At 39.4% G+C, this 72,089-nt stretch overlaps 1 long non-coding RNA gene across 2 annotated transcripts; it reads left to right on the top strand.

Annotated features, from left to right (window-relative positions):
* The first annotated feature begins 44,354 nt into the window (after nucleotides 1-44,354).
* Nucleotides 44,355-53,572, top strand: LOC138107404 (uncharacterized). Of its 2 annotated transcripts, none has more exons than XR_011149493.1 (4): nucleotides 44,355-44,454; nucleotides 44,576-44,749; nucleotides 44,926-44,992; nucleotides 50,650-53,572. It is a non-coding gene; the product is annotated as an uncharacterized lncRNA (long non-coding RNA). The 2 variants fall into 2 exon arrangements; XR_011149492.1 differs by having other exon boundaries at nucleotides 44,576-44,626.
* The last annotated feature ends 18,517 nt before the right edge of the window (nucleotides 53,573-72,089 follow it).

The raw sequence follows: 72,089 nt of genomic DNA on the forward strand, positions 1-72,089 counted from the left end.
TTCACATTTATCTGCAGAATAATGACTGAATTTGCAATATTCTAAATCACTTTATGGATGTAATCAACACTAAGCAAAAGGAGAGGAGCTCTCATGCTCTATAAAATTATTGGCTCACCTACTAAACAATACTTGATCACTGTGCTTTACAAGAGATGAGATTCCCTTCATCATTATTTGAATTATAGGCAACCATACATACTATTTACACCAAAAGCTACTTTACAGTAATTTAATTTTAATCATCTTCTTTTCCCCTCTATTGTTTCCTTTTATTACACAAGCTGGCAAATCAATAAAATAACTTTTCATCTCTTTTTTATATCTTATATAAAATTGCCTTACTGACCTCAATAGAATTTTTGTCTAAGACACGAATAAAAGCAAGGTAAAGACTTTCATTTGCCCTGCTCTTAGGCTTCTGATCTAAAGGTGAAAGTATCCCACGTAAATCAATTTGGATTTATTTTTAGGCCCTGTTGGGGTTTTAGTTTAGTCCTAGTTTTTTTTCTGTTAGAGGAATTTTTTCCCATAGCATGTTGCTAGGAGATAAATGGCCATACTTGAGAGGAGATAGCCATACTTAAGAAAAGACAAAAGGGCCCGTCCAGGCTTTTGTTTTCACCTGGCGGGCAGTTCAGTTCGCTCTCAGCGTCTGGAGAGAGAAGCCGCGGAGAGAGGAGCTGCCGGTTCCCGTTTTCGGCGTCTTTCTTTTCTGCTGGGAACAACACCGGGGATCCCAGGGCTGCTTTCCCTGCCCTGCTGGAGGCTGGGGCTGTGGCCGCCCACCCCGCTGCTGCTTCGAGCCTTCGCTACGCTGTAGCCGTGCTTGCCCTGCCTGCCTGGAGCCCCGGGGGGTTCCCCTTTTGGATACATCTCGTCTGCCACCCGGGATTTGTGTTTGTGCCTGCCGCTCCAGCCTACCAGTCCAGCCGGCTGTTTCCGAGACTCCGGGACCAGCTGCCCAGCGGTTTGTGAAGCTCCTTTGTTCCACCCTTCCCCGGGATCCCAGGGCGCCAGAGCAGCCGCGTGCTCCCCGAGCTCGCTCCGGAGCGCCCCCTGCAGCCGCGGGGGAACCATCGCACCTGCCCTGCTCACCGGGAGCCGCCAGCGATCCCTGCCGGCTGCAAGCGGAACTGCACCCGAGGGGAAATAGCCTGACAGCCGAGAAGGCTGGGACTGGGTTTGTGTTTGCTGTTACTGCCATAGTTGTTGTTGTTTTGTTTGACTAGTTATATATATTTATATATATATAGTAAAGAACTGTTATTCCTATTTTCCCACATCTTTGCCTAAAGACCCTTGATTTCAAAATTATAATAACTCAGAGGGAAAGGGGTTACATCTGCCACTCCAAGGGAGGCTTCTGCCTTCCTTAGCAGACACCTGTCTTTCAAACCGAGACAGATCTTGGCGCCCAACGTGGGGCCTGAGGGCATTAAGAGAGAGAGGTGAAAAAGGAATAACAGTTCCTGGATAACTTAATTCGGTGTGTTGGATATAGGAACCTTGGTAGGCAGCACTATGTGGTCTACTTTGCCCTGGTTCGGGTGGCATGTGGCCGTGGCTATATTCTTCCCCTTTGCAGCTCCCTACTTGAATATGGGTCCTCTCACTAAGGCTACCATTGCTGTTATCCAGCTGGTGCTGTGGGTCGAGAAGGTGAGGAATTCATGGGTTTTTAACTTCCTCCGGAATGTGGGCACGTGGATAAATGGCTATCACACACTGAGCGCATGTTTTTGGGGTTATGTTAACAATGGTACCTTCTGTGAGGAAATGACACCAGGGGAAGTTTTCCCCCAACCCCTCAACCAGTTATTTGGACCCACCCCATCAATTTTTGAAGGGTTTAGATTCCTTCTGAATACTAACCACCTGCTGCTGGTAGGCCTACTCTATTTAGCATTCAAGGATAAGTTGAGATTGGCTTGGATAACTACCCAGACACCAGCCCCAGAGACTAGAGATCCTGCCCCAGAGCCTGACCCTGCCCCAGAACCTGACATGGCCCCAGAGAGTAGAGTTCCTACCCCAGAGCCTGATCCTGCCCCGGAACCTGACACGGCCCCAGACACTAGAGATCCTACCCCAGAGCCTGATTCAGCCCCAGAGCCTGACACAGCCCCAGACACTAGAGACCCTGCCCCACAACCTGATACCGCCCAACAGCCCACCTCAGAAATGGACTACCCGAAATGGGTGGGGGTACTGGCGAAAGGGATGCAGGAGATGTGCCAGGAGATGGGCCAGGTGCGCAAGGAGATGTGCCAGGAGATGGGCCAGGTGCGCCAGGAGATATGCCAATTGCTAAGGGAATACACCTCCTCAGCTAGTGAAAAAACCTCTCCCTGCCCCAAAGAGGGTGAGTCCGACGGTGCAGCAGTGGAACCCACGGATGTTACAACCGCCCAGGTTTCAGCTGAACCCCAAGGACAAGTACAGCCAGCAGCAGTCGCCCCTGTGCAAAGAAGGAAGTGTAAGACCAAATCAGTACGACCAGTTAATGATGATGGGGAACCAGGGCCCTCACAACCAGCAGGGGAGCCAGAGCCAGAAATCATCATTGAGTCCCTGTCGTACGACAGTCTCCGTGGTATGCGAGACGACATTGTGCGAAGGGGGCGTGAGCCTTATACCACCTGGCTGCTTCGGGTTTGGGACCTCATGGGCACAAGTGTGCAACTGGATAGTGGTGAGGCAAGGTATCTGGGATCGTTGACCCAGGACCCAGGTGTGAACCAGATATTTGTGAGGGAGCCAGGACCCCTTTCTCTCTGGGACCGGCTCTTAATGAGTGTGAGAGAAAGGTTCATTCACAAAGAGAGAATGCAGGAGTACCATCATAGAATGCAGTGGAAGACACTTGAGGAAGGGATCCAACAGCTAAGAGAAGTGGCAGTATTAGAGGTACTCTTTGGGAGGGATGGACAGCACGGTAATGACCCCGATAAGGTCAGGTGCACAGGACAGATGATGTGGAACCTGGCAAGGCTAGGGCCATCGCAATACACCACCTTCATTGCAACCATTGATGCTGACAATAACCGAGAAACAGTGGGCTCTGTTGCCAACAAGCTCAGGAATTATGATAGCATGGTCAATGGTCCACTGAAAACTCATGTCTCTGCTGTGGTCCAGGACCTCAAAGAGGAGATAAAGGAGATAAGGGAGGAGATGAGGAAGGTCAGTGTGGCACCAGTGCGAGTCACAGGCCCCCAGGTCAGAGCCCGTCGTCCCCCTGCTAGAGAGAGAGGGTACACCCCACGAGCTGAGCTCTGGTTTTTCCTGTGTGAGCATGGGGAAGACATGAGAAGGTGGGATGGGAAACCTACCTCTGTCCTGGCAGCGCGGGTGCGTGAACTCAAGGAGGGAGGCACTAACCGAGGGGGTTCCGCTAAGGTGAAAGTAGCCTCAGCCTCCCGTGACCGAGCTGCCAGGTATTACAGACAGGAGGATGATATGTCAGATCCCCTCGAAGGTACCTCTAGTATGTATGCCCAGGGAAAGAATGATAACCAGGGCTAGAGGGGCCCTGCCTCTAGCCAGGAAGAGGCACGGGAGAACCGGGTTTTCTGGACGGTGTGGATCCGATGGCCTGGCACATCAGAGCCACAAAAATATGATGCATTGGTTGATACTGGGGCACAGTGTACTTTAATGCCATCGGGACATGTGGGGGCAGAACCTGTATCCATTGCTGGGGTGACTGGGGGATCACAGCAGTTGACCCTTTTGGAAGCTGAGGTGAGCCTGACTGGGAAGGAGTGGCAAAAGCATCCAATTGTGACCGGTCCAGAGGCCCCATGTATTCTGGGCATAGACTTCCTCCGGAATGGTTATTACAAAGACCCAAAGGGACTCAGGTGGGCGTTTGGGATTGCTGCTGTGGAGGCAGAGGGCATTAGGCAGTTGAACACCCTGTCCGGACTGTCTGAGAATCCTTCTGCAGTTGGGCTCCTGAAAGTGGAAGAGCAACGAGTGCCAATTGCCACCTCAACAGTGCACCGCCGGCAGTATCGGACGAATCGAGATGCTGTGATTCCCATCCACAAGATGATTCGTGAGCTGGAGAGCCAAGGGGTGGTCAGCAAGACCCACTCACCCTTCAACAGCCCCATTTGGCCTGTGCGCAAGTCTGATGGGGAATGGAGATTGACTGTGGACTATCGTGGCTTGAATGAAGTGACTCCACCACTGAGCGCTGCTGTGCCGGACATGTTGGAGCTCCAGTATGAGCTGGAGTCCAAAGCAGCAAAGTGGTATGCCACTATTGACATTGCCAATGCATTTTTCTCCATTCCTCTGGCAGCAGAGTGCAGGCCCCAGTTTGCTTTCACCTGGAGGGGTGTGCAGTACACCTGGAACCGACTGCCCCAGGGGTGGAAGCACAGTCCCACCATCTGCCATGGACTGATCCAGGCTGCACTGGAAAAGGGTGAGGCCCCAGAACATCTGCAGTACATTGATGACATCATTGTGTGGGGGAACACCGCAACAGAAGTGTTTGAGAAAGGAGAGAGAATAATCCAAATTCTCCTAAAAGCTGGTTTCGCCATCAAGAAGAGCAAAGTCAAGGGGCCTGCCCGAGAGATCCAGTTCCTGGGAGTGAAGTGGCAAGATGGACGGCGTCAGATTCCCACTGAGGTCATCAATAAGATCACTGCGATGTCTCCACCAACCAACAAGAAGGAAACACAAGCTTTCCTAGGCGCCATAGGTTTCTGGAGGATGCACATTCCTGAGTACAGCCAGATTGTGAGCCCTCTCTACCTGGTCACCCGCAAGAAGAACGATTTCCACTGGGGCCCAGAACAACAGCAAGCCTTTGCCCAGATCAAGCAGGAAATCGCTCACGCCGTAGCCCTTGGCCCAGTCAGGACAGGACCAGAGGTGAAGAACGTGCTCTACTCTGCAGCCGGGAACAATGGTCTGTCCTGGAGCCTCTGGCAGAAGGTGCCTGGTGAGACTCGGGGCCGACCGCTGGGATTCTGGAGCCGAAGCTACAGAGGGTCCGAAGCCAACTACACTCCCACAGAGAAAGAAATCTTGGCAGCTTATGAAGGAGTCCAAGCTGCCTCAGAGGTAATTGGAACTGAGGCACAACTCCTCCTGGCACCCCGACTACCGGTGCTGGGGTGGATGTTCAAAGGAAAGGTTCCCTCCACGCATCACGCCACCGATGCTACTTGGAGCAAATGGATCGCCCTCATCACGCAGCGCGCCCGAATTGGAAACCCAAGTCGCCCTGGGATCTTGGAAATAATTACGAACTGGCCAGAAGGTGAGACTTTTGGGTTATCTTCTGAAGAAGAAGAGGAGCAGGTGACGCGTGCCGAAGAAGCCCCACCGTATAACGAGCTACCAGAGAGTGAAAAACAATATGCCCTCTTCACTGATGGTTCCTGCCGAATTGTAGGCGCTAGCCGGAAATGGAAAGCCGCTGTATGGAGCCCCACACGACAAGTTGCACAGGCTACGGAAGGAGAAGGTGGATCGAGCCAATTTGCTGAACTCAAAGCCGTTCAATTAGCTCTGGACATTGCTGAAAGAGAGAAGTGGCCAAAGCTCTACCTTTACACTGATTCATGGATGGTAGCCAATGCTCTGTGGGGTTGGCTGGAAAGGTGGAATAAGGCAAACTGGCAGCGCAGAGGAAAACCAATCTGGGCTGCTGAGGAGTGGAAAGACATTGCCGCTCGAGTAGAGAAGCTATCTGTGAAGGTCCGTCATGTAGATGCTCACATTCCCAAGAGCCGGGCTAATGAAGAACATCGTAATAACAAGCAGGTAGATCAGGCTGCGAAAATAGAGGTGTCCCAGATAGACCTGGATTGGCAACATAAAGGAGAGCTGTTCCTAGCTCGATGGGCCCATGATGCCTCAGGCCATCAGGGCAGAGATGCCACCTATAAGTGGGCACGAGACCGAGGGGTGGATCTGACCATGGACAGTATCTCCCAGGTCATCCATGACTGTGAGACATGCGCTGCGATCAAGCAGGCCAAGCGGGTGAAGCCCCTGTGGTATGGTGGGCGGTGGTCCAAATACAAGTATGGGGAGGCCTGGCAGGTTGATTACATCACACTGCCTCAAACCCGCCAAGGCAAGCGCCATGTGCTCACAATGGTAGAAGCCACCACAGGATGGCTGGAGACCTACCCTGTGCCTCACGCTACTGCCCGGAACACCATCCTGGGCCTTGAAAAGCAAGTCCTTTGGAGGCATGGTACCCCTGAGAGGATTGAATCTGACAATGGGACTCACTTCAAGAACAGCCTTATAAACACCTGGGCTAGAGAACATGGCATTGAGTGGGTGTACCACATCCCTTACCATGCACCAGCAGCTGGGAAGGTTGAGCGGTGTAATGGACTGCTTAAAACCACCTTGAAGGCACTGGGTGGGGGGAGTTTCAAAAACTGGAAGGTGCATTTAGCAAAAGCCACCTGGTTAGTTAACACCCGAGGCTCCACCAGCCGAGCAGGCCCTGCCCAATCCGAACCCCTACAAACAACAGATGGGGATAAGGTTCCAGTGGTGCACATGAGAGGTATGCTTGGAAAAACTGTTTGGGTAAAGTCTGCCTTGAGCAAAGACAAACCCATCCGTGGGGTTGTTTTTGCTCAGGGACCAGGTTGTACCTGGTGGGTGATGCAAAGGGATGGAGAGACCCGATGCATACCTCAAGGGGACCTTGTTTTAGGGTGAGCTACCCATGGCTCTGTACTTGTATCAGTATCAGCATGTACATATGTATATAACTTAGGTGATGCTTGTATTTATATGGTTAAAAAGTTAAGTTTCATGTAACATGTTAGTATGGAAAAAAATTCGGGGTGGATAATGTTGGGGTTTTAGTTTAGTCCTAGTTTTTTTTCTGTTAGAGGAATTTTTTCCCATAGCATGTTGCTAGGAGATAAATGGCCATACTTGAGAGGAGATAGCCATACTTAAGAAAAGACAAAAGGGCCCGTCCAGGCTTTTGTTTTCACCTGGCGGGCAGTTCAGTTCGCTCTCAGCGTCTGGAGAGAGAAGCCGCGGAGAGAGGAGCTGCCGGTTCCCGTTTTCGGCGTCTTTCTTTTCTGCTGGGAACAACACCGGGGATCCCAGGGCTGCTTTCCCTGCCCTGCTGGAGGCTGGGGCTGTGGCCGCCCACCCCGCTGCTGCTTCGAGCCTTCGCTACGCTGTAGCCGTGCTTGCCCTGCCTGCCTGGAGCCCCGGGGGGTTCCCCTTTTGGATACATCTCGTCTGCCACCCGGGATTTGTGTTTGTGCCTGCCGCTCCAGCCTACCAGTCCAGCCGGCTGTTTCCGAGACTCCGGGACCAGCTGCCCAGCGGTTTGTGAAGCTCCTTTGTTCCACCCTTCCCCGGGATCCCAGGGCGCCAGAGCAGCCGCGTGCTCCCCGAGCTCGCTCCGGAGCGCCCCCTGCAGCCGCGGGGGAACCATCGCACCTGCCCTGCTCACCGGGAGCCGCCAGCGATCCCTGCCGGCTGCAAGCGGAACTGCACCCGAGGGGAAATAGCCTGACAGCCGAGAAGGCTGGGACTGGGTTTGTGTTTGCTGTTACTGCCATAGTTGTTGTTGTTTTGTTTGACTAGTTATATATATTTATATATATATAGTAAAGAACTGTTATTCCTATTTTCCCACATCTTTGCCTAAAGACCCTTGATTTCAAAATTATAATAACTCAGAGGGAAAGGGGTTACATCTGCCACTCCAAGGGAGGCTTCTGCCTTCCTTAGCAGACACCTGTCTTTCAAACCGAGACAGGCCCTCTGAAACAAAAGACCTTGGCTGAGTTTTTTGAGGGATTTTGGTTTTGGTTTGTTTTTTTAATTTCTTCTCTGAGGTTCAGATGTATACATCATTTAAGATTTGCTTATAGCCTTCTTATTTTGCTGCTAACTTGTAGCACTGCATTCAAAGAGCAGTTGACTTTTCTGCAATAAAGCTTCCTGTGAAGTATTTAAGTTAATTATTTTTACAAGAAAGTATTTCTATTTTCTATTACCTGAATTCCAGAAAATATTTAATTTTACTGGCTTGAGTATATTTTATCTCCCTTTTTTACTTTTTTGCCCAAAAATTCTTTGTCCATGCTAATTACTGATAAGGTAGTACAGATGAATAGACAGTCTCATGTAATGTTACTGCTCAGAAGAACAGAAATTATTTTTCCTGATCATAGTCTTAATAAAGTGAAAATTTACTTTGATATACTGCTTTGTGTCTTAGTCAGTCAATACTTCAGTCTAAGAGTTTAGTTTTCTGTTCTAGGCTTCTTACAGGGTCCTGTGCCAGTGCTCACTCGCATTGGGACAACCTGGACAGTTTTCATTTTACTCAGCTTTCTGCTCATCTCTCCATGTTCCAGTTGTCTTCAGAGACAAATAAGCCATTTATCCGAATTGTATTTCAGAGTCTCTTTCTGGATGGGATGAATCTCTCTAGTGTGACTAATTTTTTTCCCTGCTGCTTTTTAAGGAATTCTTGGGTGAGTGGCTCAAATGACAACACTAGTGACTTACACTGTCAGATAAAACCCACTCCTTGTGTTCCTGTTTCCCCTGCTGAGCTCCATTCCCCATCTATCCATTCCCCTATCTGCAGACACGCGGTCACTGTCTCTAAAACCAGGACAGAAGCCTCGCCCCAGAACTGGAGTTATAATGAGGTCCATTTGGAAGGTCATGGCCATGGTTGAATGAAGGGCATGGACAGATGCAGGGGTAAGGGCCAGAGCTGAAACACAGTCCCCAGATGGAGGATGGCCCTGGGGACATCTCAGCACCCTGGCTCGTGCAGCTCATCCAGCTTCATCCTGACCCCAGCTATATGCCAACACTCCATCCTGGGGCACAGGCAGACAAATCCTTGTGGAGCTGGCTTCTAATTCAGGGTCCCATGTCTCTCACTGGGAAACACTCAGGACTGGGGATTGTGTTTGGTGAATTTGGTCCTTCCAGAGCCACTTCTCTTAGAGATCTATTGACCTCTCACAACTCTTGTTATCACCTTTTTCACAGACTTTTTCTTGTATTTGCCAGTACTAGCATCAGCTAGCAATGTACACTCTATGTCTGCCTAATAAATGAGGCATAAAACACCCTCTAATTTTTCCTGAATGTAAAGTCACAATTTCATTTTTCATTTTCAAAGTTTCTATTTTTGTCTTACTAGTTTTAACTTGCCCATTTATGTTTCTTGAAGGCTTTCACTCCTTCATTATTACTATTTGGGAGAAACACAAATACCATGTTGCATGATGCTGTCCTCATAGAAGTCCAATTAAGGCCTGTCAGCAGTACAAATGGAAATATTACCAATGGACTATATATATAAAAACATCACAAGAATAATGCTCTTCAATGTTGGTTCTTATGCTTCAGTGACAAAGCACTCCAATAATAGTTATCTACAGAGATTTATTCTATAGTCCAGTGAGTTAACAAATTCTAACCCACAGACCCTAAAATAGAAGAATAAAAAGCAATTTTCCCCATCTCTTAGACTTTCTTCTCCTGCTTCTAACGACTCTTCATTAGCTTTGAAACAACTATTCACATTGCATCTGATAGAAATATATCAGCAAATATTACTACTGTTTGCTTTATAAGAAGTTAAAGAAGGATTCTGAGAAGTGTCCAAGGTATATTTATTGCCAAGTTAGTAGTAAATTATGTTAAAACCTCCTTCAGAATTAAAATCAGTATCAGTGTCAATATCATCTCATTTTACATCTTTATTTTAAATTAGCACAATTCTAATAATTAGTGATATGCAGTGTGACTGAACTAGCAGACTCATATTGAATAACAAGTGCAGATATGGAAATAATATATTTTTCTGTTTGGTAATTAGTTTATAAATCAAATTATCTTCAGAGAAAAAAATAATTTTTTAAAAATAAATTAAATAATAATATGAAAATAAACACAGCATATTTTAATATATTGTGCATCAAAAATTCTGAAATTCATTGTGTTACATGATATAGCAATTTGGACATTCTGCATTTCACTTTCTAAGAGAAATTTCAAGATACTAAAAATTGTAAAGGTGGCAAAAAGATGTTTGAGGGATAAATCTACAAAAATGGACATTGTGGTAACCTCTACCTACCTTTTAGCAAAAGACTGAGAGATAACATCATGAGAGAATGTAAATATCCTCACTCATAAAAGAGCACTACATACCAAGGGCTGTAACATCTCTCAATAAAGAGGAAATAAGTACAAGAAACTTAAACCGAATATTCTGAAATAGAGAGGTAAATGATGATTTTTTAAAAAAACAAGAATAATAAATAACTGCAATAAAATACCAAGAAAATTGTTAGATCCTCACTATAGTTTGATGCCTCAAGAACTAGATTTATTTCCAATAGATGTGCTTTAGACAACTAAAAGGGCAAAATCCATGGCATGCAATGTATAGAGGAGGACAGACAGAATTCCTGATGTTCTTCATTTTTCTTTGCCTTTATGAATCTTGGTGAGTAGGGCCCTGCAAGTTGCAGAAATCTGTTTATAAATCCAATTATAGTATTATAGGAACCTATGGAAAATGCAGAAATGAGAGGCAGAAAGCATAGTGAGTAGAAAGTCAGCCATGCTTGTGGGTTTTTTGTGTTTTGAGTGATGCAATTTACCTTGCATAAGTAAACAAGGTGGCAATATCAAGGAACATCAATTATACATGCCTGAGCATACTTTTGTCCCTAATGTATATTTGCTATGATGTATTTAATAGCATTATTATACATTTATTTTTCACAAGACTCATTCACTGTGCACAGAGAATTGTGAATGAAGTGACTGAGCAAAATTTAATTTAATTCTATTTTGTTTGTTCTATGTCTCGTGCATAGTTTATTAGCAAATCCACATGCATAACACTTGTAGCTGTTCTCAACAATATCTTTGGGTTTCTAAAGTGTTTATCAGATCTGATTCATATTTTTATCATAAGAAATGCAAAAATAATTTGGACAAAAATTAATCATGGATCCAAAGGATTGTTATGGTCTCATAGGAAGTGAGTATCTTTCTCATATATTTTACTTATTATTCAATTATCCACTAATTGAGGTTTTGGTGGGGGGGGGGTGTCATCATATGCATAAAGATATTTTGAAAACAAGTACAAGAGATTTAACATAAACTGATGAATTGACTTTATCCCATAAGGCTGTAAAAAAATACAGTAGTGACATTTTGGGGAACAGTTTAGAAATACCTGGTTTTGGCTGAACCTGCACATGACAGCTGGTCTAAATAACAAGGAAGAGAGAAAATACTGAAACACAAGGAGGTGACTGGGAATATTTCACGTGGATTTATTGTAGGCAAACCCTATATGACAAAACTACAAGGAAAAAGGACTGTTCTTGTGAATGTGGAGAAAAGAGAAGATGCTGTTAACTTTGTCTTAGAGGAGCAATATGGTTTGAATAAATTCACTGTGTGATGGATGGACCACTTGCTGTTGCAGTGTCGCCATTTAGCACTACAGAAACTGAAGTTCTGAGGTCTTATGTGGAAAGCTAGCTGTCTGCAGAAATTGCTCTTGTGCATGCTGGTTTAGCATTTTATGAGAAGCTCCAAGCATTGATCAAGAATAATCTATTTTTTTTTTTTCTGTTCACAAATTCATATGTATTCTGAGCAGGTTTTTGATGTAAAGGAATTGGGTAGCAAAATTGTTATAGTGAACACAAGAAAGCAAGAAAAATAATGATCTGCTTATTAACTTTTAATGAGTTCAATAAAAGAGAAAATAAAACAAGGATAAACTAACACTCGAGTGTCGTTCAAGTCTCAGCATTTTTAATAATGAAAAATAAAATATAATGTTGCCATCCTTAAACAGGACTTTGCAGAATAAGCTCTTAAAATAGAAATGAGTTCTGTTGTTTGCCATGATACATTCCAAGGCTTTGCTTGTGTTTTTCTACCTTCAAGTCACCAGGTTATTTAATCCATTGTTCTATAGAGATTCAGAATATATTCTTCTCCTCAGTATTAATGCAAAACTAGATTATCAGAGACTAAAGCACTATAGTTTCACAGCTGCTGCTATGGTACCAAGCAGAAGTATTAATGAAATGGATTTCTGTGGGTATAAGAGAATACACTAAAGTTTGGACAGTAAGACCTAAATTAATTTCACTGACTCTGAAAGCTCCAACTGGTAGCCAACAGTGTGGCTGCTTTCTGTATTCAATAATGAGAGAAAAGTACTGCAAGAGCTGGATTCCTTACACCTCTCCAAAATTCCCCAAGAAAACATGAATAATGTTGTTTTGTTAAAAAATAGTTTTCTATTTACTTGCAAATCATACATGTGAAGCCTTACTTCCTTAGCACTGGCCGAGGATATATGTGTATTTCCTCCCCAGAGGGACCGCTGTGGGTGCCTGCCCAGCAAGTGGTGCTGTGCTACGCATGCAGGACCCCGAAGCAAGAAGGTGCAGTCAGCATCGGCTCCTAAGGAAAGTAACGCCACTACTATAACAGCTGGAACACTGGGACCCCCGTCTTGAGAAGCCTTGGGAGAGGCTGCAGACGTGGCTGAGTGAAGGGGCTGAGAACTTGCCAGGTCCACCACTCTCTATAGTGGGGGAAATAGAGAGACCCAGTGGTGAATGTAGTGGCTGCCATGGTTGGTTGCTCGTGACTTGCAGTGGTTGTTGGCAGACCCTCTGGACACACAAGCTAACATCAGAAAGCGGGTGGTATACGTGCCCGCCTTGTGCAGACCGTGATCAAAGGCGGAACCAAGAAGGGGAGCTCCGTAAATTCTTGGGTATAGCACCAGACACAGAGGTAGAGTGGGGAATTGTTTTTGACTGTCTTGAGACAAGGGTATTGGTGGACACCTTTGATTGGCTGTCCTCCCATTTAGACCGAGTGAAGGCAGTACGGAGTGTGGCAGTGTTAGGGCGAGAGTGCAGCACACAGGTTCGTGTCCCATGGCAGCATGTGGTGGCCCCCGAGCTCTGGGAGGCGACAAAGCAGCGCTGGGCCCGCAAACATTCTGAGAGGTTTGCTTCTCGTAAGCATCCTAGCAGCGTCCCACTCAATGTTAACAGCAATCCAAAAGAGACAAAACATGTGGGTCACCCTAGCTAATTTAACGGGGCAAGACTCCATGTGTCTGAGCCTGGCCACGCCAGGGGACCCATTCCGCACCTGCTTAATTGGGGTCCCACACTTTAACCCGCAAGACTTCCGAAGGATGCTAGACAACAGCTCACTCATAGGGAACGCCACAGGCAATGGCAATTGTTCAGGGCTGATCGGACTCAAGCCTGCGCAACAGTGTGCCTGCTGGCAAGCTGCATTCTTGAAAAGCATCAATGTCACTATGGGGGCACCCAAAGAGTTAGACCTACTGGGTTCCACAAACCAAACTGGGGATGGTTACATGACATTCGAGCCGCCCACTACCGGTCAGTTAAATGTTAATAGGCGCCTTTGGGCCACTGTCAACCCTCTTACAGACTGGTTTCTGAGAAACGACGAGTCCAAAGCAATTAACTACCGAATAAACCCCATGGGTCAAGCCGCGAAATGCCTCCCCGGTGGTATGTTCTTAATATGCGGGGACCGCGCGTGGAATGGGGTTCCCGCCAGCCCACATGGGGGACCATGCTACTTAAGGAAACTCACCCTGTTCCACCCAAACCTGCATCAACTCTTAAATATCACCCACCACACTGAAACCAGGGTGCGGTGTTCAGTCCATGAACTCAAATTGAAGGGACTGAAGAGCCCATCTTTTGGAGTCGTAGTACAATTTGGCTAGCATCCATGTTTTTACCTGGTGCTTCAGCAGCTAGGGCGCACGCAACATTACACAAACTTGCTTCTGGGTGAGGGACGAACTAAACATAACTTCGCAGATGCGTGACAAGCTAAGCGCAGATGTTACAAGTGTTAGGCATGCGGTATTACAAAATCGGACAAAATTGATTTTCTACTATTAGCCCACAGCCACAGCTGTGAAGATTTCCAAGGTATGTGCTGTATGAATCTTTCTGACCGCTCTGTCTCAATTCACAAGCACCTCTCCAACTTCCAGAGGGGCCTGTGCAACCTTCGGGAGACAGACGACCCTATTGGAGATTGGCTTAAGGGTCTGGGTATCACCGGATGGCTGCATACCTTGGTAGTAGAAGGCTGCGATTGCTATTTGTAGTTATAATAGGCTTAATAGTATTTGGGTGCATTTTTTCCTGCATCAAAGCAGGGCTGCGAAAGATTATCAACCAGGCCTGGGCTGTCCAAAAAGAAAACGGGGGATGTGTAGAGGGATTCCTTATGAAACAAGGGCATATGATACCCCTGGAAAGATTGGACAACCCAGGGTTGCTGAGGAAAGGCCCCTGAATAGGCCCCTGGCTGCAGGCAGGCCTGGAAAGCACCTGGCTGCAGGCAGCCCTGAGAGTCCTTGGCAAGGTATACACTGGCCAGCTCCCCCCTGATTAGAGGCCCTCTAGAGGGACTGGGCGTGAATCTTTGCAAAAGTAGATCTAAGTTGGCAGAGTTGAACAATAAAGGGAGAACGATGCTTAATCGTATTGGTGTACGTGTCATTTATCTGGCCAGCTCTCCGGACTCGGTTCCTAACACTTCCTGAACAGCAGAGAAGTAAAACATTCTAATCCATCATTTTTACCAACTTCTGGCCAAAACTTTAATAGAATTTAAAAATGCCCTTCATTAAAATCTTTATATAGTAACCTTGTTACTCAGTCTCCGGCTAAACTTCTCAAGAGTTCTTTTAGGTCCTCTTTTACTGTCTTTTAAAAGAAAAATAGTAAAATATTTCTTGAAGATCTGCACTTGAAGACTACATTCCCAGATGCTGCGTAAGATTATTTATCCATTTTGGTATGTAAAAAGCTGAAAAATTATTGGCAAGCAACAGAGCAGGGTCACGACTATGGTTGCTATTAGCTGACAGGCACTCCATAGTGGGATAAATACTACAGGTATTAAAAACACACTCCTCTGGCTTTAAACTGCTGATGTGTGACCATCACCTGAATGTACAACAAGGAACAGCACTGTGGGATACTACACTATACTTCTGTATGCTTTAGCACAGATAGCAGCTTTGGGTTTAAATTTTCAAAACAGATTTAAGGGTGTTTTCCCAGCATGACTGAAACAGACATGCCATCTGAAGTGAGCGAGAAACAAAATGGAGAAGAGACGCACAACTAATTTTCTGTTTTTAACTTGTAGAATGGTGCTTCCTATGCTACCCTTTAAAAGAAGAGGTTTTACACATTCTGATGACAAATTAAAGAAGAAAATTCCTGCCAGGACTTTCTTCACTTTTTGCACAAAAGGGGAGAAAACACTTGTCCAAGCTGCCTTCAGATAAATTTTGTTAAAAATATTACACCTAAAAATGTGATATATTGAAGTGAAAAGAGTTCAGAAAATTAACTCAGACAACAACTTATTATTTACATGTTTTAGGTAATGCAATGAGAGAAAGGTTCATAGAAATAGGAAAAAGTAAATAGTTTAAATGTTCCGTATACCGTATTCTAAAATATACCTGTTTGTGTGTCTGTATTTTGTTCATACCCTGATAGGCATGATTTATCTTATCAATTTTTATCCCCTCAGAAGACTGATTGTCAAGCTTCCTATATGTTTGGGAATTGGCTTCCTTTATGTTATGGAGTTTCTAAAGAGTGCTGCACATTCCTGTCTTGGGGTGACTTCATGATGTGTGTCCCATATCGCTGCCCTATGCCCAGAAATTAATTTTTGTGCCTTTCTATGCCTTTAAACTGAGCCTGAGAGGGGGAAGGAAAAACTGAGCAAAAGTTTTTCAAAGCAGTTTGCAGCTTGTTCAAGGTCACACAGAGATAGCGACTTGTTTTTTTTAAGTTGCGGCAGGGGAGTGAGGAAGCACCCGGCTTGCTGCTTTCCAGTCAGCTTTTGGCCAGTTTTTCAGCTTCTTTTTCTCCAGAGAAAGACTGAGAGTTGAACTTTTTTCCTTCCCTGGAATTTCAGATTTTCTCCCTTTTCTGCTGGACTGCTTCAATATCAGAACACATCAGGAGGACTTTCCACCGAGCACAGAGGGCCTGGCCCTGGGCCAAGCCCCAGCTCCGAGGAGACCAAAGGGAGAACTCCAACACTTTCCCAGGTTTTTTCTCCACAGTGAGAGATTTTATTATTTAGCATTATTATAGTTTTCCCATGTGTTTGTTAAATAAATAGTTTTTATCTCCTTCACTTTCCTTCGAGGAAAATTTATTTTTCCCGAACTTGGTGGGGGAGGGGTGGTTGTGACCTGCCTTCTCTCAGAAGATATATTTCTAAATTTGGCCAAATTGGAACAATTCCATTAGCCCAGATAACTCTTTTAAGAAGACACTGATTGTCTGCAACCTTTTCCTTCCACAAAGTGTTGAGTAAACCTAGGACAATCTTTTCATAACATCTCGAAACTTGTTGTTCCTTTTATTTCCTAAGTTTTAATAGGCATCCTGAAATACTTGCAAAAGTTTTCCTGCAGAAAAATGGAAACTTCATTGAAAAGTTGCAAAATATAATTCAGGCCTCAGGTTTTCTTACTCTATTTCCCCTCTCCTTTTAGGTAGGTATTCTCCAATCTGTACATGCTGGGTTTTGCCCTCCATCCCTTTACTAGCTTTTTGTTTTCTTCCTGGTGTGATTCCATTTTTCTTCACACAGTTCATGACATATTCTCCCTCTTCTTCCCAATCATACCATGTCTTTCACTCTCATATTCCAATTCTTCTCTATTCTGTGTTTGTATCAGATATCTTCATACAAAATATTTCAAGACATCTGTATACAATGTGCCATCCTAATTGTGCCATCCATATGTGACATCTATGTTAGTTGATGACACAGAGCTGTGGGAAAGGTACAATACTGGTCTGCAGCCATCCAAACTATTAAGGTGTTAGCACAGTCTTGACTAATGCTGACTAACTTTCTCTCAGATAGCACCCAAGCATGCCTCAGGGGTGGCATGATGAATACTTAGAGAAGAAAAAAAAATATATTTGGCCATGTATTTCATTTTAATGAATGTTTGCAGAACATCTGCAACACAGCATTCCTAATTTTAATGATAAATTTCAATGAGTGTAACTCAATCAGATATTTAAAGTTTTTTGTGGGAAAAGAAAAAAAGTAGAATAAATCAAACCCACATATACCCCTTTAAAGAACATCACAACATGAAAATGAGCATACTTTTATAGCTTGTTAAATAACATGACAATGCCAAATTGGAAGTCCTTTTTAGTAGTGAGCAATCTGATTCAAAAATTAATCTTCAGCATGATCTTTTTAAGACGTCTGGTTTTGGTTTTCAGGTTAGTTTGTTTGTTTGCCTATGATTTCTGAAAATACAAACGTGTACAGACACATAACACTGAAACACTTCAAAAAACCTTGTCCTGAGATGCATTCTCAGAATTTAAAATTTGAACTAGGTGGTTTAGTTTGGAAAATATGATGAAAACTCAGTAAAATGAATTTTGATTGGAAGTAATCCATAGTGTAATAGGATGTTGTGCTGTTGGGTGATACACTTGTATAGTCATGACAAATGACTTAAATTTGGGGAAACTTTATAGTAATCTCTTAAACTGTGACTTTATGATGGGAAAGAATATTGTCAATTTCCAGTCTACATTTTAAATAGAGCTTTTACATCAAGTTTAATCATTTATGTTCATCCTGCATTAATTTCTACAGTTCAAACTATTTGTAATGCAAATAAAAGAAGTGTGATGTTAGTAATAGTGAAGTGACACAGGGAATTCTCTGAACTTCTGTTAAATTCTGTTGTGGCTCAGAAAAAGTGGACAATATACTTATTGCACATGGTAGTTTCAGTGAAGTAATAAATATTAAATCTGTCCCTGCAGGGAAGGAGGAGATGTTTTAGTAATATGAGCTAAGTACCTGGGGTTATTAAAGAATTTTCTTCTTACCAGCTTTGAGAGGCAGAGCAAAAATTAAAGTTGGCATAGAAGTACTGAATTAAATCAAGGAAAGCCTTTCTGCTGAAGAAGTTTCCGAATACTGGCAAATTAGATTACTGTAGAGATACAACAAATTCATCAGAACACCTAAAGGACATGTCTTTAAAATTAAACTTACATGGTTAAAGATGAAGAGTATAGTGGGGGTGAAATAATTATAAATATGCAAAAAACTCAGAAAACCTAATTTCGATTGTAAGTAATGGATAATGTAATAGGATGTGGTGCTGTCAGGGATTACATTTGTAAATTCATTACAAATTACTTAATTTTGAGGAAAATTTATAGTAATCTCTTAAATTGCAACTATCTTGTAAATTTAAATGTCAATTTACATTTTAAATAGAGTTGTTACATCAAGTTTAATAATTTATGTTTATTTCTGTAGTTTGAACTATTTGTAATGCAAATAAAAAGTGTGATAACTAGAGAAATTTTGAACCAACACCCTTGACTATCAAACTTTAGTTACCATAAAACTGTACAAGTAAACACTCAAAATGAAATCTTTTGAGGTTGTCTTCTATTTCTTTCCATTTATTGTCCTATTTTATTCTCTGACGTTTCTGGAGTTAGATGCTTTGTCAGCTCTGTGCCTGCATTTTTTAAAAATTTGTTTTTGTCTCTGTCAGAGTCTGGTTTGTCCTATTCTTTTGAATGCAATCAAAACTTATTTTCCATTTTATGTGTACTAGAAAAACAAATGACACCCAAGTTGAGGTTTGTGAAAATGTATTTTTGGACCCTCAGCAATATGGCAGTCCATCAGAACTCCTCCCCAATGTCTCTGGAAGTGTAAATTATAAATAGCAATATTATTATTATTATTATTGGTATTATTATTATATATTTTGCTAAAAATCTAATATTATTCTACCTGAATAGGTAGAAATCTGAATAAATTCTACCTGTAGTCTGAGCCAAATGGTTTCTTTCTTTTTTGTTGTATTATTTACTGGTGTCACTTGATAAAATATTTCTGTTCTCTAAAGTTTGTGGATAACAATCATCTGCAAGTCTTCTGAAGTTCATATTTAGAAATCAGAAAGAATATGGTCTTGTAGACAAAAAGAAAAAATGTTATGGGATAATGGCACAGAGGTTTTAATAGAAATACATCAGCTTCACATACCATGTGAAGGACTATAACCCAAACTGCATCTGTTTGTTTGTTTACCTATATCTATCTCTTGTTACAGTCATGAATGCATGGCTTTAAAAGTTTCAGAAGTGGAAAATAGTTCAGTAGTGTATCAGTAAGATTACTAGTTGTTTTCTGCCTCAGCATCTGTTCTCTGCTTGCAGCCAGGACATTCCAATGTCTCTGAGTTTTTCACAGCCACCACATTGGAGACCATCTTCATGGTGAGTTATTAATGATGTGGTTTGGGGTTTTTTTGGTTTTTTTTTTTTGTTTTTTTTTTTGGGGGGGGGGGGAGGTTTTTTTATTTGCACCAATTATTTTGCATCTTGAAAGTTTTGTGGTGTTTGGGGTTCTTTGTCTTTTTTGGGTGAGGGTTTGTATTTGGGTTTTGTTGGTTTTTTGCTTGGGTTTTTGGGGTGTTTTTACGTGTTTTTTTATTCCCGATATTTTTTCTTCTATTGTTTGCTTTATATCTTCAATACATCTCATGGACTTTAAGCACTTTGTTTTTCACCAGTGGCAGTGGTTTCTTCAAAGCACAGCCACTCAACTGCCTATGATGCATAAAACAAACACTTTACGACTCAAGTTTGTGTTCAACCCACATGCCCAAGGAGAATGACTGACAGATGAAGACATGACACTGAAAACGGAGGAGATATGAAACCCTCTTGAGCATTGTGCATATTTTTTTCTTTTCGTACTGAGATCTAGGCAATTTCAGAGGACAGCACAACTCTTCATCTATAACTCAGATTTCTAAGGATTTGAGTACATCAGCAAAGAAATACACTGGTGGGGATGCCAACTTGACTGTATTTGCCTCAGTGACAGAATGGTGAAGAAGCAATCCTCCATCAGAAAAAAGGTGTAATCAGGATCCAAGCAACACAGCTTCGTTGCTGTGTTTCTAGTTACACCATTTGCAGAAGAAATTCTGTAGATCTTTAGCAGATAGGTATCATGGGATCCTCCTCTTGTGCAATAGTAGTGGTTTTAATAACAATCAGAATAAACAAGCACTCAATGAGAAAAAAATCCACCCAAACCAAAACCCACAACAGTTTCTTCTTTGTTCAGAGATATTCTGTATAACTGTTTACACAATCCCTCCTTCCTTTCTGGCCAGGTCCCCAAGGATCTGAAGAATCTGTGCCTGAGAGGGACTTTGAAGGACACTTCATTCTTTTCTATGAACAGAAATTCGGAAGTATACTGTCCTGCTTTTGACTGGGATAGGGTTAAATTTCTTCCTAGTGGCTGGTTTAGTGCTGTGCTTTGGATTTAGGATGTGAATATATTGATAATATACTGATGTTTAACTTACACTGTGTCAAGGCGTTTTCAACTTCTCATGCTGCCAGCTATCCTGTCAAGGGTCCACAAGCAGCTGAGAGGAGACACAGATGGGACAGCTGACCCAGACTGGCCAAAGGGATATTCCATGCTATGTGTTGTCACGCTGAACAAAAACAGCTCTGAGCAGTTGGCCAGGGTGTGGCAGCCACTGCTCGGGCTGGACCAAGCTTCTGGAAGCCTGTGGTGGGCAATTGCACTGTACATCTCTTGTTTTGCATATTCTTTTATAATTATTAATTTTTCTTCCTTTTCTGTCTGATTCAATTGTATTTATCTCAAACACCTATTTTGCCTTTTTTCCATTTTCCTCCCCTATCCCTATGAGGGAGTGAATGAACAGCTCTGTGGTTTTTAGCTGCCTGCCAGGTTAAACCACAACATATACATAAGAAAGTACACCATGGATGCAGCTAGATCAGCTCTCACCTCTCAAAAAAGTACCCCTCTTTCCCCCGCCTTATATTTACATGTGCTGTGTGTACATAAATTATATAGTGGGTTTCATAGACTAGTTGCAACTAAGTTACCCACCTTTAAATTACCTGCCATCTCCTTACCCTGGGTATTATACCAAAAACCCCTAAAACCAAAACCAAACCAAAATAAACTAAAAACAAAACCCCAAACCCCAAAGAAAATAAATGTCAAAGTTGTGAAAAATACATTGGGGAAACTCTATGATTAGATGAATTTATTTACTTATTTATTTATTAAAGGAAGCAGTTTTCTGCCAGGTTCACCCCACCTGTGCTTCTGAACTGACCTATTTTCTCTAAGTTGTGAGATTTTTATGACATGCCATGGCTCATAGTGGCACAGCATCACTTGCAAAAAAAATTGTTTATCTCTTGGGTGGATTGATTTTTGGTCTTGGCAGCTAGTCTGACAAAGATCCATTTCAAGACTCTTTTTGGACATTGGGGGTTACAGGTATGTTAATTAGTAAGGTCAAAGGTGCCTTTCCTGGTCTTTGTCTAATATGTTTTCAATGTAGACCACAATCCTTTATTTCTGTGTTTGACAAAAGCTTAGCAGTTCTTATTTTACTGCCGAAGTAAATGTCATTAATAGAAATGAAGTAGAATAATATTGTTCTTTTGAGTAGATGCTCATTATAAATATCTACAATACACTTGACAGTTGAAGGATGATATATTGATTTATTTTCTAATTTCAGCTGTAAAACTGCAAGGCAGCTGGCTGGGTTAGCATTTTCAGATTCAAGATGGGTTCCCTTTATGAAAGAAATAGATTTTCTTATTCTCTCTGGTGGAACAATAGTTCTGACAAAGTTAATAACATGCTACAGCAGTGTTTATAGTTTTTCAACACTACTGTACACGTCCGTCTAAATTAAAATAAGCTATATTAAGGTAAAACCCTGTTGTTTATATTCAGGTTTGGATATTAGTCACAAAATTATGTATCCATTTTCTTTACTTTCCTAAGGTTAAAAAGACAATATAAAATAATACATTACAACAGTGTATCTGAAAAAATTGTTAGAATTTACAGAAGGGGTGTGCAAATAATTATAATTCTTAACTTCAGCAAAGGGTTGTAGGACAGGACATTTAGGACTCCATTTTTGTTTCTAAAACAATTTTTCCAAATGGATTTTGTCAAAAGTATTGAATGGGGATTCATCATACCTAAATTTAAAAAATGAAATATTTAATACATACTCCCTTCCTCTTCCAAGGAGAGGGACGTGTACTCTGGACAGTAACTCATGTAGTCTTGGGAATGGGGAAACAAGCTTAATAGATTACTTGAGTCTGGTGTAGTAAACATGGTTGCTGTTAGTGTTGCAGCCTACTTTTCATGGATGCTGACAAGAAGGAATGACACAGTGCTCTTCATTCTGTAGATAACCGATAACTTGATAACTGTTGTGATAACTGGTTGTCTTTGCAGGATGTATTAGCCAGGAGAAAATAATAAATGTATCCATGTCTCCTCTGTCCCTTAAATTCTGAACTCTTTCCATTTTGGAAAAAGGAATTCTGCTTATTATAAAGTCAACTGCTGACATTCAGGGCCAATGACTGATGTCAAAAACCAGAAGTGTTAGATTAAGTAGAATCCAAACTGTAAAAGCTGAAAAAATCTACTGAAAATTAGTAATGATTGTGTTAGTCTGTTCTGGGTTCAAAGGCATTCTCAGCAGAGCAGGAAATAATAGGTTGATTTTACTGTTCCAGCTTCTGAGAAGCATTGATATTTCCTGTAATCAAACTTTTCTTTTGCAAAAACATGTGTTTAAGCTAGTGCATTGAAAAGGCACTGTCATGGGAAATTGGGAGATGACTATAGGTGTGCAGAAAGCCTAAAAATATGGTACTGATTGTTAGTTTGCTTTTTAATGGAGAGATTAAAGGATATAAGTCAAAATCTTGAATAGAGGTGTTATATGCATTTATAAATTTAGCACCTCTTTCATCCATTTACATTTTTACCAGGTATTGAAACAACATTTATTTGGTGCTTCTGCTCTCACACATGCACACATTTTCTTGAAAAAAGGATGGCATAAATCAGAATTTCTTATTTATATTTATATGCAAATATTATGACCTCACTCCTATTTCAGCCAATCTAAGAATAACCCAGAATATACTGTGTGTATTTCAAAGAAGGCAAAAGTCCTCCTCGACACATATAAAGATGTACCTTCAGTTGCCAGAACATGTGTGTCTTAGATAGCTGTTTTTCTGTATGATATCATACCAAGAAACTCTGTTGTCTACATTATTACTATGACTGCAAAGGTCTTGCTGTTAGCTATAGCTCACAGGTAAATTTGTAACAATCCCCAGATTTGTCTCAGTGTTTTGTACCAGATTTTGAAACTAACATTATTACACTGAAACAGAAATTTACTAAGTACTGTTAATTAAACAAACAAACAAAAAATCAAATTGATAAACTTTTATCAGATGAAGAATTTTGTCCTGAAGACTCTGCTGTCTGCATTAGAATCTGTTTCCCTCAAGGCAGGCCAGGTTCAATATAATTCTTGGATGATGGTCTTTCATCTATGGCAAGCCTTTAATTTTGTAATTCTCAGGTTGAAGGTGTTTTCAATGGGAATGTTTTCTCATTCATCTGAACAGGCAGTCCCTTGTCCTGTTCTTGCTCTCCAATGATCTGGCAGCAGAGAACCAGCACGTTCAGCCATCTCACTAGTCTGAAATACTCCATAATATCTTTTTTTTATTCTGAGCTATGTTCTCTTAAAATTAAGGTTGTCTTTTCTTCTCTTTAGTCCCCTGCCAAACACTGGGCTTGGTTTTAACATCCTGCTCAGTATCTCCAAGGCCCATATGCTTTTCTAGGTGAAGACAATGCACACCGACAAGTTGCAAGCGGAAAATGGAGCACAATTGTCAAATTATTTTTAGACCACTTTCCTAAAGTTATTGTATATATTTATGTCTGTTTTGCTTTCCTCTTCCTCTCTTTTCATATGAACATTTGGAGAAGATTTATCTTTATGTCTGTTTTGCTTTCCTCTTCCTCTCTTTTCATATGAATATTTGGAGAATATTTTGAAAACAAATTTAAAATATTTTGTAAAATAAAACTTGAATTAGAGAGGAAACTAGAGTTTTTTTGATCACCAAAAACAAGGCACTGATTTTGGAACAGAGAATTTAGACCCTTTCATTTAGAAACTACTGTTTTATGCTGGAAACAAAAGGCTGCTGTAAGTCTCTCTCAACACTGGAATTGGTGGTCTTAAAGTGGACCTCTTATACTCTTGATGACTTGCAATAAAAACTATAAAACAGTTCTGTATCCATGCAGTAACAGATCTTTTTTAAAATCTTGCAAAACAACCAAAAATAAAAATGGACTTTTAAAAACTCTTTCTTTTGAAAGTTACTTTTTTTTTTAGCCATAAGTTTACAGGTAATAGCTTCTGAGTGTGAGTCACACACACGTTCTTGCTTTCTCCATACTTCTGACTCTATCAGAGAGCTTAATTAAAACTCTCCTCCCCAATTCATATCATTGTGGCAGAGAGAACCTTACACCATGAAGAACATTATGGGTAGCTGCCAAATTCCCCAGATACCTGGACCTGGCAATTCTTTCTGCCTGTGTGCTGGAGCCCATCTGGGAATGCCTGTTTTCCTGGCTCATGTTCTTGTTTGCACTTTTAGCCAGTAGCGAGGCTGAGTGTGTATTCCAGGCAGACAAACTGACAGACAGACACTCAAACACTGCCAAAAATCAGATAAAATATATGTACAGATAACCAATTCATCTTCTTCCTCTCCAAGAAGTCAGGATTGAGGTTCACTACAGAACACACACATGCCCACTCTGTCTAGAATCAGAAGTTCATGCGTATTCATGGCTCACTTCAATGTCTCCACAGCTTCTCAGCCTGTCTAAAGTCCAGACCTGGATCCTGGGCCCCTGTCACAGTGTGCAGATTTCCTACTCACCACAAAGGATACTAGTAAAAGTAGTCAACTAGTGAATTTTGCACATATTTGGACACAGCTCATGTTTCACTGTAAGAATAATAGTTATAGCAGCAAAATGTTGCTTCAAACAATTTTTTTTTTTTGCCACTTGTGGCGAGAGAACAGAAAAGAAAAGGACCATGTAAAAAATTAAATGTAGGAGACAAATAAAAAAGAAGAAGTTGAAGTTATACCTTTAAATTAGTTATTTTAAAACAAAACAAACAAATGCAAACACACACACAAAAAGAAAAGGGAGGAATGAGGAAGGGAGGAATGAGGAAGGGAGGGAGAGAGAGAAAGAGAGAAAGAGAGAGAGAGAAAGACAACATAAAAAACCTGAAATGAATGGCAGTCTTATACTGAGTTCAAAATAAATATGATAAGAAGTAATTCAAAAAGGCCAGTGGATGAAAATTGATGCATAACTATTGATCCTCTAGCATCCGGGTTTATATGAAAAAAGGGCAGTAACCAATCAAACAAAAAATGCTTAGGTTCAGTTGAAGCACAACAGTCTGGATATTTTTAAGATGTTGTTTCCCATGGGACAAATTTTCCTAGAAGCTACTTGTGCTAGTTTGAAAACAAACCAGTGGGAGGCACCAAGTCAGAATAACAATTTAATGGAAATTAAAGAAAAGAAAAAGAAAGTAAAAGAAAACACTGACAGAGTCAAGATACAACCTGAGTCCCTGTTAGGCAGGGTGGTGGTAGCAGTCCTCTGAAGTGGTGATCCTGTAGTAGAAAGGGTCTGCTCTTCCTCAGAAAGTCCAGTGGTGGCTGTGTAGCTTCTGTCCTCTGGAAATCCAGTGGAGAGAGAGTGTCTCTGGTGCTCAGAGTCCCAGATTATATCCACGATGGGATGCTTGGTTCCTCCCTCTGGGTGGAGCATCTCACAATGGGGTAATGAGTCATGAGGCCAAGTGTTGATTAGGCTCATTAACAGAAGATGGTCTGGAGGGAGTTATCTCTGAGTCATGCAGCAGGACAATGATGGGCCATTAACAGCAAGATAGTCTGGGGGGAGGAGGCAAGGAAACACTGCCACACCTGATTTCCACAGCTCATGAGGATGGTAATAGAATACACTTCAACCCAGGACACTACTCTAAGGCACACGGGAGGCAGGGAGATTATTTGGGATAGCCAGCACCAAGGGCAAGTTTTGCCTGGCCAAGCCAAGTGGCGTTCTGTGATGGGGTGACTGCATCAGTGGACAGAGGAAGTGCTACCGATGTGATTTATCTGGACTTCTGTAGTTTTTGATGTGTCCCCCCTACCACAACCTTCTCTCCAAATTGGATAGATATAGATGTGGTAGGTGGACTGTTTGGAGGGTTAGGAATTGATTGGATGATCACATCAAGGGGTAGTGGTCTGTGGCCTAATGTCCTCAGGGAGATCAGTGACAAGTGCTGTCCTTCAGGGGAACCAGTGACATTCAAGGTCCTCATCTGTGACAAAGAGGGATGAAGTGCACCTTCAGCAACCTTGCAGGTGACACCAAGCTGAGCTGTGGGGTTGACATTCCTGAGGGACAGGATGCCATTCAGAAGGACCTGGACAAGCTCAAGAAGTGAGACCATGGGAATTTCATGTGGTTCAACAAAGTGCAGTGCAGGGTCAGGGCAAGTCCCAGTATCAAGCCAGGCTGGGAGATAAAGGGAATGAGAGCAGCACTTCCAGGAAGGATCTGGGCATGCTGGTGGATGAGCTGCTGGACATGACCCTGCCATGTGCCCTTGCAGCCCAGAAAGCAAATGTGTCCTGGGCTGCATCCAAAGCACTGTAGGCAGCAGGTGAGAGAGGTGATTGTGTCCATCTGCTCTGCTGCATCCAACTCTGGGGTCCACAGCAGAGGAAAGACATGGACCTGTTGGACTGAGTCCAAAGGAGGGCCACAAAAATTGTTAGAGGGCTGGAGCACCTCTTCTTTGAAAAGAGGCTGAGAGAGTTGGGGTTGTCCAGCCTGGAAAAGAGAAGGCTCTGGGGAGAATTTATTCTGGTCTTTCAGTATTTAACAGGGACCTATAAGAAAGATGGAGACAGACTTTTTAATTGCCCCTATTGAGACAGGACAAGGGGTAGTGTTTGAAACTAAAAGAAGATAGATTTAGACTAGATATAAAGAATAAATTTTTTACAATGAGGATGTTACCCAGAAAGGTGGTAGATTCTCCATCTCTGGAAACATTTAAGGTCAGGCTGGACAGGGATCTGAGCAACCTGATCTAACTGAAGGAGTCCCTGCTCACTGCAGGATTGTTGGACTAGGTGACCTTCAACGATACCTTGCAACACAAGCTATTCTATGATTCTGTGATTTTATGTCAGAGATTTTAGAATTTCCCTGCATTAATTCTCACCTGAAGTGGATTGGGTCTTCTTGGTAAAAAAAGGCAGAAAATTCAATATTACTACTACTACTAATAATAATTTTAATAAAAATATTAATAGTGGTGGAGTAACCATTCAGACTTATAAACTGTTTAAGCAGACATTTACTCTCTGTTGAACCTTAAAATTAATTTAGAAATGACAAATACATTTTTTTCCATTGGATATTAGCATGTTTTTTTTTCTGGTAGACAGGAAAGCTCATGATGCTACAACGATAATAAGCTAAGTGTAAAGTGAAATTTGTAAGGATACATCTTTTGGCAGTCTACACCCAACAAAAAAATTTCCATTAGAAAAAGTTGGCTACTCTGTGAAAAGTACATTTTTAAGAATCCAGTCAGAGTCCACCTACAAACCTAGTAAGTGAAGTAGCTGAGCTTGCACAGATAGAGTCAACTGGAGATTGTTTTTGGAGGCAAAACTTAGGAAATAATTCAGCTGATGGATACCCCGAGACAAAAATCCAATCCATCACACATAAAGTCTGTTAGCACAGAATGGCTGAAAAAGTTTTAAAAATTCATTAAGCAGATAAGAGCTGAAGAGTAGATTTATTGATTAAGAAGGTGACAGTCACTTTCCAGATTATAATGTCACTCTAACCAGTATCGCAATACTGATTTTCCAAGCAGATTCTAAGGAAAGAGAACCCCCTAAGAAAAACTATTTCAGATATGACAAGGGTTTAAAATAGAATGCATTCTAATCAATATTTAGTCATCTGGTAATATCAGATATGCAAAGTTTAAAAAAATAGCCTTCTAGCAATTGTTATCTAGGACAATATTCCCTCAGATTCTTGGTTTGTGCTTTAACAGTTTACATAATTATATATTTCTTTTTATCAACATATATTTAAAGGGTTGTAAACTGTGAATTTTTCATTTTTGTCTGTTTTCACATTATCTAGGCTAATAGTTTTTATTAGAATGGCCAAAGTATTTAGGTGGTTGTGACTAAGATAATTTTTTTCCATTCCATTTGCTTATCACAAATCCAAAGGCTTTTTTGGACAAAGCATTGTGGGTTCTGACATAAGGATAATGCCTGAATGCTTAGAAGCACAAAAAAAAGCCCAGTTTGAAGTACAATGTACCAATTCACAATAACAAAAGTAAGCCTTAGCCCATACCCTCCAGCAGTTCTCTATGTGTTTTGAATTGTTCACCACAAGTATAATATATTTGTAGAATTAAAGAAATACTGCAAGCAGATTTCAAAAAGTGTGAACTGGAAATATTTTTAAAGTTGACAGAAACAGTAACCAGTAACAGGTTTGTCCTTATGACCTATTTTATCAACCAATTTTCACTCATTTTCTTAAATAATTTTAAAGAAATATACAACTGTTTAAGAACTTTATTTTTTAGTTTTGCAGATTTCTTCTTTTAAAGATAACACACTCCCTTTCACTTTTTCTTATTTGTGAACCTGATCAAGCCTAGGAAGTAAAAATATTTATACTCAAAATTTTCATTTACATTTAAATTACATCATTAAAATATGGACATGCTCATTTTTGGCCTCAAAAGAAAGAACTTTTTTTAGGGTCTGAAAAATCAAACATTAAAATAATAAAACACAGCTTAAAAGAGTGAACAGTTATTTCACAGCAGCACATTTAATTGAGTAGCTCCAGTAAAGAACAGAGACTTGGCTGAGATAAACAAACGTTGCATGATTAGGTGAGTCTGAGAAAATAAATATTTCTCTATTTTACTTCTGAGGACAGAAAAAGCATAATAATTTCATTCAAAACAGGACAAGATAACACAAGATAAAAGATTCTGAGATAGCCCTTTCGCAGAATGGGTTTAATTTCTGCAATCCGTAATGACATTTTGAAAATACAAATGTTCTTTAATATGTTTCACCTGTAAACCTTTCATGAGTAGGAGGAATTAGCCAACTGATGAAACAAATTTATGAGCCAAGTAAAGATCTACAGGGATTTTCATATCAAAATTTAATTGGTTTTAGAGGCAAAAAAAAAAAAAAGGAAGAAAATTAAAAAGAAAAAAAGCAGCCTCCACTGGCATGATTTGGGGAATCATTTCAGATGCATAATTTGTATTTCAGACTGGGAATTATCTTTTTATACTTTAGACTGTACATTGCATTTTGAATATGACATATTGACAAAATCCTTGTATAACTAGTACTTAACCAAATTTGAGAGCCCTTGTTTAATTTAACAAAACACCCCATGCATGTTAGTCACAACAACCCCCTGCAGTGCTACAGCTTTGGGGAAGAGAGTCTGGAAAGTGGCCCAGTGGAAAAGGACCTGGTGGTGTGGTCAACAGCAACTGAGCACAAGCCAGTGTGTGCCCAGGTAGCCAAGAAGGTCAATGGCATCCTGGCCTGCATCAGCAACAGTGTGGCCAGCAGGACCAGGGCAGGATCATCCCCCTGTACTCGGCACTGGTGAGGCCACACCTGGTGGCCAGTCCTGTGTCTGGTTCTGGGCCCCTCATGACAAGAAAGATATTGAGGGACTGGAGCAAGTCCAGGGAAGGGCAACAGAGCTGGGGAAAGGTCTGGAACACAGGTCATATGAGGAGCAGCTGAGGGAGCTGGGGGTGTTTAGCCTGGAGAAAAGGAGGCTCAGGGGAGAATTTATCACTGCAATTTCCGGAAAGGAGGTTGTAACCAGGTGAAACTGGGGCTCTTCTCCCAGGCAACAAGAGACAGCACAAGAGTAAATGGCCTCAAGCTGTACCAAGGGAGGTTCAGCTTTGAAATTAGGAAGAATTCCTTCACTGAAAGGTTTGCCAAGAATTGGAATCGACTGCCTAGGGAGGTGGTGGAGTCACTGGAGGTATTCAGGAAATGACTGGATGTGGTGCTTAGTGGTGGTGATTGCTCAAAGGTTGGAACCAATGATCTTAGAGGTCTTTTCCAACTTAAACGATTCTCTGATTCTGTAACTAGAATATCTATCCTTTAATGGATAATAACAATGGTTGTGCTTTCCTGATAAAGCAGATAGGGTTTTTCTTTTGGTTTGGTTTGGTTTTGTTTTTGTTTTTTGAAGGGTTCTTTTGTTTTGTTTTTTGGTTTTTTGGGGGGTTTGGGGTTTTTTTTTTTAGTTTATATTGGTTTGTTTGTTTTGGTTTTTTTTGTAAAATAAGGATGTCTCACTGATGATGGAGAAGAGAGGAGAAAAAAATAAAGAAATTGTAGAAATTGTATCAGGAACAGAAAACTTTTTAGACAAATGGCGAAGGCTCCAAGTTGGGACAGAGAGAAATACCAGACTTTCAGTTTGGAACCATCAGCATAGCAAGAAATTGATATGGAGTCAAGAAGGTTTGTTTGAATGAGGGAAAACAAGCTGAAATATGCACAGAAGTTTTCAACTGTCATGTGCTCTTGAATGTTTGTGAATCCAGTTGTGCATAGAACTGATGCTTTAAGAAAGTGTCCACTTCATCTGCTGATGAGCTGTAATAAGTCGAGGTTTTAGATGAACCAAGATATAAGGACACTTTTCTTTTGGTGAGCATTATTGCTCTAAAGAAAGTATGGTTCAGTGTTAGGTGCACTGCCACCTACTCCTGTCACATTAACTTTGCAATCAGTCAAACAAGTGCTAAGGGATTTCAGGTCTTCAAATACCTGGATGTCAGATGCTTTGTAATTTTTTAGTGAAAGGAATTATCTTATTAAATTTTCCACTGGGAATTTTATTTGATTTTTAGGAATTCAATTAAAAATCTCATTAATTTCTGATAAAGCCTATTTATTACTGTAATAATTTTGTGTAAATTGTATTTTTTAAGCCCTGTCTCCACTACTTTCTTCAAAGTAATCCTAGAATTCTGTTAAGTGCGTAAACCCATAAATTGTCTTGAATTTTTAAAATCTTTCATCACATATATACAGATAATTGTTTTTCAATATAGTAATTTTATTTCAGGTCTTTAAGCAGAGGTTTACTGTGTTTTTCTTAAAGCATTAGGTTAAAAAAATCAATTTCTACTTCCATTTTTTGATACTTACTTATTATTGGACGGTAGTTAGGAGAATTATATCAAATTCTTTTAGCTTGATTCACTCTTTATCAGTTTTATTACTTATTCTTTATCAACCTCACTCTTGTCAATCTGTTCCTCAGGTTCGCTTTGTATATCCTGAAGAATTCATGTTTATCACATGCTGCCTATGAGACCTTCTTTGTATTTAGCAATGAAAGGTGCCATTGTCAGTTGGTTATAGCTTTTTCAATAATTTAACTCTCCAGGCTGATATTCTTTATGCTTCCTTCAAAACTGTTATCTTTCAGAAAAAACCAAAAAATTGATTTTTTCCAAACTAGGTCTATTTGGCATGCCAATCACATGGCAAATAATAACATTTGGTGATAAACAATATATCATAAATCACAGGGAGAAGAGGAAGATTCGTTCATCTATTTTTACACTCTATAAGAATGTCATTTAGTGTCAAAAGCATTTTAAAATGGTAAAAATATAATTAAACTTATTAGTCTGGAAATATGTATACAAAATTATAGCCACAGCCACAGAAATCCTACAGAACAAGAATGAGCAAAAGCAGTCCTCATGCTGATAAGTCTGAGATGGTATATGCAACCTTTCATTTTAAGGTAGTATGTTTCTGTAAGTGTACATGTCTGTGTGGGCTATGGAATGTCAATATCAGGAAATCCACTGCTTTGAAGCCAGCTAAACTAGAGCACATTTCTAGAGAACGACAATCTGAATGCACTTCCCCTGCAAGATGTATCTTCCCTCTGTGCCTGTTCTGAGCTGAGGCAGTAACGGGATCTGTCTTGCAACAGAAGGCACTGCTTGATGTATTAGAGTAGGGCTAAGCAAAGCTTGGAAAAATCTGATTTCATTATAATGTTGCCATTCTGGGTGCTGACCATAGGTTAGCCAACAGTGAAAACTGATGCGTTACTCCTGAGGTGTTTCTGCAAATACCGCGTGCACAAACATTAAGATTTGAATTTTTACTACTCTGTTAATGTTCCTGTATGGTACAGTTGGCCCCTTGTTCTTTTTCAGTTGCTCTCTTGACATCTTGATCTTTTCTTCTAGGAAACATCACCTGTTTATTTCATCCATATGTATAACATCAGTCAAAGTCTTTTATTACAGATGATGCTGAGGTGATACGGTTCATGCACACCCAAATAAGTCTCCTCCATCACTAATTCAAACAAGTATGAATTCTTTCTAGAGTACAGTTCCATTCTTTTTTAAATCAGTTTAGGCTCTGTGTAGATAGTGATCAGTGGTATTGCTCTTTGTCTAACAGAATTTGTTTTGCCACTTAGGATTATGTTCTATATGAGAAAAGCTTGAAATAGGAAAAACTTTAAAAAAAGAACAGGGAAACAAGGTTTATAAATTAGTTCCACTAACAAACTAGATACTTCAGGAGAATAAGGATATAGGGAACTGTTGCAATCCGGTTTAGACCCAGGAAAGCCAAGCAAGCTAAGTCTCTGAGCATAAACCAGAAAAAACTTAGAAGGTTCAAAATATTCCCAGAAATGAGATTAAAACCAAACGAGGTTAGATGTTGATGCCAAAAAATTGATGTATTTTATTTAATAGTAAAAGAGGCAAAGAGAAGGGAAAAGAAAGAGAGAAAGAAATGGAAAAAAGAAGTGTGCGTGGGGGGTGGGGGAACAGGGAGAGGTGACAGGGGTTAGGTGGAAGCAGATCACCCATCTGAGGGTCCCAACAAAGTCTCGTTGCTCCCCTCCATCTGGCCTGCTGGTGGTGAGGGTCCCCTGTTGCTGCTGTGGCCACACTGCTACATGCTGCCACACACCATGTCACGCCACCACACCACACACCACTACACCTCACGCCACCACACCACACGCCAAAGAGTGCAGATCCCATGGATTAATACACACTGCGGGCCAGGTGGGAACGCCCACGTGTCTCCTCTTGCAGGGGCTAGCTTGACGCACTGTCCCTTGCAACACTGAGGGTCTGTTGCATCATCTCGGGGGCTCTGGTGCAGGGTCTGGGGACCCCTTTGAGGGGGCCCCTGTGATGGGCCATGTCACCCCTTCTGCTGTGGATAAGCTTTCCCCTCCCTGGGTGAGGGCCCCTCAGCTGGGCTCCGCTGCACAGTTTGAGGATGGGCAGTCACTGTGCCTCTTACCAGAGGCATTTCCAACACACACCCAAAGCCTCTCCTCCCTCCAGCCCTTTGGTGCAGGGGGTCTGTTCGAGCCTGGCAGCTGATAGCCCTGTGGCTGTGGTCCTCATCTTGGAGGTGTTAAGCCTGTGCTTTGTGAATGTCCCCAGCCCTGAGTTGTTACTTTATCTTATCTTCATCAGCAAGAGGTGTAAGGCCTCAGTCAGGGCCCCATTCAGGGTTCGGTAGTCTTCTCTGCAGCTTTTGTAATACAGTTTTAAAAGTCCTTTAAGAAAATGTTTGTCATAAAATATAATATTTCAGTCTCTGACAGGAACCATAAATGTTAGCAGGAATTTTAAGAACGTGAAATATTTGTTAATTGCATTCAGAGTTATGAAAGGCTCTCCAGAAAATAGTATGAGTCTTCCAGCTCTAATATTTTTATTGGGACAATATCTCTATTGTCTTTACGTGGCGAGCTTTTCCTAGTGAGAAACTGCAGAGGTGACTTCTGTGAGAAAATGCTGAAACTTGTCTCCATGTTGGACAGAGACAGTTCCAGCTGGCTACAAGATGAACCTGATGCTGGCTAGAGCTGAGCCAGTCAGAGACATTGGTAGTGTCTCTGTGAGAACATATTTAAGAAAGTGTTAAATACCTATGCAGCAGCTGAGAGAGAAAGAGAAAATATGTGAGAGAAACAACCCTGAAGACATCAAGGTCAGTGCAGGAGGAGAAGGCAGGACTACTCCAGGTACCAGAGCAGAGACTTCCCTGCAGCTCATGGTAACACATGTTGCCTGGCTGCTGACCATGAAGGACTCCATGCTGAAGCAGGTTGTATCCTGAAGGAATGTGTTGCCTCATGGAAAGCTTGCATGGGAACTGGCTTCTGACAGGACCTGTGGCCCCATGGAGAGGAGTCCATGCTAAAGCAGGTCTCCGTACAGGATCACTTTTTGTGTGGGTGACCCACACTGGAGCAGTCTGTTCCTAAAGGACTGCAACATGGAAAGAACACTCACTGGAGCAGTTCCCAAAGAACTGAAGCCCATGTTGGAGAAAGCCATGAAGGACTGTCTCACATGGGAGAGACTCCATATTGGAACAGGGGAAGAACATGAGAAAAAAGGAGTGGCAAAAACATGTGATGAACTGACTGCAATGGCCACAACCTGTCTCTGCTGCTTGGAGGGAGGAGGTAGAAAAGTCAAGAGGAAAGCTGAGCCTGTGAAGAAGGCAGGGGTGAGGTGCAGTTTTTAAAATTTGTTCTTATTTCTCCATATCTTGTTCTGTTTAACTGGTAAGAAATTGATTTCCCCAAGTCAATTTTGTTTTGCCTATGACAGTAATTGCTAAGTGCTCTCCCTATCCTTATCTTTAGCCATGAACACTTCATCGTATTTTTCTCCTCCGTCCTGTTGAGTGAGAGTGGGTTGGTGGGCAGTGGAGACCAGTGAAGGTCAATCCACCACCCTCCTTCTCTGCATCTTCTTTCCTATACTGAAGATTAAAGAAGCTCTTTTCCTCTTATCTGACACTCCTCAGCCCCCTATAAAGGGACACATAAAACAGAATAAAGGTGTGAAGTGCTTAGTAGTTTTAGTTGTTTCTTTAAAAACAGGAATCAGAGATTTTACAAAATCAAATACCTCCTTCTTGGACACATTTTTCATCTTGTATTTTCAGATGATGTGAAGATCACAGCTGGTTCCAAGAGGCTGTAATTTCCTTTCCCTTGGTTTTTTTTTTTTCAGTTTCAAAACTTAATTGCCTACAGAACTCAAGGCAGGGGGTAGGGGAGAGAGGGCTGCAGACAAGTGAGATGGTAAAAAAGAAAAGAGGAAAAGAAGAAAAAGAAGAAAAAAAAAATTGAGTTCATTTAAATATCATCTTAAGAAATCAATGCCAGGAAATAAATATTTGCAGGTTTGGTATTCTGAAGTTAGCAAAATCATAATTAGCATCACTATTTATCTTCATCTCAATTCCAGTGTTTTCATAAGTTTTGAAAAACACTTTAGTAATATGAATATTGTTGCTGCCTCCTCTGGCTTCCCCTCCCCCTCCCCAAGCTGAACCCCTTTGTTCCAAAGTGCGGGCAAACCCAAATGTAACTCAAACTCTTCAGCAGTATCTGCCCAGTCACCCCGGGTCTGCCCCCAGTCCTCCCCTTTCCCTTTCTCCAAATAAAAGAGAGGGCCAAGGGGGGGCTCGCCCTCTTTTGGCTTTGCTATCCTTTCTGCAAACATCTGTGTGCTTCTGTTGCTTTTGAAAGCTTCTAATTGCGGGAAATTAAGCAAGCTAAGAGCTGTATTTCTCCCTCTTTGCTTCTGCTGGTGGTATTAGATTTGCAGCTACCATTTTGCCACTTTTAGAGCTACTGAAATGCTAGATTGCCCATGCTGCCTCTCTAGGTTGCCCGAGGCTTTCTAAGGCATTAAACTACTAGCCTGGTAAAAAGCTGTAAGTATACCCCCTCAGGATATATTTCAATAAGACCACTTTTTCACCTGGCCAGATATGACAGTAATTTTTGAGTCAGAAGTCAGACTATATAATATGCACAAGACAACCAGTTGTCAGGGACCTGAGGGCCCTTCCAAACCTGACTGGCCCTGACCATCTCCCTGGGGCTTTTATTTTGCTTTGATGAAAGGATAGGAAACCCTAACATAGCAAGCATATGCTGTAGAGCAATCTGGACTGTGCCCAGTCCTGCTTTCTGCTGTCCCAGCTGATCTTACAAAATGGATCTTGGACCAGTGCCATAGGACACATTGTTTTCGGTCTCTGGACCTGTTTGATGGATGGCCCCAAGACATGGCTCATTTCCTGGCCTTCTCTGTGACTGTAGGTAGAACTTGTCACTGTCACCAGCCTGGTACTGCTAAGATCATGCAGAACTGTGCCCAGGTCACTGCCCTGCCTGTCACCCTTAGCTCCTTCTGCATCTCATGGACCAGTAGTGCTCTTGCTGCTCCTTTTAAATGAAGTTTGTTTCAATGCTTCTTTTTGTATCCAATCTTTCATGCATTTTATTCAAATCATGCCTGGAATATAGAATTACACACCCCAAGTTATACTGAAATACCAATGTAACACCCATGCATGTGAACATATGGTCTTCTATGACACTGCTATGAAGGGAGAACGGTATAGGAAGACTTCCTCCAAGGGTGTAGGAAGACAGAGCCTCTAGAAGGCCTCAGTAAAATTTTCCTTTATATGAATTTGAACCATTAAAATTTTAACTTTGAACAAAAATGTTATCTCCATATGTCCAGTATGAAATGATTGCAACTTGATATTTCAAAGAACTCATGACTACATAGAATCATAGAATCTTTTCAGTTGGAAAAGATCTTTTAAGATCATTAAGTCTAAACAATAATCCACCACTAAACCATGTCCCTAACGTCCCATCTAAACAAGGATCTTCGTATCTAAACAATTTCATAGTTTCAAAGTATGGTTCCTTTTAATATGAACCTATGCATTCTTATGTCTACTATCAGACCTTTGATTCGTAGACTGTGTACTCAGAAAGGACACAAAAATGTAATAAAAGTTCATTCAGCTACAAAGAAATATGGGAGGACTTCCTTCTGAAGAAGCTTCTGTTTCCCAATGTCTTCTTGCTAGGCTGACTTGATTCTAGCCATGCTTTCTGGGCTGAATAGATGATATTTTGGCCTGCCAAACTTTTTATGTCAGAGAAAAACATGGAGCAAATAATTGATAATATTACTTTAAGACCTACTGCATGTTTGTCTGTCAGTGAAAAAAAGTAAAAAGAGAATCTTTAGCAGTTCTCTGGCTGTTTGCATCACACTATGCTATTGCTAAAGAGTTAAACAGGAGCAACTTTCAGCACCACAAGGCCCAAGAAAGATTTTATAGCAGTATCCCAAGGCATTTCTTAAAAGCTGTTTAACATCTTAGTCAGAAACATGGACAGTGGGGTCCAGGGCACCTTTTGCAAGCTCACTGATAACTGCAAGCTGTATGGTGCAGGCACACACTGGAGGGAAGGGATGCCATCCAGAGGGACCTGGACAAGCTTTAGAGTAGGGCCCATAATAGCCTCATGAACTTCGACAAGGCCAAGGGCAAGGTCCTGCACCTGGATTAGGGCAATTCCAAGCATAAATGCAGGCTGGGTGGAGAATAGATTGAGAGCAGCCCCTGAGGAGAAGGATGTGGGCTGTTGGTGGAAAACAAGTTCTACATGAGCCAGCAACGTGTACTCACAGCCCAGAAAGCCAACCCTACCTTGGGCTGTATCAAAAGAAGCATGGCCAGCAGGTTGAGGGAGGTGATTCTGCCCCTCTGCTCTGGTGAGACCCCACTGTCCAGGTCTGGGGCCCTTGAACATAAAAAGGACATGGATTTGTTGGAGTCAGTCCTGGAAAGAGCCTTGAAGATGATCAGGGGTCTGAAGCATCTCTGCTATGGAGACAGGCTGAGAGAGTTGGGGCTGTTCAGCCTGGAGAAGAGAAGGCCCAGAGAAGGCCTTATAGCACCTTCCAGTAACTAGAGGGAGTCTGGAAGAGAGCTGGAGAGGGACTTTTCATAAAATGCTAGTAGCAGTGCAGCAAGAGGACAAGGGGTTATGGTACCAAACTGAAAGAGGGCAGGTTCTCAATAGGTATAAGGAAGAAATTCTTTACTGTGAGGGTGGTGAGGCACTGAATCACCTTGCCCACAGAAGCTGGGAATGCCCAAAATGTTCAAGACAAGGTTTGATGGGGCTTTGAGCAACCTGGTCTAGGGAGAAGTGTCCCTGCCTTTGGCAGGTGGTTTGGAACTAGAGCAACTTTAAGGTTTTTTTCAACCAAAACCATTCTATGGTGTACCATGGTATGATCTTGCCCTGGCAAGTTTTTCAGTCCTCTGCCTTGAAGGTTTCAAGACCCAGCCAGATAAAGCCCCGAGCAGCCTGGTCTAATCTCATAAATGAGCCTGCTTTAAGCAGAAGGTTAAGATGGAGACCTCCAGACCTAAATTATTTTCTGATTTTATGATCCTAAAAAGAAGTCCAAACCATCATGAGAGAGCAATTAAAAAATCAAGGTAAATTTTTAAGGACTGCAAAAACTAGCTGTCAGTGAGTTTCTGCCTACCTTCTCCTCTATAATGCAGTTACCTGGAGTGATGTTTGGTTTTTGTTTTTTTTTGCTGTTTTTTTTTTTTTTTTTTTTTTACAATGCTCCAAGTACTGTCACATTTAGAATTTTCTGGACTGTGAGTGGGAGAGCCATAGAAACCAGACTTAAATGCATTTTGAAGCAATTAACCTGTTAGAACATTTTGTACTGCTGAGTTCTATGGCCAGAACTAAATAAATATAACCTTAAAACCCACAAAACATGCAAGGTGAATGATCCACATGAACATTCTAATGATATTTTCATTTTGAATGCTATTTTTTCCCTCTCTCATGAACTAATACGATTTAAAAAGCATTGTCTTTCTTGAAATTACTCAGGTATGCGAGGATGTTTCTTGTCTAATAGCTGCAGCAAATTAAAATGAAGGAAAAAAGATCTCCAGTTTTTGTTATTAGATGTGTAATAATGAGGCATTGATTAATCAATTGCTTAATTTTAGCTACTTAGAAGCAAGTACCTTCCTCTAGCTGTAGAATAAAAAAGAATATCACAGAGAGGAATACAGTTTTTTAAAATCAGGTTATTAAAACTTTTGCAATTTTGCCCCTATTCAATTTATAAAACATTTCTTTGAATGATACCTGAACATTGGCTTTTCCTTTACTTTTACATCGGCAGAGATCAATGTCATTGTAACCAACCATAAATAGCCAGCATTATTTATTCTCATCTGCAGAGAGGTCCTTCAGCTTCATGCCTTTTGCTCATCTACTGCACATTAAGATCAATGTTTTTTCTCTGTGCCACTTGAACAGGACTGAAAGGAAGCACAAATCTATGGTCTTTGTTAGCAGGTACAGCTGTTTTGTGCGCTTTTTTCTCCTCAGATGTGAAGTCATCTAAACACTTGCGCTAGTCAATACAAAAAGTTTTAGAGGTCAGAGAAAAATGTAAAATTAAACATAAGATTTTAAAATTTGTGCATGTATTTACTATTCTCCAAACAGTCAGTTTTCCCTTTTTCGCAGGAAAAAAAGGAAGTAGATTTCCTTTCCCAAAAGCAGTGTTTTCCCACTACTATTTTGTTGCATGTGCCCTAATTCCCTAGGCAGTAAGACACGCAGTTGTACTACACCTACTTTCACAGTCTGACCTTTCATGCCTAGCTGCACCCCTGCATGTCTGAGATATGCGTTCACGTTCCACACACCTTTTTTTACCAGTTATCTACACTGGCAATAGTTTTTCAGACTCATCTCTTTCCCTTAAGAATAGCTTATTGAAGATACAAGATCCTTAATGATGATTTATGGTTCCCTTCCAAAAGCTTAACAGCCAATCTTTTGCAATCCCGTTTCACAGATCTGTGTGCAATCCTCATGACCTTGCCAGTATGTGTGTTCTCCTCTCACAGAGATACTTTTTCTAACACCAACTATCCTCGTTGTAAGTTCTATTCAATTTGTTATGGAACATAAATTAGGCAAAGAAATCCTGAACTTCTGTCAGTCTTGATGGTCACTTTTTCTTCCCCTTCCATTCCCACTCCAGTTCATAACTATATTTTCTGTATATTCTCACAAGCCCACAGGAATGGGAGGCAGTTGCTTTTGCTGATCCACTATGGTCTGCTGACCATAATGACCATGTCTGTTGACTTCCAGTGTATGAGTGGCCCTATGATCTTTCAGTTATGACAGAGTTTCACTCTCGTGATGAGTGCGTGCAGTGGGACATTCCCAAGCAATGTGCTGCATGCCATTTCTGAGGCAGATGACCACTGCTTCACAGAACATGCATAAAACATGGTATGTATGCTGTGAGAAATTCTGAACTACTTATGCTATTTCTCTGCCTAGGACTGTGGTCACAATAAGACCATTCTATTCTGTCAAAAACCAAAGCAAACCTAATCAAGAAAAAGACCCAAAGAATATAGGCAAAAATGTAGCCACTGACAAAGAAACCGTGCAGTCTGTGAAATATAGGCTACAATACAGCTGAAATACAGTTAATCCAGTAACACCAAACTACAAACCTGAAAGTGAGGAAACAAAGCAAAGATGTGGAAAGTTCCTAGTGCAGCTGCACAACTTGATATGACTCAGTGGGCTCAAGCATCAATTTTGCAACAGTGGCACTTCCTTGATGAGAAAATCTATTTACTGTTTGCATGTGCTTTCAGGTAGTAGAGATTATGGATATGTCTTTTATCTTTTAGCTATTGAGCCACATGTAAACAGTACATAAGAAATGGCATGCCATAATTGCTTTTGTTTTTGTAGTTAGTATTATTTGTTTTCATGTTTTTTTTTTTCCCTGTATTCTGAAGTATTTGCACTATTGGCATGTAGAAGTTAGAAAGTCTTTCTTATACTTTTCGGGAAGAAAGGACTGTGGAAGATCCAGGCACTGAAATAATTACAAGCTGTAGAAAAATATATTGAATACAAAATTCCATAAGTTACTTCTGGGATGGAGTATACATTCCTTAGTTCACAAACATTGTGCTGTTTTAAAATATATTTTAATGCAAGAATTTGTTACTTAATGTCTGATCTTTAAAACTATTACAATTTTCTCTTCTTCTGTGATTTGTATTGAAAATACAAATGATTTCTAATGGTGGATATTCATTATTGCTACATACAAAATAATTTCATTCTCTTTTTAGAACTTTATCAGTACTGAAACGTACATTAAGAGCATGCATATTTTTAAGGATGATGAAAACAAGTTTAGGGATTTTTTTAAATCTTTTTTCAGACACATGAGTTTAAAGAGAATTTTGAACATGTCAAGAGCATAATTTTCCTGTGGTTTGATACATATAAAGAGCATAAAATGAAATATCTGGGTACACATCCTAGTGAAATTGAACCTGATTAAAGCTCATATACATTGCCAAACTCCAGTATGATATATCATATATAGCTCAACTGGGGCACTCAAAATGCTTTCAAAGCATGTCAAGTACTGTTTGCAGCAAATCCTCACTATGAATAACCAGGTCAAATTTGACCCTACTGCACCTTCATGAGGTTGTACAAGATGGTTGTTGTATAAGTAGTAAAAGAAAACTAGGTTAGAAATAATGCTAACTTCTGAGAAACCAAAAATACTAAGCCTGTGAATTTTACAAATAATTTCATTGATATGAAAGAGGGTATAGAGGTGCAAAATTCAGTAATTCTGTGTTGTTAGGAATTGAAAACAAGGATTTAATATCAGTGTTTTTGTAGATACTATGTTCCTCTACAGATATCCATTACTTTCATGCACAGACAAGTATTTCATACAATTTACATAAAATTTGCATAAGAATTATTTAAAGATAAAAAATAACTTTCATTAGTGAGTTCTAGAGTCTTTTTTCTCATGCCCTCTGGGAGTTACTCCAACTTCTTTTCCCCCCCCCATCTCTGCATATCCAATGCAACATAAAAAAAAACCAAAGACCCACAAACAAAAAGTCAAACCAAAACAAAAGGAAAAAATCACACCATTCTTATGTTAGCACTTAATAATTCTTTAAAAATATAGTATTATTAGGAAACTCATGCAGGCTTTTGTGGCTTGCTCCATTAGAAACAGAATATGAATCCCTGCCATCTCTGAGATAATACAGAAGTAGAGCATGTAATTTCCATATTCATTCTCTTCTGCATATGTTTATACATGCACGAACATTCACAGAAATGAATTTATATACATCAATACAGATTGAAATGACATAATTAGATTACATAAAAATCAAAATGCCAGTAACACTGCTGACAAACTGTAGAATATGTGATACCAACCCTTTTGGCATTGCTCTTAGTGCTCTCTGAACATCAGAAAGAATTTGTAGTACCTTACATTCTTCTAATATTTTTATAATACTTCCAAAATGGTTCATACTGGGAGAATAGGAAACATTTGGACTGTACGATGTGATACTGATATTGTAACATTTTTATGAATTCATAATATTATTTAATTTTGAAAACTTGATTTACAAAGTTCTATTAAGAAATATTACAGACATTTCAGTAGTGATAAACGATTGTTTTCAAAGGGTCTATTAAATTCTACTAACTCAATACTACAACTGTTAAACCATCTGCATTCAAAAACATATGACTAACATCAGAAACTTTCTATCCAGAACACAACTTCCTACACAGTCCTTTAAAAGAACTGTGATATCAAAATACAAAATCCAACTAGGTGATTTTAATACAGCTCACAAATCCATATGCAGATAAAGCCTGAATTCTATCATTTGCTATTTGTAAATTTGTAATGAGCGGTAGTTGCAAACTTGGCTTGTTATGGTCTCGTAAACATAAGTGTACAGAAGAAATATTTACAATTTACAGAATACAAAAGATCAGATCACAGTCTGAAGAAAGTCTGAAGTTCATCTTCTGGACAGGTGGCTTTGGCTTATTATCTTGTCTCTCTTACCAGGATATTTATGCAGTTTCCCTAAGATCAAAAAAGGTAAGATGCAAAAACTAAAATGTGTTTTCAAGGTGCAGTGCTAGTATCAGACTCTACTTTCATTGCTTTCCAATATGTTATGTCAGCTGTCCAGGATAAAAAAAGACCTTATTCCACTGAATTAATTATAATTCTAAAAGGTTCCTTACTAGACAAACCACAAAATTTGTTACTGTTATTCCAATTACTTTAGTGGGCAGAAATTGAAAAGTACAACAGTATATTGCACATAATATTTTTGATAATGAGCAAAAATATGTCTCATTAGAAGTATAAAGTTATTTGACTGTAAAAAGTTTTAAATCAGCACAAAATATATATAAATATATCACAGGAAAAGTTATTTAAGATAATTTTTCACACTAGTATTCTCATGATAGATGTCTTCAGGGAGGTTCCTTCACCAGAGCTGTTATCTGTTAGAGAGGATCCCAAGGAAAAGTCTGAAGAAATTTCAGTATCACTAGAAAATGTTCTTAAAAAAATAGAAATAAAAGAATAATAAAATATTAAGACTAGATTGCAACCTTCCACAAATATTACTCAAGATCTTTACGTCTAACATAAGTGCTAATATTTAAGTTCAATATTTAAATATTTTTTGAGTTGTCATTTGAAAATACATTTATTCTTTTTTTTTTTTTTTTTGGTGGGTTAGTGTCGCGGTCCAGCTTGGTGGTGTTGGATGGTGAGGTGCCGCGACCTTCCGAAAACATCTCCAAGGTGAATCCACTCGGCAGGACCACCACACACTCACACACGTGTACATGCACACACACGGATAGCTCCAGAAAATGGGTCGACAGCAAAGAGACAGGAAGGTTCTTTGTATGGGGTTCTATGGGAGTAGTTTAATGCAGCCACATGTGTGAAGGATTCCAGGGACAAAGAACAACGGAGGGTCCAGGTTTAAGTACGGGAGCTGATTGAGCATCAGGGACCAATGATCTGAGGGCACAGGGGTGGTACACAGGTGGGACTAGGGAATGGGAACCAATGGGAAAGCTCTGAGGGAATGGCGAGGGGGCAAGGGCCAATGGGGGAACAGGGAGTGGAGAACCTTCTAGGGCAGGGACATATAAGGTACAAAGGGGCGGGGAGGCCAACGGGCCAACCAGGGAAGCGGAACTGAGGTACATTAACATGGTAGAACAGTGCATCCTGGGAGAAACCTTTCTGGTCACCCTAGCCTGGGGAGGTTCTTTGGTACTAGGGGCTGTCCCACCAGTGGACTCTCTTTGTCCCTAGTACCACTGGCCTTCTGACCTCTGCAGGTGAGGCTGGGATAGAATTAATTTGCTTCGTAGTAGTTATGTTTTAGTTTTGTGTTATAAGCAGTGTTGATAGCACAGTGCTTACACAGTGCTTTTCTAATTATCCCACTGCCCTACCAAGTGAGTATGCTGGATGTGCACAGAAGACTGGGAGTTGACACAGGCAGGACAGGTGAGCCCAGCTAACCAAATGGATATTCCAAGCTGTATGGCATCATGCTCAGCACAAAAACTAGATGGGAGCTTGGCAGGAGGGCCATTGCTTGGGGACTGGCTGAGCATCAATTGCATGATGGTGAGCAATTATTTTCATTTACTTTCCTTGCCTTTCTTGGGGTTTATTTCTCTCCTTCTGCTATTTTCTTTTTCTTTACAATTTATTAATTTTTCCCCCCAGTTATTAAACTCTTTTTATCTCAGTCCATGAGCTTTCTCACTTCTGCAATTCTTATTCTCTCCTCAATCCCACAGGGGAGGGGAGCAAGTGAGTGAACAGCTGTGTGGTGCTTAGTTGCTGACTGGGATTAAACCATGACAGGTAGATATCTTTCATTATTTTTCATCTGGCACATGAAATTACAGTGTAACATTGATATTTTCCATTTTAGTTAAGAAGTAAATAAGAGAGGAGATAGAAAACATATGTAGTAAAATATAACCAAAAAGACAAAATAGAAAATTCAATTAAGGTGATATATCAAAAAGTTCAAAATTAATTCAAAATTATGGCATATGTGCCCAGATTTCTAAAAATGTAACTGAAACTTCTCTAGTATATTTCTGGAACCAAGATTACTTTTATCAATACAGTGGCAGGCAGTATTCTCTGTATTCTCACCTATTCCATAATAATTAAGAAAGATAAGATGCACTTAGTCATTTCATAAGAGTATGGTTGATGAAGATCAAAGTACAAAAAATTCAGTAGTGGGGAGATAGAACTGAAAATATAGGTGAGAGAAAGCAAAAAGTCTAGTAAGATTTCAATTTTAAAGTCCTGGTAAGGATCTCAGGTATGCATTTTAGAGCAGGGGAGTTGCTTACCACACCTCAGGGATGTCCAAATATTACAAAATTATCTGTAGAAAGTACTTGTGAAAAAGCAGCCTTTTGAATCCTTTTTAACTTGCATCCAAGTACTGTTGGAGTCACTAGAGCTGTGTACCTTGCCACTGATTCATGCTGTCTAACCATTCTGGTGTGCACTTCTGCCATCACATTTATTTATGTGCATCTGTGTATAGGTCCTGTGTTATATCTGGAACTAGTAATGCAGTTGTAAGTGATTCATCAAAATCAATGTGAAATAGAGGCTCAATTGTCCTCTGAGATGTGAACTAACTATTTAATCTAGAAGGCTGAATAAAATTAAAAATTAAAAAAAAGAAGAAATGAAAAATATTTATTGTAAGGGAAGACTACTGTATATGAATAGAAAACCTCTTGGACTTCTCATCATCATTTTAGAGTTGTGCAAAAGCAAATAAACTCATCTCTTGCTTATTTTCATATTTCCATAGATGATTAAACCCTATATTATTACAATATTCATCTTGCTCTTCACTATTTTTTTTTGGTGTAAGTATTTGTGCAGATATAATTTATGCATATAAGTGACTGTGAGCATAGATTGCCATCGATTTCAGAAAAAACAGCCTGCAGCATAGAGGTCCTGGTTAGAGACAAGTAAATCCCCTGCTTAAATCCATAGCCTAAGGTTAAGACAAGTGATTTGGCTTCATAGCAGGATTCCTCTGTGATCTGTTTGTGTTTGTTTAGCTTCTGGTTATAACTCTTCCTAATCAGCAAAATGTGGACAGCTGTTTTTTCACAGGGGTGATTGCATCTACTCAATTTGTACAGAAACAGAAACTGCCTTCTGTGTAACTGCACTGGGTTTCTATATTAGACAAGCCAGAGATCAATACGTTTCTAGGTAGATACTGCTATTTAAAAATTTACAATAATTATTTCCAAAACATGGACCATAAATTACTACAAGATGTTTAAGGTGAAATAGTGCCTTTTGTATACATGTGTTAAGGAGGTAATTGCCATCAAATTTGTGAGATGCTAAGACACCATGATCCGGGGAGTTATGTAAACACAGATAGGTCAAACTTTGTTTTGGAATTCGGGGATTGTTGAGGAAAACAGACAACATTGTCTTTAATACTGAAATCCAAATGAAAATCTTGAGAAAAATCTACATTAAAAAGGTTCAAAGAATTAGGGACGTGGGGAAACTAATGAGCATGTTCAGAAAGATATATGGACTTTAATTTAAGCGAAGTAGCATAAATTAAATTTTCAAATTGAGAATGTTGATTCTTAAACTATTTTTATTTTTAAGATAATCTAATAATAAACTGGAGAATATATATCTGAAAACAAATTTTCAAGACTCAGTAATTTTTTGGAATAAACAATTGATTTTCTTAGAAAAATAGACCATATGATTTTTTATTATTATTTTTCTGTTAGAGCTATCAGTTCACAGTTATACTTGTCACTTACTTTTCCTTCCCAAAAGGATCCATCTCCACTCCCCAAGGATAAGGAAAAACAGATATCAGAACTCAAACAATTTTTGTTTTCTTGCAAATCCATAAACATCCGTGCATAGTCCTAATACGCCAGTTTTGGAAAAGCAGACTTCTTCAGTGACAAAAAAAAGGGGCTGTTTTTTTGACAGAATTCAGAACTATGTAGAATTTCTTGAACTTTTCACAGAAGCTGTAGAGTTGATATAGAGTCATTCTCAGTGCTCCTCTCTACACTTGGTGGTCCCTATCCTACCCTGAGAGACTCTGAATCTTCAATTGCCCTTGTACACTCTTACGATATGTCATAGCTTTGATACCCTCAACTTCATTCTGTAAAAAGTGACTTAAATGATCATCTATTTCTTTGCACTTTATTTTGGACTGGAGGGCCTTCCCTGGAACAGGGAGCATTTTTCATGCTCTAGCTGTTGGCCTGAGGGTCAGATGTGTCCTGCTGATGCACATACTGGGACTAGCAAGAAGGCAGGAAAAGAAGCTCAATTCTGCATCACTGTTTTCAGCACCAAAACTCACTTACTTATGGGCAGTTCTCACTGCACAGCAATGCACTGCTAAAATACAGCAGTGGGATGACAGAAATATTAGATGAAGCCATAATGATGCAAAACATTTTAGCATTTCATTTTCTAAGTGAAGGACTAATGATTAGAATGCTACAGCACATTGGCACATCTTGCAAAAAGCTCAAGTTTCTTTAGATCAGTCAAGCTATTATTAATTCAGATACTAAGGATACTTCTTGATAAAACTGAACTGTGGTTATGGAGAGATAGTAGTTTTGCTGGGCTTTTTCTAATAAGTAACAAGAGGAATCCAGGCTTTTCTAATTTTCCTCATTGATGACATTTTTAAAACCAATTTTGTTGTTTTTCAGAGAACCCTCTAGTTCTATTAAATGTATTCATGAGCTAGTTCTGCTCATGCTATGTCTTCCATTATGCTAAAGGGTGTTATTTTCATTTCATCATATCTGTTTGTGCATCTTCAAGTGATAGTCATAAGCTTATGGTTTGGCTGTCTGCAATTGATTTAAAAACAAACAATCAAAAAACCCCGTAAGTAGAAGAGAAAAAAAAAAACAAACTGTGAAGTCTGAACAATTCAACTCCTACACAGCTGCCTTGAGTGTATTTCAGGCAGAAATAATTAGTGTTACTCAGACCAAAGGAAAATCACCTTCCTTTCTAGAATGATTAACAACTATTTTCTTTTTTTTTTTTATATCGCAAATACCAAGGCTAGTTCTATCATTATTTTTGTATATAATGCATAAAACATTTAATGCAGCATGTTACGGAGGTATTTGAAAAACAAAGGCTTAAATTCTTTATTTCATCTACAAATGCAATCAGTAATAATAGACAGCAATGCTAAGGAAAAGTAATTTGAGGCTTACTAGAAACAAGAATAAAAAAACAAGTAAAAAATCTGAAACCCAGCACAAGAAGAACCATTTCTGGAAGGGGAAAAAATAGTCTCAGTGCAAAAATGAATGTTACTAAAGTGAGAGCCACCAACACAGATGATTAACAGTGTTCAGAATCACCTTCCCTTTTGTTTTAGTCTTATGAAAGTAGAGAGAACTTTAGATAATATTTCTTTCTCAAAAGATTCCTTCAGAAAATATTAATAGCTGTTCCAATATGCTTCACAATTTATAAACAAGCTGTCATTTTTTGGAATAGAAGCAATGAGTTTCACAAAGAAGTCATAGAAGCACAGTCTTGAAAGTGCCTTCCCGAGATGATTTAGTCTATATCCCTGGTCAGGGACATAACCAAATGGGTCTAGGCATGGTCCAACAGAATGCTTTTGTCTGGTGTTGTCTGAAGACGTCTGTTTTAAATAAGGTCCAATAGAAATTGCACAATCTCCATAGGTAATGTGTTCAATGATGATTTTCTAATCTGTATCAAGTATTTTGAATTAATTTTGGCTCTTTTTTTATTATTACTGTTCATGTCTACCTTTGGTGGATATAAAGACATACTTGCACTAACTGTTTTGTAAGAATATCTTTCACATAGTTGAATATTATAGTTATATTCTTAAATCCTTTTCCCACTCCTTCATTGGTGATCTTTTCTAAATTCATTTTAGCAGCAGATCGATGTTTACTATCAGTTTTAACAACCTCAGGCAGTCTGCTTTTTCATAACTCATTTTAGTGAAAAAATCATCCCTCCCCAAAGTGTTGATAACCTAGATAGAAGATCAAATTGTGTCCTGCTTATTACAGTCATGTCTTGAGACAAGCAAAACTGACTCTTTGCAAGAGTCACTTAAAGAAGCTAAATGTCCTAACTGTGTTGTTGCTACAACCTTAAGAAGAGGGATTGTAAGTTTGCAATTGCAGCAGGCTGATAAAACAGCTCAAAAGATACTGAAGCAAAAGAGGAACCAAAATGATCCATTATCACTCCTTTATGTTAAGCAACAGACCTTAAATAGAAAAATCAAATTTTGATCTTGGTACTCCATCTGTAGCTCTAATTTATCTATCTATTGAAATGACTTACTCATTTATTGTCTATTTGGACAAATTGTCAAATATGAACTACTACTATAATTTCTATGAACTAGTGATAGAAGACCAGTTTTTCATTTGCATTACAGGTGATTATAAAATAGTTACTTATTTTAGTAAATGCATTCCTAGTGTACAGTTTCTGGAGTTTTTTATCTGCACATTATCAGATGTTGCTATAGAATTTAATCATCAATTCCTCACAAAGAACATGCAGAAATATCTGTAAACATAATATGGCTGCAGCTACAATAATGGACAAGGGTTTGTCCTCACAGGTTAACTACATATCTTTGTCCCTAGAAAAGTCTGCATTCTTTAAGCTACAGTAGCAAAAGACATTTTTATTATTTATTTTTAGTTGCAAGAATTCATTCCAGTCTCATATATTTTGGAATCCAAACCCCCAAACTATTAAATAGACTTTTCCTGGATTCATTTTGATATAAGCCCTAGTAGCTGTTTCAGTTATTTTATAGGTTTAATGTACATAATGGTTTTATGGCTATTATATTCTCAACCAAAAAAGTATCAATTTACTGTCTTTCAAGGTGCCTGTAGGTTTTCTTTTCCAAATAAGTACACATGAATTGATTTATATCTACCTTGAAAATACTGCTGTTTAAAAAAATTAAATAACTGTGATACAATAACAGATGCCTAGAAAGAAACAGCAAGTATTCCAGAAGATTGGATACAGGAGTAGTAATCAACTTTACAGCTATGTTAATTTCTCACATGATAAATCATTCTCTAGAAGAAAAGATTTTTCAGTTGGTAAAGTGTCGCATTCTGTAATTAGACAAAATGTTATGATTGGAAATATAGAGGCTAGCATGTTAAATGCTTTCTAATAGTATTGATCTTACTAAATATTTTAAATATATATATGTGTATATATTTATTTGTTTGTTTGTTTATGATGAGTGTATATATATATATCTCTGTGTAGGCACCCAAAAAAGACATTTACTGTTTTATCACAGTTCAGTAATTTTGAAACATCTCATTAAAGGCTTTTGCAAAGAGCTGAATCAAACCTTTGCTGTGCAAATTACATTCAAGTTCATGTGAATTCATTTCCTTTTTACTTCTCCACAGGTTTGCTTAGCCACCTGCTGAATTCAGAGGGATGTACCATTTGTTAAACTTGAGTGCAAGACTTCCCTCAACAGTAAAATTCTCCTAACATCCACATTTTAAATACCCAAATTCACATTAAAAATCTTCTTCAGACTGTGTTCCAGAGGATGTTCAGGGCTTTGGGCTTCATCTGCACTAGTAGTGAGAAAAACAAGATATAGAGATAAGGAGTTATATGTGGTTTTCCTTATTGCTGAACTGTTAATCAAAAAATGGCTGGGTTTTGTCTTGGGCAAACAAACTTCCTCTTGCCCTATGCCTGATCACAGCATCATAGAATCACAGAATCATAGAATAACAGAATTGCTTTGGTTGGAAAAGATCTTTAAAATCAACAAGTCCTGCCCTTAACCCTGCACTGCCAAACCCACCACTAAATCATCTTCCTAAGCACCATTACTTCATGTCTTTTAAATACCTCCACAATTAATGTTAGCCAACAGCCTTTCCCAGCAGCCAGCTTGAACAGGACATCATGGTTTCACAGGAGAGTCAGGAGATCAGCTGCATTAGCACTAATCGTGCTGTACTTGGAGTCCCTGTTATTTTCTGATATGGTTTTATCAAAGAAGTACTCAGATATCATTGATTTCATGTTTCTGGGTTCCAGTGTTCATGTCACGCACAAAGCCTGAGTTATATCTGGACCGCAGTCAACACTGCAGATGGACAATATAAGAAAGGTCCTGGCCCCCAGCCTACTGCCACTTCAGTTCTTCTCCTTACTTGGTGATGGAGGAACTTCCAAGGGTATCTCTGTTGACTTTTTTTTTTATTTTTTTTTTTATCTTATTTGAACCAAAATTTTCAAATTTTACAGGACCATTGTTAAGAGGGAGTTAAAATATTTCCAAAACAAGACAGAGAACACTGAAATGAGCTCCTGGAGGCCACTGCATTTATTTTGCTTTCAGTGCTAAAACCTATCTGTCTTGGAGTTAAAGACTGAAAACCCATGAATTTAATCTACCTCAAGCTGTTCAGCTACTTTACTGGAAATATAGGCACTTAACCATAATGGAGGCAGCATTAATGACATTAAAAGCAATGAGGAGTTAATTACAATTATTCAAATTTGTTAAAAGAAATAGTATATTTGCATCCAAGTGTTACTTGTTCACTTTTGTTCTTGTAACACTTCTTTTTAAAATTGCTGTAAGGTCTAGCCCATTTTAACCTTAGCAATTCCTAGTGCCTATCAGCTCTGTTGGCATCCTTGAGTCAGAAGCAATTAGCAAGCCCCAGAATTGCCCCCCTGAAAATTGCATTGCAGTCTGGGCATATGGTGTTCCTTTATGTCTACCTACATGGCTGAAGTTAAATCATCCTCCCTAGTAGAGCAATAAGCACTTCCACTTTTTTTGTATGTTTTTGGATAGCAACCTTTTCTTCAGAATTATAGATTCTTGCAACATTTCTTGTCTTCATATTTGCTATAAGAATGTAATTAAACTGTATCTTAATTTCAACTCTGACAGACAATCAATTACGAGTTCTTCCATCTGCGGCCTCTAATTTAGAAGAGTGTCTTGACATTATATGGATTTTTGACTATGATTTGAAATCATAATAGATTTTCTGTGCCTTAAGATCCCTTGGTACTTTTTGTATCCCACCCCTCACAAGGAAGTAGTAACTTATAGGAGTACCAGTAGGAGAATTAGCCAGGCTAACTCTTGTGCTGATCACAATCCTAGCTCAGAGACACAATCTGACATCATGATAGATGATACACACCTTTTGGCATTTGATACAATGATGGTGTGAGAGACTGAAATGTTAAGGGTTAATGACTCAAATAATTGGCCATTTGCAAAACCAGAGGGTGCTTTGCTGATGATGTGCAAGGTAAAAGCCCAAGTGAAGAGGGGTTGTACAGACACCACTGGAGGCTCTGAGGTTTGAGACAGAGAAGTGTAGAGGCAGATCCTGTGAAAGTGGAATAATGCCTTTTATCATGCTAAAGCTGTCTCTTACACAACTGACTCAGGTGTAAAAGTCCCCTCCAGGGAAGACATCTAGACATTCACATGTAGGCCTGAAGTATTCATCCCTTCTGATGGGTCATAACCAGGTCAACTATGCTGAGTGAGAAGTAGTTGTCATGTCTAGAAGGTGTCGGAAACCATCAAAGATCCCTCCCACACCTGGGCATTCCACCCATTGAACTTTGTGTTTCATGGGCTTTTCCCACCCTTGAGGTATCAAGAGGCCGCCATCACTTCAACCAGCAGACAGTGAAATTACAACCATCTGGTCTTCTCACTGGACCCATGGTGGTGATATCTTCCTACTTTTATGTTGTTATATTGTTATAGATAATGATAACCAAAAAGGGTACGTGCCTCTTTCCATTGCAGGAAAATTGTTCTAAAATAAGCCTTATGTATCTGTCTATCTGTCTAAACAGCTGTCACTCAGTGTTGTTTGACTCTAATCTGCCCTAAGGGATCTATTAACAAGAACCTCAGTTACCCTCACCTTCAGGGGCTGGTTCAAAACTGCTTTGGTCTGGATAGAGGGCTTTTTATTTTGTTAAAAATCCACCCATTTTTCTATAGATGCGTTTGGCATATCTTTAAGATTTGCAAGGATATATACCTACAATCCAGAATTTTCTTGAAAGCAGTTCAGTAATTGATGTAAGAAATGGGTTTGAAATTATTATTCAGAGCTGGGTGTTAAGGCAGCTTTATCTGATCCTGAATAAAGAGAAATGACCTTCCTATTGCATTTTGAAAAGTTTATCATCTCCTCTCCACTGCAGGAGAAATAGTTCATGCAATAAAATCAGTTCATCACATTCTAGAATGATTAAAATCCAGCCAGAATCTCTCTACAGAAACTAGGGAAAAATCTAAATGTGATAAGGAACAAAGATCTCTCTAGCTTGGTTAATGTCTACTGAATATCTATTTAACATACCTATATTGCAGATAATTTTTTTTGAGTGTCCATATTGCCAACCCAATAACGTCATCAAATGCCCTTCCTTTTCTACCTCAAAGGTTTTATTTGACTTTTCATGTGACACTATGTTACTGCCATGATCTCATGGAATAGTCTTTCATTAATCATCTGTTCTAATGTTACTTGTCTTTCTTTATCTTGCTATTTCATCACTGCTGTATCTTATAAACTTTGGTCTTGCAGATGGTTTTGTATGCGCATTATCATGTCTATTAGTTTCCTTCTAAAGCATCTTACTCAACCAGCATTCCTAATGCATCTACTTTTTATCTCACGATGTAAGATTGATGACAGATTGTGTTGTACATGAATTCAAAAGACTGGGAGTATATGCAGTGCACAAAAAGCCAGCCTGGGTCACATTAAACTACACATAATCTGTTCCAAACAATATCTGGATATTTTTCTCTGCAAAGCTGACAGCAAATATGCTGGAAGCAAGGGTTGTAAGTAAAAGGACTGGAAGCAGTAACATTTATTTGTGAATTGTTTATTTAGCAACCAGCTTTTTTTTTCCTGTGTGCATGATTCGTGAAATTAGTGCGAAAAAAAATTGATAACCTATTTCTAAGATATATAATTTTAGCAACCACTTTGCAGCAAAAATGAACAATTTACACTAAATGTGAGTAGTGAAAATTGTGACAAAAATACTATTTCTATAAGCATCCATCTCGTAAAAATCTGCAGACAGTTTTCACTTGAAATGTATTACAGTATCCATCTGAAATATATTACTAAATATAATCACATTTTTATGGCCTAGGAATTCCACATATGAAGCTGAACTGAGCTCTGTCTTAATTGGAATTATTGTAGGAGTGGGTTTGACTCATGCAGTTAAATGTTCGAGTTGTTTTCACCTTGAAATCATAATCTTGTGCATTTCTTCTTTCATTTAAGAGGGGCTATATTTGATGGCTTTATTAAATGGAAATGAAAACTCTTTTCTTTCTCAGTGTGCTACCATTTGAATAGCAATTGATCCAGGAAAACTTGGATGTTTTGGGAGCATGGCTGTAGCAGTCTGATGCTCAAAACCACTCTAGAGGAATAAATGTTTTTTCCCACCTTCATGGAGGAGCTGGACTTCTGTGTCCCAGTATTCATTGTAGGAAGGGAAGAAGAGGAAAGCACTGTGGTAAGGCTGGTCATCCAGTTCCCAGAGAATGGGTAGAAGAGCAGATGTTAGGCCATGTAGAAATTAGATGTGTTTTTTGCTTTAATCCCATTAATATGTGTCTAGGATTTTCCCTGTTACTGAGATAAGAAAGAAATTCCATTGAGAATACATAACTTATGAAATGGCAGTCTTTAGCACATAGGAAAAAATAAATAGAGATTTATTAAAATAAAACAGCAGTCATTGGACAATTCCATATAAATGAAATTTAAAATATGCTCTATGCAATTAAGGCTGTTGTTGGCTTTGCCATCTTAATGTTTTTGAATGTAAACACAATTTCCTATGCTGATGAGGGGAGAGGTATTGGGAACTGACAGGTACTGTTTTCGGATTTTTAAAAGATTTTTAATAACTAATCCCTAAACCAGAAACTTGACAATTTACACATATCTTTTTCTGTGTTCTTCTAGTCTATTTCTGAAGACTGACAAACAAGAAAATTTCCCACTTCTTTGTATGAGATAGGTATTCAGAGTTCAAGCTCATTAATATTTTCCTTTTATAAAAGAAAGCAGACTCATTCTAACACCCTTGTCAGCTGTCAAAGTCTTCACGTTTCTATTCATTGGTCCAGATAAAAGCCTCATATAGGTCCATTAGTTTCAGTAAAACTGTACAATTTATGCTTATCCAGCTTGCTGCTGGAACAGTTCTATTCACTTTTGCTCCAAATTAATCGTTATTTCTGAAAAGAAAGGGGAGAGGAGTAGCATCAGACACAGCATGATTCTTCAGCCTCTAACCCAGACCAACATTTGCCTATATTACAGTTACATTGCCTTGTTTCTTCCACTCATCAGTGTTTTTTCCCCCTTCTATATATCTTCATAGCTGCCCTTTGTTCTTCAGTTCTCTCAGCATGACTCTTCTGCATCTGACATTTCTGCCTATCTGACACATTACATGCATGTGGATAATTTCTTACGTTTGGTATCACAATCTAATCTCGAAAGCTAAATTTATTTTCCATGTGGTGCTTATGGAATTAATTAGGAGGGTCTCATACTGTATTGATATGACTTAGGAAGTAGCAGAGCAACTTTGTTGACTGTTTTTTTTCTTTTTGGGATAATACGAATATAAATACATTTAATATAATGTTTATCCTTTCCTCTAAACTGTTCACTAAATGGGCAAAATCATAGTGAGTATGGAGAGTTAGAGTTAAAAGAGAGACATAACTCTGCAGCTCTGTAGTTGTACAAGTTATATTCAATGGCAGTTGATGACAGGACCTTAATCCTGCTCTGTTTGAAATTACTTTTCTATCTTCTTATATTTGTCTTCTATCTTCTCTTCCATGCATTTTATATTTACGTGTTTCTTTCCCTGCTGTTCACAGTATGCACATTATATGCAGTAGGTATTAGAGCTGTACTGTCAATGTCTTTATCTAGTAATCCACGAAGATCAATTTATCCCCTGTATATACTACGGGTGAATTGTAACATGGATAAGAAAGTGGTTGGAAGGTCAGATCCAGAGGGTGGGGGTCAACTGTTCAGAGTCCCAGTAAACATCAGTGACAAGTGCTATTCCTCAGGGGTCTGTACTGAGACCAGTGTTGTTTAATATCTTCACTGATGATGTAGATGAAGGGATTGAGTGCCCCCTCAGCAAATTTGCAGACAACACGAAGCTGAGTGTTGCTTTGACACACCTGAAGGACAGGATGCCATCCAGAGGGACCTGAATAAGCTTGAGAATTGGGCCCATGGGAATCTCATGAGATTCAAAATGACCAAGTGCAAGGTCTGCACCTGGGGCACGGCAACCCCCAATATCAGTACAGGCTGGGGGATGAACAGATCCAGAGCAGCCCTGTCAAGAAGGACTTGTGGGTGCTGTGGGTGAGAGGCTGGACATGACCCAGCCATGTGCCCTTGCAGCCCAGAGTGCCAGTTGTGTCCTGGGCTGCATCCAAAGCAGCGAGGGCAGCAGCTGAGGGAGGGGATTCTGCCCCTCTGCTCTGCTCTGGTGAGACCCCACCTGCAGTGCTGCATCCAGCTCTGGGTCCCCAGCAGAGGAAGAACATGGACCTGTTGGAGCAACTCCAGAGGAAATAATCAAGATGATTTGAGGGATGGAGACCCTCTCCTCTGAGGAAAGGCTGAAAGAATTGGGATTTTTCAGCCTGGAGAAGACAAGACCTCAGGGTGATATAATTGCAGCCTTCCAGTACTGAACGGAGCCTACAAGAAAGGTGGCAAGGAATGTTTTACCATGTAGGGACAGGACAAGGGGTAATGGCTTCAAACTGAAAGAGAAAAGGTTTGAATTACATTAATTGAATTAAATTCTTTACTGGGAGGGTGGTGATGCACTGGAACAAGATGCCCAGAGGAGTTGTGGATGCCCCACCCCTGGAAGTGTTCCAGGCCTGCTTGGATGGAGCCCTGAGCAACCTAGTCTAGTGGTAGGTGTCCCTGCCCATGACAGGGGAGTTGGACTAATATGATGTTTAAGGTCCCTTCCCTCAAACTATTCTATCATTTTCCATTACATATAAACTGTAAGTAAATAGATGAACTTCTAAGCATGCCCAGCCTAGTTCCTATTTAACTGATTCTAGTATGGCTGTATTTGGTTTCTGCAAAGTACTTTGCCTGCTACTTGTCAATGGTTTTAACGCTGTCAAGGAATTGATTAATAAAAAACTTAAGGTAATGTTTAGTGACCTTTCAGCTAATTTCATAACTGACTGCTCTTTAGTATTTCCAAATATAATTTTCAGACCACTGGGGTGACATTTTAAAACACAATGCCAAAGCATGTGATTAACTGATAATGCAAAAATACCTGATAAACTAAAGATTTCCTTAAGTTTACCCAAACAGGCTGAAGGACAGCAACCACTATATTAACCTTTTCTCCTAAGAGTCACTTTGGGCATTTTGAACAGGTTGCTAATTAGGCTATCAAAAGTACAGGGGTTCACTTGTCAGACTTCGAGGTTAAAGACACTCTAGAGATGACAGACATAATTTTGGCTACCTCAGGAAATAAAAATGTTAACCAGCTTCACTGATTTTAAATTGCTGTTGACAGGATCTGAAAAAAAACTCTGACCTTTGTCATACTGAATTCATCTGTTAGTCAGGCAAGTGCTTATGAATGGGAAGACTGACACCTTTCACTATCTTTGATGTGTTTAAGGTTGCAGGGTGTGAATATGTGCAGGGCTTTTACAAGAAGACACTGAGAATACAAACGATTGAAGAAGGGTGTGAAACCCTGTAAGCTGACCTGTTTCTTCAATTGTCATTTGGCCTAAAAATCCTAAAAGTTGGCTTTCCCTTCAAATAATGCTGCTGATCAGGAACATAGTGGTTTATAGATACCAAACAAAAAGTGGACATTAGTTCAGTTCTTGCCTAGATAGACTTTGACTTTCCTGAGATATGACAGATAAAGCTTTACCCTATTCCAGTGTTGCAAATAATATATATTTTTTTCAATTCTTGAAAAGTTTAAGGAAACACTATCTACAAAGAAAAGAAACCTCTTAATTTTTTTTTGTGTTAAATATAAAATTATGTGATTTTTTTTCTTCCTTCTTTTTCTCAACTATCACTTTGTCGTTGGTACCAAGGACCCACAAGGAACAATCCTGTTTGAAATCCCTCCATTTTTTTTTTTTTTATCCCTGATTATTTCTCTTTGCTTTTTTAATTTTATCAAACATCTCTGTATTATAAACAATGCTTATACATGACTATCATTTTTAAGCCACATTTAGGATCCTCTGACTCTACATTTACCTACTGTGAAATATTAGAAACTTAACAGCAACATCTTGAAAAAATACTAAAATCCACTTACAAGGAATACTAACAACGGGGCATAGAGGCTGCTCTGTGACCCAGCCCAGAAGGGCCACTGGTTATGCTACAAAAAGTAACAGGGCTTCAGCTGAATGAAGGAGACTCCTCCACAACCTAGGAGGAACAGTTTGCTACCAGTAGATTTGGGTTAATATCTCAAAAAGGAGCATAAGAAACAAAATTTTGGCATCAACTTTTTAAGTGATACTATACAGAAAAGAAAGATCCCTTTCAGGACACACTTTGTCAGAATGGTTGACATATTTTGATTTTTGGTACAAATGGCAGAGAGAAAAACTCGGGATTGTGACACCTGAATAGGAAGAGTCAAGTGTCGACATCTCAAAATTGGGCATTTAGATCTGAGAGTGAGACAGGATTTCAGACACAGTTACACCTTCATGAATGTGATTCATGTAATATAATACAGATAATTAATTAAATGCTTCAGTGAAAATAATACAGGCCATGATATACTGCACTTAGAGACCTGCTCCTGGGAGCAGCTGTCTCAACAGCTCACTGTTTCAGCACCTCACCTCCTTTCAGCATCTTGAATGTGAAATCCTTTTCCTTAAGGCTTCAGTTCCATTGTAACCAAAAATAAAGATTTTTATATTTTTCTTGGTTTATTTTTCTTGGGTCATGTAAGTGTAATTGGCTCCCTTGCAAAAGGAATGGGTGCAGCTAAGAGTAAATGGAACATGAGGGTATGACCTCCTCATTCTGATAGCAATAAATTTTTGGATTTGTTTGCCATAAATAGGGTTTAAGTCTGCAAATCCAACATTTATATTTCCCCTGCAGATTTTCAGAGGTAGAGCTTAAAACCTTTACAGCATTTTAGGGGCTAAATGTTCTTGTTTGAGAGGGAATAATTGCAAGGAAAAATGTCTACTTCATCTCTTGTTCTCCACTCTTACTTTAAAAAAATACACTGAAAATTTATACCTAAAAAGAGTAGTAGAAAGGGAGATCGCAGTGTTATTCTCTTTATTGTAGCTGTTCACAACTTTTGATCATGCTTCGAACACCAGTTAGCACGAAGGGAAATACCAATGATACAGAAGTTCAATGACCCAGTGATGTATTAGCAAAGTCTCGTTTCAAGTGTTCCAGCTTGAAGGTGGTGCATTTTCAAGGTGCCAGGCATGCACAAGTCTGTTACTGGAGCTAGAAGGGCTACTCTGTTGTACCTGTGTAAGAGCATAAAGATACGAACCTGACTCACATCATGGGCGTATAGGCTACTGCCGTCAGGAACACAGTGTGAAGATGTACACGCTGCGAAGGGTCAGTTCCAGTCATTACTGGTACAGGCACATGCTATTTTAGTCTAGTTAATAAGGCAGCAAATGCTTAAAATGAGGATACACAGTAGGAGATTAGTAGAAGTATGTATGTTAGCTAGCTCCTGAGATGGAATCTTTACTTTTGTATGATTGTTCTCATGCTTTTGAACATTGTAGTTTCTTTAAAGATTCCATGGGGTTTCCAGTCCCCAAACACCTCATTTATAACTGTTCTGTAGACACAGGCTTGGTTGAAAATGAACTGCGCTTGTTGAAATTGTCTTTGTTTCTCTATAAAACTAGGGAATACAAGACTCATAATATAAATGATCTAAACTGTTCATTATAAACATACAAAATAAAATTCAGTGACTGCTAAAAAAAATAATCCTTCTTCATTTCAAATGATCTACTGAACTTAATTTCTGAACATGTATAGAAAAGAATATGAAATTACATTTTTTCTGATTATACAGTTGCATAATAGTAAAGTGAAATAAAGTGTGCTGTCTGAATTAGCTGGCCCACTGATGGATGAGATGCACATACTGTGTAAATGTTCAAACATATACCCACATGAATATTTTTTTTAGTTTTTCAAAACATTGCCTATAGTAAAGTATTTAAAAAGTGCAAGTAGAACAGAATCTCCCTATTGTAAGTTAAAGAAGAGAAGAAATATTTTCTTTCTCCTAAGCAGATAATTTATCATATTTAATCATTTGTCTGGAGATATAATTATGTCTTTATAGACTAGATTTATATCTGAAAATCCAATGAATTTTAGACCATAGATAACATTTTAAACTGACTTTTGAATCTCTCCAAGGCCCAAGATCCCACCACTTCTCTGGATGAGCTGTGATCTGTTACCATTATAGTGAAAAGGTGTTTCCTGATGTCCATATGGAAACACCTCCTGTATTTCAGTTTGTGCCCAGTATCTCTGGTCCTGTGACTGGACACTGCTTCAAAGAGAATGTCATAGGTTAGCAAGCATAGTCCCGGAAGGGATATCCTTGCTAAGGGGTGCTTACAGCTTCCTCTGGGACCTGATAGAACCTATCAGTTGGCCAGTTTGAATATGGACAATTCTTTAAGCCACTTAAAGTTGTGACCACCTCTGTGATCCACACTTAAGAATAGACAAACTCCCCCCCCCCGCCAAGCTCTCTCTCGTTTCCGGCGCTGGCACAGGTGGCTGCAGGCCCCGTGCGGGGGCCAGCGGGCCCGGCCAGGCCCTGCTTGGGCCAGGCCGGGCCGGGCCACGGCCATCCTGGAGCCATGGGCCTGTTCCAGCCATGGAACCCCCCCCCATTGCCTTGCCGTGGGCAGCCGGAGCGGCTCGGAACCCCCCCCTCCACTGCGGCCGAGATTCAGCAAAGCAGCACCTCTGTCCGGCAGAGGCCAGGTGACCAACAGCGATAAGCCACATTCCAGCTGCAAGGCTGAGGTGAGATTAACCCTTTTATTGCTCTGAAGAGCTGAAAACCTGAGGGAAGAGAGAGAGGAGATGCTTAAAGCTGAAAGTCTGTTGTGAAGCTATGATATATCAGAGTATCCTGTTGTAATTTCATGAAGATATGGGGGGTGGAGTGTTCAACTCATAAGCAGAAGCACCTGCGCTAAGATAGGCAGATGCTGACGCAGCTGTAATTTCATGAGAAGTTTGGACAGAGAGAGATGAACCAGATGAACCAGATGAGGACTTTTGCTCCAAAGAGGAAAGGAGAAAAACCTCAATTCCTAGAGATGCTTCCAGAGATAGTCTTAAAGATGAAGATGACCCTTTGCTCCCAGGGAAGGAGAAGGGCCTCTGTTTTTTTTCTGAACAGCTCAACCTTAAAATTGTACCCCGAAAAACTTCAAGAGTGGACCCTCGAAAGCAGTTGTGGGAAAAGCTGCAAGTCGGGGGAAGGGACTCACATCGCAAGCAGAGAGACTCCTCTTCCTAAATGGACTGAACAATATTTGGAAGTGGGTGGCTGTCTCGGTGTGATACTGTTTTCATAGCACGAGCAAGAAGAGACTTCTCTTTCTAAATGGACTGAACAAGGTTATTATGGAAGTGGTAAACAGACTGAACATCTTAAGGGTTGTCTTTACATTGTCAGTGGGAGAAGGGAGGAAGGTGGGGGGAGGAGGAGAGTTCTAAAGGTGGTATAATTTTTTTTTTTCTTTTCTTTTCTTCTTTTAGGTCTGTTAATAAACTTCTTTATATTCATTCAAGTTGGTGCCTGCTTTGCATTTCTCCTAATTCTTATCTCACAGAAGATAAACAGTAATGAGTATTTTAGACCAAACCACTACACTGGTTCTGTCTTTGCACTTTGTAAGCATGAATAAGATCCTCATGAGCCTTCTCTTTGTCACCCTCTGTTGAGTACAATCCATATCTCTCCTCTACTGGGGGATCCAATCACCCTCTCCAGTACAATCCATATCTCTCCTGTACTGGGGGATCCAGTCCTGGTTTGACCTCACCAGTGCTGAGCAAATGTAAGGAAAATGATGTAGGGATACTTGTGCCACCTAGCTGGGAGGGGAAAGAAACTGCAAGGAATGTCTCAAATGTACATCATTTTTAGAAGGGGTTTGAAGGACCTGAAACACTCACTAGTGGACAGAAAATTAATGGGGACATTGAACATGCTGACCTTTTGCTACAGGAATTTTGGTGCTAGGGAACTCTTGAAAGAAGTGGGAGGAGTGTTCAAAACAAATAAAAAACTTTCTTATACCATGTGCTTTGACCTTGCATTACAAAGAAGACACAAGTGCCAACATCTCCAAGTAGCAGGATATTCTCACAAGCTGCAATATTTCAATGCTCTGGTTATAACCAAAAAGAAAAGAGAAAATGCTACATAATATTTTGGAATACACACAACTGCAATCTTTTAGAAAAATGTTCAAGGCAACTCTTGATTTAAGTGAGGCTCCAGAAGGAGCGTGATTACCCACATAGTGCTATTTCATGTTTCTTCCCTCCCAATTTGTTTTCTTTTACTAAGAAAACAATATATCTGAATGTGGACAGGGAACATATTTGCTAAAGTTGATAGTGAAGAGCCTTTCCAAAATTACTGCTCAACAGAAGATAGCAAATGATGGCATCTGAGAGACTGTGTCTCTTTATAGTAAGAGAACTTAGTCCAGAAACCTGCTCTCTGCTGGTCAGTGCTGACCTTATTCTTCTCTCTCTCCTTGCTTCTGTGGGTGGACATATGAAGCAAGGGGGTCTCTGAACAAATCTCTGCAACAAGTGAGAAGAATAAAATCAAATTCAAAAGGCCAAATGCTAAAAACATATAATTTATGCATGTCAGATACTTTAATATCAGACTCTAATTTGTCATACCCGATGTGCATCTATCAAGATATTTTGTGTTGTCTTTCATCTGCAGTTCTCTGGCTCCGTTTCAGTCTTTTATACCTCTCTTCATTTAATCCTGACTTTCTCAGGTATTTTCTAACTTTTCAGAAATCACACATACAGGAAATAGAAACTCATTATACGAGCCAAGAAAACTTTTTTTTTAATTATAAAATATTTTCCAGTCCAAGTTCTCAGACTAAATCAACACAGATTCCTCTTTGGAAAATGCCACTTATCAGTTTTATGTTTATGTAGAATATATAAAAGACAGTCTGAATTTTGAAAAGTTCTTCTTTCCCAAAGTGTGTATGTCTGAAAAAGTCATAACGTGCTTAAGTAACATATGGTATTTGTAATCTTGGAAACTCACAGGTCTGAAAGGCTTCAATGATTTTAACTGAATCGCAATGTAATCCAGTTGGCTTCAGTGGATCCACTTGAATGAGACACATGTACAGGACCTAGAGGTAACTGCTGAAAATGTTTTAAAATTAATGTCAATTTGCTGACTTTAGCTGCTCTACTGAGAGCAATGATTACACGGACATACAGACATGCTGACAAAAATTGCTCCCTATTTTTGTTCTGTTACCTGACAGGAGAGAGGGATGAAAGATTACCTCTCTGTCCCATGACAGGAGGTATAGTCAGTTGACTGCAGCATTCCCTGCTGTAATTACCCACAGGGATATTATTTTCATTATACTCTTTAAAGAACTTCCAGGGGTGCAGCAGACATGAGAGTCGAAATCATTAAATCACTGTGGTAATATAGATTTCAGTCATAATCTCTCTCTTTCCTTTGCCCACATTATGGAAAATTAAAGGATTTTGACTGATTTTTCATTAATTTATTTTTTCTGGACAGCCCAAAACATTCATTTAATCAATGTGTTTGAAACCAACTGTGAAATAAATGATAACTGTATTTTATTTAAATACCTTTTATCTGCCTGTAGTGGTTTGGTCTAAAATACTCATTACTGTTTATCTTCTGTGAGATAAGGATTAGGAGAAATGCAAAGCAGGCACCAAACTTGAAAGAATATAAAGAAGTTTATTAACAGACCTAAAAGAAGGAAAGGGAAAAAAAAATTATACCACCTTCAGGACTCTCCTCCTCCCCCCACCTTCCTCCCTTCTCCCACTGACAATGTAAAAAGACAACCCTTAAGATGTTCAGTCTGTTTACCACTTCCATAATAACCTTGTTCAGTCCATTTAGAAAGAGAAGTCTCTTCTTGCTCGTGCTATGAAAACATTATCACACCGAGACAGCCGCCCACTTCCAAATATTGTTCAGTCCATTTAGGAAGAGGAGTCTCTCTGCTCCCATGTGATGTGAGTCCCTTCCCCCGACTTGCAGCTTTTCCTGCAACTGCTTTCAAGGGTCCACTCTTGAAGTTTTTTGGGGTACAATTTTAAGGTTGAGCCATTCAGAAACAAAAAACAGAGGCCCTTCTCCTTCCCTGGGAGCAAAGGGTCTTCCTCATCTTCATCATTAGAACTATCTCTGGGAGCATCTCTAGGAACTGAGGTTTTCTCCTTTCCCATTGGGAGCAAAAGTCCTCATCTGGTTCATCTCTCCCTGTCCAAGCTTCTCATGAAATTACAGCTGCGGCAGCATCTGCCTATCTCAGTGCAGGTGCTTCTGCTTACGAGTTGAACACTCCACCCCCCATATCTTCATGAAATTACAACGGGATACTCTGATATATCATAGCTTCACAACAGACTTTCAGCTTTAAGCATCTCCTCTCTCTCTTCCCTCAGGTTTTCAGCTCTTCAGAGCAATAAAAGGGTTAATCTCACCTCGGCCTTGCAGCTGGAATGTGGCTTATCGCTGTTGGTCACCTGGCCTCTGCCGGACAGAGGTGCCGCTTTGCTGAAATCTCGGCCGCAGTGGAGAGGGGGGGGTTCCAAGCTGCTCCGGTCGCCCACGGCAAGGCAATGGGGGGGGGTTCCACAGCTGGAACAGGCCCATGGCTCCAGGCTGGCCGTGGCCTGGCCCATCCTGGCCCAAGCAGGGCCTGGCCGGGCCCGCTGGCCCCCGCACGGGGCCTGCAGCCACCTGTGCCAGCGCCGGAAACAAGAGAGAGCTTGGGGGGGAGTTTGTCTATTCTTAAGTGTGGATCACAGAGGCGGTCACAACTTTAAGTGGCTTAAAGAATTGTCCATATTCAAACTGGCCAGCTGATAGGTTCTATCAGGTCCCAGAGGAAACTGTAAGCACCCCTTAGCAAGGATATCCCTTCCGGGACTATGCTTGCTAACCTATGACACTGCCATAAATGGGATCATTATTTTAAATCATTAGTTCCAGGGGTTCATAATTTTGTGAATGTTAAATACGTAGACTATCCTACTTATGTACATTTGTCAAGACGTATTGGTACAAAACATGCTTAGGCCTAGTCTTCCACAACATTCTGTACGAGATTACCTTTCAATGAGGCATTAAATAAACAATAAGGCCATGAGAAGCATTCAGCAACCCTGATGGGATGGCATCCTGGTGATTTTCTCTCTTCCAGTAGCTAGACCTGTTAGACTTTTTGATTTCTGTGCTGGTGATAGCATTTCCATTCAAAAGTAAATATTCCAGTTGGAATGAGGAGCAAGATTGAGGGCTAGTTTACAAATGTCTATTTGGAATGATAGGAGCTACTATTCAGAAGCTGTTCATATTTTGCAAACTTAATTTTCAGTTTAAAAGTTTTTCACATTCCACAACTGGTACACAATGAGGCCATAACCCTACTGCTCCACAGTGCACAGTGGTGCAGGTTTTTCATTAACCTTGTCTGGAGTCTCTGCAAATCACCTATCTGACCATTCCAGTTACAGTTCCTGTCTTTTCATACACTTATAGAACAGCTCACATTTGAAGAGAGCTCAAAAGAGTATCTTCCCCAGCCTTCTGTGGAAAAGAGAGTGCCAATAAGATTATATAGTATCTTCTATAGTCCCATTTTGAGAAACTCCAATGATAGGAAGTCTACCACATCTTTGATAGAAAGGTGTTTGATTTTTGTTGTTTGGGGTTTTTTTAAGAAGCATGTTATTTACGAAACTACACAAATTAATTAGCTTAAAGTCTCTATACATTTAGAAGTTTGTGATAGATTTCACTTATCTATTTGCTTATATCAATTTGTAGACATATTAAGGAAATGTAGTTCAGAATTACAAAAAAATCTTTATAGGATCCAATAATTTTATACTAAATAATGCATATTGGGACTCAGATGTTCTATAATACATTATTTAATACATCTTTTAATCTGTATATGTGACAGTATCTATACAATGACATATGGCATAATGTATCAATTATATATATGTATATAATATATATATAATGGTATATCATTATAAACCACTGTCCATAGTTTATTACCAGTGAATGCAAGGCAAAGTTAGAAGTTATTTGTTACTTTCAATATTATTCTTCTAATATAATATTTTACCAATATTTTTCTTAGATGTAGCTGAAAACTTCCTTAACTGAAGTAAAATAACAATTATGTGGCTTATATTTAATGGCTTCTAACTGATCATTTTGTTCATAGTAATGGTTTTAAGGTTTATATTTTTCATATATTTTTCAACACACAAGCTTCTTCTGGTCCAGGTTATTCTGTTAACACTAGCAGAAGAGTGAAACAAAGCAGAACTGAAAACCACAAACTTGAGTTTGAGGCTATGTCAAAATAGTCAAGGCAACCTATAAAATTCTTTGCATGCTTCCTGGTCTGATAAACCATAAGACTGGGGGTGTAACTCATAAGAGAAAAATACAGCTCACCAACACAATAAATTCAAAAGGCCCAGGTCTGCACATCTGTGAACTTACCGCAACCATGTAAAAATATTCCTTATTGTTGAGCAGATTTTGTTGGAAAAATATTGTTGATTCAAACCACACTATGCAATTCCTGTAAGGAGAGAAGGATGTTGTGCATCCCCTGGCTCCAGCCCAACCTTTCATTTATTCTCAACTTTTCCACTAAGGAAATAATTTTGATATATGGAGATAGTATCTTTTGACATAACCTTCTTGTTCCACTTCTGAGAACAACTTTCCTTCCTGTGTAATTTGAAAGCTTTATGATGAAAGTGAATGTGAACTACTCTATAAAACATGATAGGACATACATACTATGGAAATGACAGTAATTTTCCATGGGCAATCTCCCCTAGAACCAAAAATAAATGCCCTGCTAGAATAAAGATAAAAGCTTATGTGGTGGCTGAAGGTATGAAAACAAACACCTGTGAGTCTCAGGTGTAGCAACTCCCTCTGTAAGAATTCAGCAAAGAAAAACATGACAATCTGCTCTGCATGCTTGTCAACATCACACTGTCCCTTACAGGAAGTTTCTGATCGGCAGCGCTGCAACTCTTTCCAATCAAGGAAGAGTCACTCCAGGGAATATCTGAAGTCACAGTTTTTTACTATTACTGCTGTTATCACAACTGTTACTACTGCTATGGCTGCTGCTGCTACTACTACTACTGATACTACTACTGCTACTTTTATTTTTGTAGCTACTGCATTTTCTTTTCTCTAAAGGTGAAAAGTAGCCTGGTTTTATAGCACTGCCCCATCTGGAAATGTGTCCTTTTAGACCTCTGTAAGGAAATTTATCTCTGTTTATGTATATCCTCATTCCAAGAGGAATTGCATTGTGTTTGTCTCTTCTTGTGAGAGTAGCAATGCCTGTTTTCTGAAACGCCATCCTTTTTCTTTCTGGGTCTCTTTTCTTCATCTGTTTAAAGGAGTTGATCATATGTTCCTGGTTGACAAGAATAATGTTAAAAAAAAAAAAAAAGACAAACTTATTGGTCTTATTAAAAAAGGACTTCATATTCAATAAGGGAAGTCTGAGAATTATAATGAAGTGTAGCTTTTTTTTTTTTTTTTTTAGTAATTCATCTGGAGCTTAATAGGGCATATATTTTGCTTAGAATATAGATTTGAAAAAAGAGCAAATGTTTTTTTCAGAGAAACATCAGCATCACAGATATAAATATCTATAGTACATAATAAAGACAAAAGCAGCCAAATAAATAAATAGCTAATGTTTTAAATCCAAGTGGAACATGATATTCCTTGACACTAAAATGGACGTGTTAGTGCCATTCCCACAGCATGGGAAAACTGCATTTGTTTATTTCCATTTTGTATTTCCCTAAGGACACTTTGCTCCACCAGTATAATTAGGATGACATTTGGAGCTGCTGTATTTCAATACAAGAGCGAGAGACACTGTGCAGCTTGACAAGAGATTATGATGTCAAGTCAATTGCTGCAGCAATATCAATATTTATTCCCTCATTCCTTGTGTCTTGTTTTATTTTCATTCCTCTTTTTCTATTAGGCAGAAAATAATATCTAAAACCTATCCTATTGTGCAGCATATTTGTTTTCGTTCTAGACATCCTTGCTTTTCCCTACTTAATTTTCATCTTAAATCCTCTCCTTTCTCAGGTAAATACTAGTTAACTCTTTCAGTAGTGCAATTGCTTTCATAGAATGAATTCTGAATTGATCTAGTACAACATTCCTAATGAGTTCTGTATCTTATTTCATCAAGGAGTGATCTCAGAACTATATTATGTATTTTGAGTTTTAATTGCTTCATTACTGGTGAATACATATCAATTATATGTATCCATTGTATTAACCAGTAATGAAGCAATTAAAACTAAAAAAAGGTCATTATTATACAGGTACTGAACTCATTAGAAATGTTGTACTTGATCCATCAGGTTACAGGCTTTAAATAATAAATACGTGCCAACACCATGTAGCATTACCTGACATTCCTGATAGTTTTATTTTTGTGAAAATTAAAAGAGAGTTCTGGTTAGCAGCTCATCCATGCTTTCTTTTTACAGAATAGCAGAGAAGATTTGCCCTGGAGTGGATTCAGATTAACAGGTATAACCTGAAGAGCATTTCAGCATTGTTTGTGTGGTATAATGTCATAACAGCAAAGCACAGCAGCACAGATGCTAGAGTTCAGAGCCAACAGTGAAGCAATTATGTATAATTGTTATTAGTTTAGCCTGATTAATTTTCTTTTATATTTTCCTGATTTTGTTGTAGAAAACATAAGTATATTTATGTTCAGCAACACTTTTTTTTCCTAAGAGAATATTACAGTTGCTTAGAGATGTAAGTCTGTCTCTGTATAAGCAGATTATCTCCTACTGAAGCACAATATCATTGATAGGATTATTTCTTAAATGGATCAGAAAATCAGCCTCCCAATTTAAGGGTCTGTTGAGGTTTAATGCCCTAGGTCTTGTTTGAGAATTGTGTTTATTTCTCTGTAACACCACCAGGAATTTCTCTGATTCATGATCTCGTTTACTTTGCATGACATCGCTAGATGGCAGTGTCCCTTCCAGCCTTGATTGGTGTTCCTACACGTTTCTAAGACATTTGAGATTCATAATCGTTCAACTTCTATTAAGGATGCATAATATTAATATGAAATTAATTTATCTTCAGTAATTAATATAAGGTAAATATCAAAGGGAATAATGTTATTTCTTCTAGTTACTCTAGTTTTTTTACAGGTATTTATTATTGCCCTATTTTAAAGTAACCTTGATGCCTACTTCACTTATTATCAGTAAGATTAGGTCAAGTCATGAAATATTTGAACTTTTCTGAAATGAATGCTCCTAATTTCATGTTTATCCTTTTGTTTTTTACTGTTGTTGTCACTAATTAGCTGTTCATATGGAGGTCCAGATAATTACTGAACATTGTAAATTTTTAGTAATAACCTTTTTATGCATAAAAAAGAGAGAAAGAGAAGGAACAGGGAAAGAGAAGGCAGTGGGGCCCTTAAAGCCTTACACTACACTGTGCTTTGTTCTAGAGGAACTGATGCTAGCAGAAAGAGTCTCAAACAGGTGGTTATAAATTTAGTCCACTGAGGCTGGGCTTCCATTATGCTCATTAGGAAGAGACGCCTTCTTACAAAACATATCTGGAATGGTTACAAGTGGTCTTGAAAGCAGGCAAATTTGTGCAGTCAAAATATGCTGGCTGTCTCCAGTGCCTCTGGCAAGCCAGGCACTTCCACAGGCTTATTGTGTGCTGGGACAGCAATTCACTCAGTCGTGACAGCCTTGAGGCAAGCCAGCTCATCCATTTCAGATGACTTGCATATGATCTGTCCTGTAAACTTGTGACGACACTTGTCTTTCTCTATTAACAGTTACATTAAATGCACCATGAAATCTTTTACAAATTTGAGAGTTATTCAGAAAGAAAATGACTTTAAATTAGACTCCTCTCCACTGATTAAAATTGATTGCAGAGGAAGTTTAGGCTAGGTTTGAGATAAGCTTTATGAGTACTTCCCCTAAATGATCCCAGGAGTTTCAAATTAGCCTTTCAGTATGTGGTAGCAAATGTATGTTTCTTTACCAAAAGATTACCTCTGGTGTTTATGATTTGTTCAAGTTCCACCAGAGAATAGACACAACAAAAGCAATTCTGAGTTACTGATCTTTTTACTTTGAACATGGATGTTTCTCTATTTTGTGTCAACTAGAATGTCACTACTCTTCTCTGAACAGTTTTGTATACTGCCATAACTACGGTGTCATCACAGCTGCATGGAGGAGCTCTGACACCATCAGCAATTTGGCAATTGTCTAAATTGTTACATTATTTCTATCTATGAAATGAGAACTGCTTCAGAGGAACAATAACTTCTAGTGTGATGCCTTTGATTCAGTGTAAGTTGAAAACAAAAGTGAAGCTTTCGGTTTATGAAAGAGAATACTTTTTCCTCCAAAAATTATGTTGAGAACTGCTGTTCATTTGCAGAAACATTTGTCTTAGTCATTCACAAAACAGAACTGCACAGTATCGGTTTGAAAGATATCAATTCTTCCAAGAATAAGCATTCCCAACTGTATTAACATAGTCAATATGCCTAAAGAAATTAAAATACACTTTGGTAAGGAAGGTAAATTTATGACGTGAATATTTTTGATTGTATGCAGTTAGTTCTCAGTGTTTGAAAGTTTGGTTTTAATATTTCCATAAATCTTTGTAAATAATAATGATTTATATGCAAAGCCTTGCATGTGCCCAAACATTCAAACTGGATTGCCTATTGGCAAAAATCCATAAGTTTTATTCAAGATCCTGAATAAAAAATGGGCTCACTTTAAAAGGTTATATGCATCATTTTTTATGGCATAGTAATTGCTCAACAGTTTTGGTAAATGAAATATTGTTAAGGTGCACCTTTATAGAAGAAGCCATCTTAAAAAGTCAAAGATTGTCCTACCTTCAGGCCAGGTTACAAGGATTTTCATTATTCTATTGGAACTCTGATTTATTTTTTTTAAATACAAACATGCTTTCATTCTTTTTATTCTCTACAGGTTGTTGATACCTCCCTGTTTATATCCAAATGTTGGTTCTTTATGCATTTAATTCTGAGTTACTTTTTCCTCCATGTTATTTTTTCACTGTGCAATTTTCTAGATACATTTTATTTATATTTTGCTATTTATTTTATGGAATTAAATGCAAACATAAGTGATCAAATTAAGGCTTGTCTTTTTTTATGTCCTTTTTATAATTAATTATAGCTGAATATAACTAGTAGAGAAATAAATATATTTCTGTTTTTCTGTATTACAAGAAAAGATTCCTAGAGACTGACTTAGAAAAAAACCAAAAAAAATAGCAAGATGAAAATCAA

Source organism: Aphelocoma coerulescens, chromosome 3, assembly GCF_041296385.1.
Source record: "Aphelocoma coerulescens isolate FSJ_1873_10779 chromosome 3, UR_Acoe_1.0, whole genome shotgun sequence".
Classification (NCBI taxonomy): domain Eukaryota; kingdom Metazoa; phylum Chordata; class Aves; order Passeriformes; family Corvidae; genus Aphelocoma; species Aphelocoma coerulescens.